At 38.9% G+C, this 59,735-nt stretch overlaps 6 protein-coding genes across 6 annotated transcripts in view; 3 read left to right on the top strand and 3 right to left on the bottom strand.

Moving 5' to 3' along the window:
* The first annotated feature begins 8,839 nt into the window (after positions 1 to 8,839).
* On the top strand, positions 8,840 to 22,750 carry LOC149096658 (uncharacterized). Its single transcript, XM_089281685.1, has 17 exons — positions 8,840 to 9,003; positions 9,477 to 9,692; positions 10,253 to 11,019; positions 11,647 to 11,952; positions 12,621 to 12,856; positions 13,751 to 14,024; positions 14,900 to 15,034; positions 15,693 to 15,824; positions 16,282 to 16,711; positions 17,152 to 17,448; positions 17,734 to 18,123; positions 18,769 to 18,908; positions 19,473 to 19,632; positions 19,787 to 19,918; positions 20,560 to 20,805; positions 21,306 to 21,524; positions 22,476 to 22,750. The coding sequence occupies exons 1-17, from the start codon at positions 8,919 to 8,921 to the stop codon at positions 22,550 to 22,552; spliced, it is 4,242 nt and encodes a 1,413-aa protein (XP_089137811.1). The 5' UTR covers positions 8,840 to 8,918; the 3' UTR covers positions 22,553 to 22,750.
* Positions 22,751 to 23,875: 1,125 nt separating this feature from the next.
* LOC110044804 (uncharacterized) lies at positions 23,876 to 33,833 on the bottom strand. Its single transcript, XM_020750389.2, has 9 exons — positions 33,686 to 33,833; positions 32,948 to 33,399; positions 29,269 to 29,342; positions 29,036 to 29,101; positions 28,873 to 28,940; positions 28,005 to 28,134; positions 27,175 to 27,271; positions 26,238 to 26,317; positions 23,876 to 25,299 (listed from the first exon to the last, which is right to left on the bottom strand). The coding sequence occupies exons 2-9, from the start codon at positions 33,390 to 33,392 to the stop codon at positions 25,273 to 25,275; spliced, it is 987 nt and encodes a 328-aa protein (XP_020606048.2). The 5' UTR covers positions 33,393 to 33,399; positions 33,686 to 33,833; the 3' UTR covers positions 23,876 to 25,272.
* Positions 33,834 to 35,237: 1,404 nt separating this feature from the next.
* On the bottom strand, positions 35,238 to 40,332 carry LOC110044723 (ubiquitin-like protein 4A). The gene is made up of 4 exons (XM_020750297.2): positions 40,178 to 40,332; positions 39,827 to 39,932; positions 38,533 to 38,714; positions 35,238 to 37,033 (listed from the first exon to the last, which is right to left on the bottom strand). The coding sequence occupies exons 1-4, from the start codon at positions 40,223 to 40,225 to the stop codon at positions 36,938 to 36,940; spliced, it is 432 nt and encodes a 143-aa protein (XP_020605956.1). The 5' UTR covers positions 40,226 to 40,332; the 3' UTR covers positions 35,238 to 36,937.
* Positions 40,333 to 41,848: 1,516 nt separating this feature from the next.
* LOC110044721 (uncharacterized) lies at positions 41,849 to 43,254 on the bottom strand. The gene has a single exon (XM_020750296.2). It carries the CDS (start codon positions 43,062 to 43,064, stop codon positions 41,916 to 41,918), a length of 1,149 nt encoding a protein of 382 aa, XP_020605955.2. The 5' UTR covers positions 43,065 to 43,254; the 3' UTR covers positions 41,849 to 41,915.
* A 3,796-nt stretch (positions 43,255 to 47,050) lies between these two features.
* Positions 47,051 to 52,992, top strand: LOC149096657 (galactosylceramide sulfotransferase-like). Its single transcript, XM_089280932.1, has 2 exons — positions 47,051 to 47,181; positions 50,650 to 52,992. Exons 1-2 carry the CDS (start codon positions 47,051 to 47,053, stop codon positions 51,725 to 51,727), a joined length of 1,209 nt encoding a protein of 402 aa, XP_089137058.1. The 3' UTR covers positions 51,728 to 52,992.
* Positions 52,993 to 59,646: 6,654 nt separating this feature from the next.
* LOC110044839 (galactosylceramide sulfotransferase-like) overlaps positions 59,647 to 59,735 on the top strand; it is a 4,311-nt gene continuing 4,222 nt past the window's right edge. The window contains exon 1 of the mRNA XM_020750420.2: positions 59,647 to 59,735. This exon is cut by the window's right edge and continues 452 nt beyond it. The gene's annotated coding sequence lies outside the window, so the exon portion shown is untranslated.

The following is a 59,735-nucleotide window of genomic DNA, read 5'->3' as shown; positions in this document are numbered from 1 at the left end:
GAAGACAAAATTCATGACCAAAATGGAACCGACAATGCATTGTCTGTTTTAAGAGCAGCTGGCATTTTAATTGTTAACTCTTATTCAAAGTTAATCCTAAGTAGGAAAAAAGATGGCGACTGTATATTTCACCACAATACCATGCGAGCCTAACACAGTCCATTAGGTTCAAGGAATGCCACATTCTGCAATAGTTTTCCCTGTACTAACGACATTGTGTAAACTAGATTTGAAGATTTTAGAACTTTTCTGTACGTTTTTATGTGGCTTTTTAAGCCTTTTCGTAGGCTAGTCGCCATCATTTTTCCTACGCAGGATTTGCACGCTTTGAAAAATAGCTCCGACTCGGAAGTCGAGAAAATTTGTGTGTGAAACTCTACTTGCAACTCTTAACCAGTCATCAACTCTTTGCATTGTTTTCTTAGCGAAAAATTCTGGTGGGCTCGCCGTTCACTTCACGTTTGATGAAATCCAAGGGCTAATTATTACTGACAGTTCTACTCTGGGTATTCATGGCAAACTTGTGGGACAGTTTGCGCAAAATCAATTCAGCCATATGTGCCAAAAAGGTATCCAGTTAGGAGAGGGACTGGGACACATTGAACTGGACGGCAACAAACTCGATAGCGAGAAGAAAGATGCCATGTCGATCTCTCTGTGGATCCGTGTCATCGATAACGACCGGGTAAATACAATTTACGGAAGTGTTGGAGCTAAAGGAGTGCATCATCTCAGTATAAAATCAACTGGTTCACCAAACGCAGTTGTTCATTGGCTGTACACGTCACCTGACGGGAAAGTCGTTTTTGATGTCAGCACTAACCCTGCGGTACCTGCAGGTCAGCGTAACACTAATTTAGCAATCTGTTTTTGCAACCTTTCAAAGCTTCTTTTAATAATAGAACTGCATTTAGATATTTCGAAATATCACCGCTTACCAGGATCCTATGACCCGGAGCCGAAATATGTATCACACCCTTGAGTCAACCCTTTCAAATGGGCTCCTGCTCTTACTCTAACTTTACTAATATATAGATTAAGCCAGGCCTAAAAGCGGAGCTCCTAGGCCGGGTTGTTCAAAGTCCGATTAAGCTAACTCAGGATAAGCGAGAATTTTGATTTGAGTTTTGTAACTTTGCGGTGAGGTTTTCTATACATTGTTTGGCCTTCTGTTTTACGTTTGAGCAATCTCAAACTACACGAGACAAAAGCAGCGAAAAACATTTGTATACAAGAAAAATTTGTACTTCGGTTAACTTTTAATTCCGGGTTAGCGTTAACCGGCTTCCGAACAAGTTTGGACCACAAACTTTGGACCACAAACAAATAATTGGTTTTCTCGGTGCCTGAAAGCCTGACTTCGTAATTCAAAATACGACCTTAATTAACCTCGCAATTCTAACATGCACTTTGAAGATTAACTTGTTGTTTTAGTTTCGAAACACATTTAATTTTGTAGTGTGCATGACTTTAGCACTAAATCTTTCAGTGACGTCATCATGCACTTGATGGACTTCAATTGATTGATTTCTTTCTCCTCTTAAGATATCTGGACGCATATTACCGCGGTCTACAACGGCGGTCTGGGAAAAGTCAAAATCTTCGTTGACGGTGAAAAAATTTTAACCACAACCAAAGGTGTAACAAAACAATCTAGCGTTGGTTGGAGTTCACCAGTGACCATTGGAAAATATATCGGAAATGAGGCGGAGTTCTTGGATGGAGCCATAGATGAGTTTTACATATTTACATCCGCTCTTATGCACGCAGAAGTTGAGGACTTGATGAAAAAGTGCGAGTTTCCCGGCGATAGTAAGTATAATTTCGTTTCGTAGACGTCAAAATTCAGGATTCACTTTGCTCTCTAAAAGACGGGGCAGGAACAGTGCTACAGGCCTCATTGATATGTTTTTTCTATAATAACAAATAACATATCAGTTATGGATAATAAAAACTAAGCTGAGTTTTTGAATTTCTCCATAACTGAACCAATGGTCATTTACCCCCCTCAGTCGAACACTGTAAATTTTGACCCCGATTTCTCAAACCACCCGATTTATCAAACCAATTTTCGTTTCTCTTGGAGGTTCGAAAAATCGGGAATCCATTGCGCTGCTACCGTCTGCAAGTGGAATTGACGAGCATTCATACAAACGAAGACATAATAATATTATATGGTTTTTGTCTTCAAAATGACGGAATCAAATCATTACGTAAGGCACTGTAGTTCCGTTTTCCAAATAGAAAAAAAATCTGTAGAAAGCGAATACCATCTATAGTAGACAAATACTCGATCGTGCGCAATTTGTTTGTTTGGTGTTTTTGTTATTATTATTATTTTTTTTTGAACAACGTTAAATTTACATTTGGCAACCGAATTCGTTTTTTCTTAGGCGTGTTGTATTTCGTCGACGTCACCACCGGTCCGGAATCTAAATCCGGGACTCCATCTCGAGTGTTCTTCAAGCTGATTGGTGAAAACGGAGCACATGGTGAGGTGGAGCTTGGGGAAGACTTTTCAAGAGGAAGGTTTGTTCAAACAAATTCTCAAACTCATTCAGAATTCATCAACTTAAAACAAAGAAACAAAATCACGATCGTGACGGTGTTTGGATATCTCATCTTAAGAGCTGTTATTGCAGTTATCAGCGGCTTGAAACACAAACGAGGCGAAAGGGTCAATTCTGTATTGTATCGACCCTTTCGCCTCGTTTGGATGCCTTTTAAAACAAAAGAATATTTGACCGCAAACTCAACTGCAATAAGGGCTATTAGTATAGATTTTTTTACGGTTTTATGTTTCCGTTTTCTTCGGCCTTAGTTTTAGTTCCGATTGAGAAGATATATCAAGGCAGTGTTTTTTGCGTTGGAATACAATGTTTATGAACGCTGTTTGTGTCATATTCTTAATCAAGCTACGATGGCCTAAGATGAAGAGTTTATACATTTCTAACCTCCTCAAAGCTAGTCAAAAATACTCTGTTACGCGTCGTATTTTCAACTTTCTTCTCGGTGTTTGGAAAGGTGGTCAAACATGGTCTCTCGTGTTTGATATATTACCACAAAATTTCGACCAAACAGTGGTAGTGTTCAGGAGATGCCAGTCAATGCTGTTACACCATTGCATGTACCCTCGTTCGTGTATTCTTAACAAAACAAAACATTAAATAATCACAATATTATTTTTTTCTTTTTGCCTGTTCATCTCTAGTACCAGACCTTTTAGCGTATACTCGTCCAATGTTGGCAGACCATTAAAAATAAGCATACGAAAGGACACCAAAGGGTTTATTTCCACAGACTGGTATTTGGAGAAGGTAAGAAGTGATTTTCCAGTGTGACACGAGGCCAAAAAAGACACAACAAAGGAATTTTCGTAATATTTCAAGATACAATTTTCTCATAAAGGCTCTTTTTTACCATGTCAAATTGACACGTTATAGGGGTATACAAATTTAACCTTTGGAAAAATAGATTGCTTGTCTTTTTTCTAGTTATAAGATATGACCCAATTTTCAGCCAGCGTTTCTGGCTTGTTCTATTTGGACTGGGCAAAAATCAAGTTGCATCTTTCAACTAAGCGAGCTGGGCTGCAGCGTCTCATTTCCTACTTACCTTATTTGGTTAATGATGCTAATAGCTTGATAGTATCCTCCTTGATGTAGACTGTGTATATATACATCCTACCAAACGAGAAGTGAAAAAGAAAAAGTACGTTATTGTAATCTGAACTGTACCAGCGGTATTATGTGATAAACATCTGACCAAGCTAAGTTAACAACAAACTTCAATCGCCAATCTCTATCCCTCTGTAATAGCAAACGTTGTTAAATGAAACAGTTCGAAGCCTGTTCTAACTGCACTACTTACAGAGAGTTTTAAAATTGCAACTATATTACTCAGAGAGAGAGAGTTAACAAACAAAAAGCTACTGTTTCCTTCAGAGTGGCCTTCACTTAAGAGAGTTGATTGTACCTATAACAAGCGCTATTATGACTAAAATGATCACTTCATTGTGATTGGCTGAGAGCAGGCCAATTTATCGACGTTCGCAGTTTTATCAGTCATATAGTAAATGAGTTATCGCGTGACGGCTCGAGCAATTAAGGATTTACACTACTCATGATATTTGGAAATTCTTTCAAATTACACTCGCCTAAATGCTCGTGCAATTTTTGTAGAATTTTCAAAGATCATTCTTAGTGTAAATCCTGCCTATACTTATTATTATATTTACAGGTTGTAGTTACCGTGGAAGATCGCACAGATGGTCCTTCTTTTATATTTAACTGTAATTGCTGGATCGGGAAAGACAAGGACAGTTTGCAAAAGTATCTCCTCCCAGAGAAAAATGGCAAGCTCATGACCAACTTCAGCTTTGATTATTGCATCTTAAATGCATCTTCACTAGTCGGTCCAAACTAGACAAGGTCCAGAATGCGGATCGTTTTCAACAGAAAGGTAGTACGTAAGGTGATCTGGATTGCAGAAGCTCTTCAAAATGCAACTGTATAGATTTAGTGGGTCGAGAAAATGACCTTAGAAATGTCGATGCATTCCTCATGCAGTGTATTGTTTTGAAAATCGAGATTGGTAATACTTGGAGTGCCGTCACCACACCTTTTCCAGAGCCCACCGTTTTTGAAGCATGTAGAAGCGAAATTGAGTATTTTAATTTGTTACTGACATGTCAAGGTGCTATGGGAGCAAGAATGAGTCCGAAGGGGGTACTCCCTTATATAGGCTATATAGGTATGTGCGGCCCCAAACGGTAGGGCTTTTGAGTGGTTTTTGTCTGAAATAGGGTATGTTTTTTTACTCTGGCTTAGCATTGGGTATTTTGTTTACAAGAAACCTTTTTTACGCATCAACATTGCCAAATTTATAGCCCTTTTCAAATGTTTCTGCAAATCAAAATGGAAGTTAATTCGTGATAGCTGCGGCCATATATTAGTGACGCGTACTAAGTTTAGAGGCCTGAAATAGGGTATCGATTTTTTGCTCAGGTCTGAAATAGGGTAGGGAAAATTACAGAGTTTGGTCCGAAATAATAATAATAATAATAATAATAATAATAATAATAATAATAATAATAAAAATAATAATAGGGTACAGGTTTCAAGGTTCAAGCCGTACACCCCCACCGAAACCCCGGGGAATGAGTACGACACATCACACGGCTTTTTAATCTGAAACTAATGTATATCATTCCAGTGGACGGTGCTTGGTCGCCATGGAGTCAATGGAGTGGCTGTGGGGCGGGTCTCTGTGGAGGAAACAAGAAAGTCCGTACAAGATCATGTACCAACCCACACCCGTCTGGTGGGGGCAAACGATGCCCCGGGAATTCATTTGAAGAAGGAAGCTGTCGAAGTATGAAAATGTGTACATGTATCTGTAAATGCTATGCAATAGAGTTGCCAGTGATGCCTCTTTGTTGAGACCCAATTCATGAATGTTTACATACTACAACTTGGGATTTCAGAATCAAAACAGACAGAATGAAGCAAATCCAAAGAAAAACGAGGTGTTTTCGATGAAAGTTCCACCAGCTCAGTTTTACTCTTTTACAACACGAGATCTAAAAAATGATTTGCAGTTGCATCCCTCTAATATGAACTCGGTAATTTCGAATTACTATTTCGAAATATTTCGAACTATTTCGAGCTATTTTTCACTTCCCTCGAGAGTTCGAAATAACTGGATTCCTCTGTACTTAGATTTATTTGCTTTACAGTTGATGGTGGTTGGGGTGCCTGGGGAAGTTGGTCAGCCTGTAGTCAAACATGTGGAGGTGCTACGGTAACACGAGAAAGAAACTGCGATAATCCCACCCCCCAGAATGGAGGCAAGCCGTGTGTGCCAAAGGATGCTAAAGAAGCTAAGACTGACTGTGATCAACCTTGCGAAAGTAAGTCGCTGAGGTGATCATCATTGCAATTTCATTACTGCTTCAACTGTTGTCGTTGCCTTTTTTAAGTTATCGACACATGTTTTCACTGATAGCTGCGAATTGAGCTGCATTTTTAACTTCTTAAAGTGATAATTGAGATGAGATGGGATGTAATATACCAAACACGAAAGACTGTGTTTGACGACATTTCCAAATACCAAAAAGTATTTGTGACAAACTTCGAGGTGTTTGGAAATGTGGTCAAACACTGTCTTTAGTGTTTGACCTATCTTCTCAATCGAAACTAAAACTAAGGAGAAAACGGAGAAATAAAATCGCAAAAATATGCTAATTACGATCAGATATCCAAACACCGTTACAGTCATAATTTCCTTTGTCTAAAGTTGGTAAATTATTAAGAGTTTTTAAACTCATTAATAATTCATCAAGTTAAAACAAAGAAAATCACAACCGTAACGGATGTTTGGATTCCCGGTCTTAATTAGCATAGATTTGGACCATTTTACTTCTCCATTTACTCCTTAGTTTTTGTTTCAATTGATAAGATATATCAAACACTCGAGACAGTGTTTGACCACATTTCCAAACATCTCGAATTTCGTCAAAAATACTCCTCTGGGCGTCGTATTTTCAACTTTCTTCTCGGTGTTTGGATTTCCCGATGAAACACTGTCTCGAGTGTTTCATATATCACATCAATCCAGATTACTGACACCACAAATACTTCTCCAGTTAGTCCGCTAGATGGTCAGTGGTCCCAATGGTCAGAGTGGAGTCCCTGTGCAAAATCATGTGGAGGAAGTAAAGTTACACGAACAAGAAGCTGCAACAATCCTCCTCCTCAGCGGGGTGGGGAACACTGTCCTGGAGAAGCTACTGAGAGCTCTTTTGATTGTGAGACTCCGTGCCCAGGTACACAAAAGTAACACACCGTATTAAAGAAGCTAAGTCACGGTTTTGAATCTTGAAAAGCTTAGCCTAAATTTTTCAAGTTCGTCTTTGTAATCTGTGTTAATCTTCTCTAGCCTTAACCATCTTGTTTCTTTATGGTTTATTATTTTCTCTTCCGTGTTTTTCTATCTTAGTAAACAAATATTTCCTGGTTTTCTTCAATATAAAGGTAATTTTGTACATGGCCAAAACAACTCAAAATACCGTGACTGAGGTCATTTCACGATCCTATGTTATGCTATTTCACTCATTGTTTCTACCTTAGGTTGTTCAGTTGTATCCAGATAGGTTCCACGGGGTCTAGGTTACGCTTTTCCCTTGAACGTTATTCAGTCTAAAACCTCGATAAATTTTCTTTTAACAGTTCCTGGCAAATGGGGTGAGTGGGAACCGTGGTCCGTGTGCAGTGCAACGTGTGGGACTGGTACCAAAATCAGAACACGTGAATGCGACCGCCCCGCGCCGCAATATGGCGGGGCATGCCCTGGGAACGGACAGGAAGAAGAGGCTTGTGTGATCAGACCCTGCCCTACAAGTAAGTCGATCATGCATTAGAGAGTAACTATAGACAAGCAGAAGATGTTTCATCAAAACTAGATTCATGCGCATTCTTTGTATCCAACTGTGGTTCTTGAATTGTCTTTAACACATCGGTTACTTGATAGAAAAATCCAGCAGTTCTTAGATTTGAAGGGCTGTCATTGAAAAAAGCAAGAAACTTTCCAGGACGAGGTGACAAGTAGCGAAGAGAAGAAGGGGCTTGGCCGAGTGGTTTCAAGTCGCGGTTTCAAGTCCCTATCTGACCACTAAGTTGGAGCTGTTTCTCAGTAGACCCTAGTTCAACTCCTCGGTCATGCTTGTAAATAGCTAACTGGTCTGGCTGCGAGTATACAATTTTACTCTCGTTAGGTTTATTATTTTTTCTTTCAATTTAAATAGCATGCCTGAACACTAGTTAGGTGGGGCCAAGCCGCATTGTCCACTATCAAAATTCAACATCTAATCATTTTACATTTCGCCATACTTTTATCATCTTTTAATAGATGTAATCAACGGACAGTGGAGCCAGTGGGGTCCTTGGGGTACCTGTTCAGAGACAGAGATCTGTAACAGAGGATCAAAGGTCCGTACTCGCAAGTGTAACAACCCTGCGCCTCAGAATGGCGGAGAGGTATGCCCAGGGACTGGATCCGAGAGTGAGGAATGCCCAAAAATAAATTGCAAAGGTAGAAAATTAGACTAAAATATTTGCAGTAATTCTCAATAATGATCAACAATAAATTTTCTCGTCTATTAGCAGTACTAGCTAGTAAGTTAAGCAAATGAAATGGACACATATTATTTAAGGATCGCCTGATCATGATAATATAAAGTTTCCAAAAAGATTTCTTCTATACGATCTGTTACTAAAGGCTTGAAAACAGGGTGAATCATTTTGTGGTAACCCTGGAATTACTGCGTGCGCAATATTACAGAAGTAGACCAAGATTTTACTTCTGCGCGAAACAATTTCAGGGTTTGATGCACGATTTATTTTAATCAGGAATTAAAAAAAACTTTATTTTCATTTTATATTAAATAGTTACTATGTGTGGAAGGAGCACTGAATTTTAGTATTCACACTCTGTAGGGGTCTGAATGAAAAATGACGACATTCCGCTCCAACTGGATGTAACTGACTCTTTTCTCACCAAATAAAATCAAATTCCAGATAGAAAAAATGCTTTACTGCAAAACTGCTATCTTCAAGTTTCGGCGTTATGCGCAAATGTCGAAAGCTCATCTAGCTCGTTTATTGCTATTTTTGACAAACTCCTTCATTGCATTAATGTGCAATTCAACGAGAGTTGAGTTGGTCAGCGATTCGCTGAACAACGATCTTGTGAAAGCCTCTTTTGCAAATGTCCCCAAACTCGTCCCGAATTTAAAGGGAGGCTACTTTGCAGTCAAAGAAAACTCCAAGGAACTGAATGAATTATGTTTTGAACCTCAGAAACTGCTGACCATAGCAGAGCTGGCGCAACTCTATCCCGGGTTTCGCTCGGCCAAGACGATGCCATTCTTTAAGGTTCCTGCAGACAACGAGCATGTGAAAGGGATGAAGGTTAATTTGAGGGAGGATAAAGCCTTACATGGAGGTATATTGGATTTATGATATTTGTTGAGATGTGTTCTGCCATCGAGTCAAAACGTTGATTACATTCTAGCACTCTTACAATTTTATGACCTAATTAATAACCGGAGCTCAGTCACCGTATTTTAAGTTGTTCTGGATGTGTACAAAAGTACCATTAAGTTGAAGGAAACCTGAAAATAGTATTTTACTAAGATGAAAAAACACGAAAGGCATGAATAATAAACCATAAAGGAACAAGAATGGAAAACGACGAGAGGATTAACACGGATTAAAAACGACGAACATGAAACATTTAGGCTAAACTTTTCAAGATGCCCAAATCCTTACTGAGCTCCTTTAAATTTGTTGCGAATCTTCTTTAACTCTGTTACTTAAAGCTTTATTAAAAACTGTTTGGTTAAATAGCGACAACAAAGTTTCGTTTCTCAATGACATTAATTAACCACGAATTTAATACTTTCTTTTTCTTTTCAGTTGAATTTCTTCTAGATTCAGCGTCAAATTATTCTCCAACTAATACAGTCTCCCTTGAAAATGCAATGTTTCTCTTCCAAGTCGCTCCTGGAAGTGAAGGAATTGTCGCTCATGGATTTGATCGAATCGGCAAAGCTTTGTTTGCTGTTTATGCCAGGTTAACAGATGGAGACCAGGTGATGGTGGAGGGAACAAGTGGCCAAACTGCATCTTCAGGTACAGTACTGATCAAAAGATTCCTTAATTAATGTTCAAGTTTTTTTCTGGTAAAATTCGTTTATATTTATTGATTCAAGTACTTGTGGTTATACTAGTTTCGCAAAGAAGACCCTTATTTTTCGTTTCAGAACCTACCAATCAAAATGCTGTTTTCCGAGAAAATAAGAATATCATTAATGTTATTGTTTAGTCGTTGACTAAACGGCAATTTTGTTATTTCCGCCGACAGAAACTCGTCCGTAAAACGAACTCAGTGGCAGCTAACTACTCTTGTTCCCAGCTGTCATAGCAAACGTGTAATTATGCTGTATTTTCATGTGATCGTAGGCAAAACAAGCGGCTTCTGTTAATTCCCCGCTCTTTGTACTAGGTCTATAATTTTGTTCAAGCGCAGATTAGTTATTCGCTTACTTGCGCTCAACTTGCGCTTTGAGTTAAATTAATGGATTTGATTTGATCTGATTTTTCTTGATTGGCCAGATGCGATGGCTACCTATCAGTCACTACAATACCGTTCTAATACTTGACCTTTTGTTTTTAATTTCTTTTTCTTCTAGAGGAAATCGAAGCCGCATTATCCCCAACGACAGCCAGTGATGCGACACGAAATGATTATTACATGTATGAAACATTAAAACGTGATGTAAGTGGGGACTCGGAATCGCCTGCCGAACAACTGACTCGATCACCTGCCGAACAACTGACTCTACCGAAAAACGTTTTCAAGGATGGCGAGTTTAAGACAACTATAAAACGAAGCCGAACCATTGACAGCTACATTGACGGACACAGAATTCATCGCAGAGACTCACTGCCTAAATCTCTCGCCTTGAAATTACGAAGGAATAAAACACGCTTCACGAAGCTCACGCACCGAAACACAGTACCGGCGTATTACTACGAGTCTATCGATGAACTGCCTGAAGAAATGTTCGACAAAGGATCTGCAGATATGAACTCAAACTCAATGTTCTCCTTACCGCATGCACTGAACACCATAGCAAGCCCGTACCAGAGAGCTTTGACAGTTGGCATGAATAACAAGCTGGAAGTAAAAGCGACAGCTATGTTAAAGCGCGTAGGACTCGGTCTAGTAACAATATCTGATTTATCTTTGGAGATGACCGCCAGTATGAAAGAAGTGATAATGCGTGTGAGCGGAAAGGCAACCCCTAAAAAGATCGGTGGTTGGTTTAATTTCGAGATATTGCGCAAGGATATTTTTGCTGTAGGTTTCACCGCCGAGCAAGCCGGATTTGAGGACCTCATTGCAAAGATTTTTAACACAAGCCTGAGCTTGTTTAAGAACCTCGAGAAAACATCGGTAAGTATGTTATTTAATAGTTGCAGCATGAAAACTACTACATGTGTATCAGGTTAATTTGCTTGTAATGTTGCAGCGTGCGTACCTGCGTGCGCTGCCGAAATTATCGCCGAAATATCGAACTCTTCCCCTATGACATTGCGCGAAAAATAGGCTTTTCACTGTCTGCAAGATTGCGTGAAATGGCGCGGCAGAGGTGTCTATGTTGTCCATTTTGTGTAATTTGACCATCCGCTCTCTAACATGTGCAAACGCGATCATCTTCCGAATTTACCCCTATATACCAAAAAGCACTGTGCAGCGGTAGTCCTGGGGCCATATGCGTCGGAAGGCGCGAAAAAGACAATTACACAGGGGTGGTTTGTTTTCTCTTCAGCTAACCAATTTCGGTCACCTTTGCCAATTTACGTCGTAATAGACCATTTCCGAGTTGACCTTAGCCTCTCCATCAAATCGAGGCCTCGTGCCCAGCCATTCATATGAAAATGAGTTTAATTTGCAATTGAATGAAATCTCATATTCTGAAGAAAGGATGAGCACCAAGGCTCGCTTTGAGAAAGAGGCTAAAGGTAATTCGGAAATGGCCTATTATAAAACCTCTCCACATCGACTATTGTCTTTTGGCAGTTTGGAGTTTCATTTGCGCAGAAAGGCTTCAAGGTGACTCCCGAGACAAAGTTCCGTAATGAGCCACTGCGATCGCTGATGACCAAGGAAGTCCCGGATGGACTGTTTTTTGCCGCTGTCACAAAGTTCGCCGCGAATTGTGGGAATAACTCATATTGTGAGTTTGGTAAAATTCTTATGGGCAAGGATTCGTGGTTAAAATTTCACGGTGGCGTCAACAAAGCAGGCGTTAATGTGAAAGCTGGTGTGTACGGCATACCCATAAAAGGAGATCTGAAGTTTAACAAAGTTGAGTTATTTGTTGAGGTAAGATCTTTTTAGTGTTGTCTAAAGGCGCGTGCCATAGATACCAAAAGGAAAAAAAGCCTATAGTACAACAGAAATAAACGAGAAGCTACCTAACGCTGGTTATCTTTATCTCGAAATGGGGTACATTAAAGAAAATCAAGAAAAATCTTCGCGAAAGAGAACTTCAATAAAGCGTCAAACATTCAAGCGCCATTCGAACCTTCGACCTGATTACTAAGCCTTTAGAAGTCTGTTTATTCCATGGAGCTCATAACACTGAACGCTTGAAATGAATGATATCCGTGATACATTCATTCAGGAAAAAAATAATTGAAGATGACACAGAGAGATAACATTAAAAAGGGTTGGAAGAGAGCAGGATTTTTTCGTGAAGATTTTTCTGACGGAAAGCTCTGCGAAGAGCTTTCTCTCATTGGTAAATCTTTCATGATTGTACACAATGATATTCACATGATCCATTTCAAATACTTACTTTCACAAAGTGAAATAGTTCAACATGAGAATGAAGCTTCTTAGCAAAGAACAAATATTCACCAATCTCAAGATGAAACACAAGTCGTCTGTCTAGGAAAACCTTGACAAGCAAGAATTCAGACACTTATCTTGAGAGGTAATGGCCGATTTAACGAACCAGCTCTTTATATTCTTTATATTTCTTTTGTTAGGTTAAATTTGGTAGTGTCTCTGTGACGCCCAATGTTGGGTTTGCAGTCGAGCTAGACGTTCCAGTCAAAGGGGAAGTTGATGACAAAGGAGAAGAGGTACCCAGCACATCACTACAACTTGGAGGAAAACTCTTCGTAACTGGAGCAGCCGAGATAGGCACCACTCTATACATGAACGGGATGTGGAGAAAGGCGTTTGGTTTATCGTTTCTTGGCATTGGAAACATACAGATTGGGTGAGGCAACCTTAGCTAAGAACCTGGAAATACATAATCGTTAGAACTGGCCTTTATTAGCGACAAAAGCACAAGTGCAAATTTAAGGCCTCGTCCAAACTACTCCGGAGGAATTTTAAAACGGAGATTTCTCTGAAAAAACGCATCAAATGTTTTCCGTCCACACTACTCCGGGGAAATTTAAAAATGTAACAATCACCGGTCATTTTGCATTTGTCTTTGAGGAAAACTCAGTCAGGGAAATCACATGATCATCGTAACGCCATCGTTTTCGAACAGCTCAATTTTCAAAATATTTTCCGTCCACACGAGAACGGAAAGCCGCGTTTTAAAATTCCTTCGGTTTGAATTGCATTTTCAAAAAGCTTTCGTGATGGATTAGTGTGGACAGTAGGTCTGCCATAGTAATAAAGCTGCGTTTTCAAATTTCACTGGAGTAGTTTGGACGCTAACTAAGTGGGGGATAGGGCCAGGTGCGGCCAAAAGAGTCCATCAAAATTCTGACAAGCAAAACCACAACAGCAAGGATAAAAACATGAATTTTAACCCCAGCGCTTGCGATTGTGCTTCTACCTGGCATAGCAAATGAAAAGCCAAGGTCTGCCATGTGCTAAAAAAGGTCCCGAAATTAAATCTTGATTTTAAACCAAATGGTTACGTTCATAGACGTTGAAAATTCTGTTTGGGAATTTGTTGAGAGTATTATATGGCCAAAGGTACTCCTCTTTTCGTTCACTGTTTGAAAGGAAAGCTGAAAATTTGTTCTTTCTTTCCGGCCATGTTATGCCCTCTCGGAGGGTAACTGTACGGGGCTTGTTGACAAAATAGTTTATAAAGATATCAGATTACTCGTTGCTCGTCAGTCTAGAATCTCCCTGCCATCTCTTCCATTAGCTTTACAGTATCGCTAGCTACTGGAATCCCCACAGAGTTCACTTTCAACGGCCGCTTGGAGATTGGGCACGACTGCCAAGGGGCGGACGATTTCAAACTGGAGGGGCGATGTTTCTCTGGGGAGGCCTTAGTAGGAATCAGCGCTAATCCAGACGGTCAGTACATCTATGGTGAACTGTCACCCGTAACGATTGGAAAGATATTGCGAATGCTTGGCTCTAAGCTTCAGCTACCTCCAGCTGTGGAACAGAGTGGCTTTCCAAAAGGCTTGACAGTAAGTATACATTAATTATATCAAGGAGCTCAGTCACGGTGTTTTGAATTATTTTGGTCACGTACAAAATTCACTTTAAGTTGAAGGAAACCTGAAAATGATAGTTTACTCAGATAGAAAAACACCAAGGAGATAATAATAATCCCTAAAGGAACAATAATGGTTGAAGATGGAGAAGATTGGCACGGATTACAAACGACGAACTTGAAAAATTTAGACTTAACCAGCGTTTATGATGTTCAAATCGTGACGTGGCTCCCTTAGTTTGAGAATCGGGGAGAAAAGTTAGAAGAACAATATCACTCTGAGACAAGTACCCAAATTTGCTTGTAACAAAAAAAAGAAAAATAAATAACGTTAATGATTGTTAAAACATTAACAGTGCAAGCTCAGCGAACAAGGAATGTCAGCGCCAACGAAGAAGCAGATGGATTGAACGAAAGGTCAAAGATCTTTATTCTAGATACATCCGAGACATGGTCTTCTAATGTTCTTCTAAGTTTTTTGATTAGTTAAAACCAATTCGATCAGTTTTAGATATAGCCTCCCTGCAGACATCTTCTATTTGCTTTAACGATGAAAAGGTAAAAGAAAATAGTCGACTTCTGTCTTTTTGGTGATAATCGTATTTAATAATTAAATCGGCTGGTTTGACAGTGTCTAGTCTCTCGTATTAAACCTACTATTAATTATCCCAATGGTTGACAGATAAATAACATAATTTACTAAAGACCCAACGTATTTCCATGTTTTGATTTATGAAACTGTTCTTTGGAAAATGTGCAAGCATGGCGCTTCGGTGCGTAGTCCAAGACAAATGCGCACCACACCCCTGGTAGGGTATTGTAAAATGTTTCTTATGTTGTCTCTTTTAGATATCAGCAGCATGGAAGAATCAGAAAGTTCCTTACGCTGGTTCAGTGAAAGCTATAAAGAAAGGTGTTTACATCAAAGGCACAATCAACATATTGGGATTTGCGCCAGCGGTAGAAATATTACTGAGTGACGAGGTAACCAAAATTAAAGTTCATAATCTTACTATCGCTTAGACTACTACCAGTCTGTTCTTCTCTCGAAATTAGACCGGGAGTATGAGGCGAGATGCTTCAGACCAGACAGAATTGGGAAGAGACTTGGGCGCCGCCGCCCCTTTGCGCTCGTGTTCACGGATAACACTCATTTGACCTTAATATTAATAAGAGGAAAAAAAAAAAAAAACTGGCAGTCTCATGATCGCTCTGACCACAGCTTTCAGTGATAACCAAAGTCAGATGATCTACGTAAACAATGTCCCGAGGAAGCCAAATAGGGACTCGTAACCATGGTAACCCATGCAAGAATAATAATACTCCTAGCATCGTCAAAATTCAGAAGCTAGAGTTAAACGTTTGTACTGATGAGCGATATGCTGATTTTGATCCGGATTCCGATATTGATTCTGGTCTCCATCCCGACCCCAATTTCGGTATAGATCTCTAGCATTGGAACAGACTCTAAAACCACTTTGGCTTTATAATGGAAATAAGAAGTTTATATCGCAAAATCTATTAAATCGACCGAATAAGTCATTTATACCGAGCAAATCTGATATCAACATGCATTCAACTTCTTGATTTTCAACTGTCTGCACTGCTTGTTATTATTTTTCTTTTTTACATCTCCAAACAGCAAATCAACTTTGATGTGGAGTTAGAGCCTGTGAAGTTACTTGGTAACGTGGAAATGGTTCGCTCCCTTGCGGACAAGAAAAAAGGCCCAAAGTTCTACGTTCATGCCAAGAGAAATCCTCTCGAAGCAGAGGTAAATAACTATGATATATTTATTATACCATAACGTTGTTTACTCGTGGAGTCACGGTGGCCTCACGGTTAGTGCGCTCGCGTCTTAATTGAGCGGTCCGTATTCGAGGCCTGGTCGAGGTCACTGTGTTGTGGGTAAGACACTTTGCTCTCACAGTGTCTCTCTCCACCCTGGTGTACAAATGGGTACCGGTGAATTTAATGTTAGGGGTAATTCTGCGATGGACTAGCGTACCATCTAGCGGGGGAGTAAGAATACTCCTAGACGCTTTATATTACAGAAACAGGAGATACGCTCCGGCCTATTGGGCCACTTGGCTCGTATGCAAACTTTACCTACGTTAATATCTACCGATGATTCACGCTATCTTAGCATTAATGTACTTCTTTATGACAACTTCAGATCGTTATTTTTGTCACGAATTTGAACGTTCAATATCTTTGCTGCTTCTTTTTAGATTTACATTCAAGGAGCTGTGGTCATCTTTGGGTTTGAGACAGAAATCATGTTTAAGCTCACAACAGAGCGCTTCGAAGCAGAGGTAGCCCTTAACTTGTTCAACGTGTTCAAAGCGAGAGTTTGGATTGCGGCAGGTTATGGAAACCCGTTTGCCCAAACCGGTTTCTCAGCCAAGTTTACCATAGAAACCGGTTTTGACTCGCTGAATAACGCGACTGCTGAGGTATTAATTAAAGGTCTACAAGCGACAAGAAAAGCTCTGCAAAAGGTAAGGGAGAAAGTTCGTGATGCTAAGGTTGCCTGCGAGAGGAACGCTGGTAGTTTCTGCAATATTTGCGAGGAAATTGCTTGCAGTGAGATTACGGAGGAATGTAAGCTGGCCATGGACAAATTTAAGCACTTTGTTGGAGAAAAAGTTGATGAATTTGGTAAGGAAATTCTCACTTGTATAAACTGAGCAAATAGATGCGGGGGTGATTAAAAAATAGATACAGCCAACAGGAGTAAACATGTCTTTCACTTTAATTCCCTTAAGTGAGCAATCCCCACTGCATGTACAGGTTGAGATGTCATATCTTTCGCCTGATTTGTAGCCATCTCATTATCGCTTTTGTTCCAGATCGTTGGGCGAGAACTTTGCACTCGCATCCAAAATGGCGGAACATTAATCCGTGTATTTAGCTCATGTAAGAAGCCACAAAGTGTTGCAACTCCGGTGAAATATCTTCGACAAATTTTCAGCCATCATATCTTTTAACCCATCCAGATCCACTATATAGGTTTATAAAGCTTTAGGACCTTTAGAAGACCATTCCAATTTTTGACGTTTTACCAGAAGTTTGTGGTTGTACGTAATCATTTTTTATAGGCCGAAAAGTTAAAAGTATTGGGGATAAGTTCAAGGCTGGATTTCAAAAGGAAAGAATAAAACGGTACATGGACCTTTTAGCTGACGGAATGAACTGTGCCGGCCCTCGAATAAAACAAAATCTCCATCGCGCCAACAAATATTCAGGTCACAAAAACAAAGAAAGAGTGTGTCTCAACAGTCGCTATGGCAACAGCACCAAGCCCCGCTCGGCTCGACGCAAAAGGTTTGTTGGTAAAATGCTTTGCGAGAAACTGGCTGAGAAGGCTTGTCTGGTGGCAAAAGACTTGTGTAAAGGTGAGAAAGATGATCCAGAGATCCTGGAAAACTGTTGTTATATGCATTAATAATTAGAAAGAAATTCTGTTATGAATCTCATCTAGCGAGCCCTTTATTGACCAAGCTTGTGGCTGGATATTGGCCTCGCTTTATGCTTGTTCATAAGCAATAAAAGAAGGAACTTGGCCAATGTACAGCCACCTTGACCTCACACCTAACTAATTACCCATATATTTGTATCCATATAAACCATGCAACCCCGTCTTCTGAAAGCCGCTGTTTTCTATTTTCTCTCCACACCAGGCTCCTGTAATGTAGCTGGTCACATCACGAAAGGAATGTGCAAGGCGCTCGACTTGGCTCATCACGGACTTTTCTTACTGGAAAAAGGAGCGTATTGGGCCGAGCGAGCTGTGATGGCAGCCTCTAATAATATACTGGTTATTCACAAGTTATCATTCGAGACACACTTAGCAGCCGCTCCTCTTAAGAACACCGTGTCTCTCGGTGCTGATGTCAGCATATTTGGATCCAGAGGACAATTCAAACTAGATTTTAATCTAGCTGATCCTCTTAAGAATGTACATCAACTGGCGGATACAGCATTGGCGTTTTTTAAGAAGTTGTTCACCCCGCGGTTTTCGAAGACTGTTTATGATAAGCCGAGTGAGGAGTCCGACTTCGAGTTTTCAGGTGTGTGTGTGACTGTCTGCCTGCTGTTTGCATGAATGATTGACTGACTGACTGACTGACTGACTGACTGGCTGACCGACCGACCGACGGACTGATCGTTCGACTGACTGAGCCACAGGCTGACTGAGTGACTGACTGATTGACTGACTGACTGACAGATTGACTGACTGACTGACAGACTGATTGACTGACTGGCTAACTAACTAACTCACTGACTGACAGACTAACTGACTGACAGACTAACTGACTGACTGACTGTCTGACTGACTGTCTGACTAGCTGTCTGACTGACTGACTGACTCACTGACTAACTGACTGAATGACCGACGGACTGACTGACTGACCGACCGACGACCGACCGACCAATCGATCGATCGATCGATCGACTGAATAAATGACTGATTGATTGATTGATTGACTGATTGATTTATTCATGAATTGGCTGGTTTATCACTAGGACTGCGTAAGTGACTGACCCACTGACCGTTTGAAAGTCGCACGTACTCTCAGCCTAAAGTCTATGACAGTCTGATCAGCTGCTGATGACCACCTAAGCCGGGCGGACTTATTTCAATCTTTGTTGCCTAGTTACTTCTTGTCCAGTTATGCCCAGGTTGTTAACTGCTCATGTGTTATCCAACGCAGGAGAATTCCGAGTCCAAATGAACGGCACCGGGAACTGTCTTTCTGCCCCACCCACTTCAGAGGATGGTTCACCAGTTATACTCAGCTCCTGTGATGGTGAGGTGTCCCAGTGGGTATTTACACTGACAGGATCATTAATGGTATGACCTCATTGAACAACTCTATCAGCATTCGCTTCTTACGTTTGGCTGAGAAAGAGGAATCTACCGTTTTAGATTATTGGGAGATGACTTAGAGCACCACTGAAATTCGCAATTAAGTAATTTCTAAACTTCCCTAACGAAAGACGTTGAAGAAAAATGTTTATTTCAAGCGATCTTCACTGCTAATGCAACACCTTGTATCATCATACCTTCACATCTTGTTTTGATTTTCGGCCCCTATTCTGTTCTCAATAAAGAATTACCAAATGCTTGTGAAAAGATAGTTCGTGGCAAGTTTGGTGACGCGATGCTTAGTCTCGGCCAGGAGACTCTTCATATACCTTTCAGAATTTAACAGCAAACTCGTTGAACATCGCGCTCAAAATCCCGTTCGCGGATTCAAGATGTTAGCAGTCTGGTCTTCTATCGCATAATGATTCCCAATCGCATGTTTACGAGTTCTTTAAATGCACACGATAAAGAATTATGAAATACTAGTGAAAAAAAATTCATCTTCATTCGTTTACATTCTGGTTTTTCTATTTTCTTTCCATTCTGTAGAATGTTCAGTCCCGTCTTTGTGTGACGATGGGTAGAGACCAAGGCCTGGATCTACTAAAGCAACAAGCTTGTGACGTCAAATCTGAAGAACAGCGGTTCACTTGTAAAAAGAACAAGATAATGCCCGTGAAGGATTCTGGGTTATGCGTAACGGCTTCGGGTAACTGTTTCACAATATTTTATTTACCTCTGAAGCAAAATCTTGATGATAGGATGAAAAGTTTATTTATCTACAAGTAAATGTAATTGTTGACTAAGATACACCTTTGATATTTGTTTTTTTATTTCGTTACATTTTTCCTTGAACTTTTCAGCGGGCAAAACAGGTTTAGGTGATGTTGAGGCCAGGTTGCTGAAGTGTGATGATGAGAGCGTGCAGGGCGAGCAAGACTGGGTTCTACATGGTGATTCCAGGCCCATCTCTATCTGCAACAAATTTGTACCTGGTAGGCTATGTTACGTCAACAAATTTTTCATTTGCATTAGAAGGAGTAAAGACTCAATATGGAGGGTTTGGGGGTAAAGTTTTCTTCAGTTGAAACCTTTCGTGTACTAGTATGATTGCCTACGTGTCGATATCCCCTCCAATTGTTGCGACAAGTTGCCAATACCGCTAGTGGCCACTCACCTAGCGGCTGGCGTTTCGTTCCTTCTTCCACGTGTTTATCGCAAATTCGCGTACATCAGCAAAATTCTTGGACCAATAGGTATCATCAGTATGTGAAATAAAATGGTGACGAGTGAAATTAGGAAATAATTTCACACGCGTTTTGTCAAAATTCTTATAATTTCTCCGAGCCTTGAGGCTCGGGGAATTATTAGACAAAACCAAGAGAAAATGAGGATTTTTTTCTTGACAAAAAGCTGATGAAAATATTTTTTAATTTCACGAATATACTATTTGATTACCTTTTATATCGTGGCTGACAAATTACGCTTACAATCGTGGGTTTTTTATTCCTTTATTGAATCGATAAATTTCGCGACAAATGTAAAGTTATAAATTAACGCTGAAATAATATTTCGCCCCAAATTTAAGGAGTAAATTGTCACCCATGATATTATAAATATAATTTCTCCCCTTTAGATGTAGCTTTGGGGAAGACTGCTCTTCAGTCCAGCTTGATGTCTGTTGATGAACTCCAGAGTGGATTAAAAGACGAAAAGGTGGCCATAGCTGGTGTGGGTCCAGAACTGGCTGTGGATGGGAACATGACTACTGTACCCTATGCGGGTTCTTGCTCCATAACGGCCCTTGAAGTTGACCCTTGGTGGAGGGTAGATTTGCAGAGCGAGCACATTGTGACGGATGTCAATGTAGTCAGCTCATCTGGTATGTAGTCAGCTCATCTGGTATGCAGTCAGCTCATCTGGTATGTTTTATAAGCTGGACTGTCAACACTTGACCTTAAGGACGTTCGCGCCCAAAATGTTCCCACAGGCAGTACGTACCATGAACGTGCCATGAAGTAAGATTAAGATCAATTTTTGCCAAAAAGTCAAAAAACAAAAAACCAGGGTCCCCGTGCTCATTTTCGAGTCAAGACGAGTTAGCTTACAACTATAAGCCTTAGAAAAAGCTACATTAGTGAAATTTAGATCAGGTGTGGGAGGAGAGAACACTCTAAGATGCCAGGCACTTTTGCTGTTGTGAACAGAATAACACATCCCGTTAGAATGTGATCAAATTTGAATGCGGCGGACACCCTCTCCAGGATCGGCTGATTAGGCGAAAGACGCTTTTACCAACAGTAGCTAACAGTTGAAGTGCTTGATGACACATTTATTATCTCTCCTTACGCAATACGGTATTTCATATTTCTTCCATTACAGGTACTCTGTCGAGCCCATTGTCCAATTTTGAGATTCGCGTTGGAATTCTCACAGATTATAAACAGAACCCAATGTGCGGCGACCGAGTTAGACAGCTAGGCGCGGAAGAGGTCTGGACAGCAGAGTGTAAACCACCAATCCCTGGCCGACACGTGTCAGTCAGTATGGTTGGTAAAGGATACCTGGCGATATGTGAGGTGGCAGTTTTCGCGAGATTAGGTGAATGACGTCACAGCTGCCGGCTTAACCAAATAAAAGGGAAATTCAGTATTGTTATCGACAATGTTTTTCGCAACCATTAGAGAGTTTTTAAGAAAACCACAACGGCAACGGCGACGGCACCGTCGCTAAACAAAAGGTTTAATGAGCAGAACAATGGCTGTGAACTTGCATTATAATTCTTGGTACATTTCTTTACCGTCCTCTGAAAAAACAACGTTAAATGACAACGCCGTCGAAGACGACGCCGAGGACGGCGCCTGGTCAAAAATGAGTTAATTTGTTACCTTCGAATTTCGCAATTGTCTAGACCTGTTCAGTAGGCCAATGGCTCTAAAAACATACTCAGGCTAAATATGCAGTGACAGCGTTCAATACCAAGTGGAAATACGAAAAATTAGCCGTCGTCGTTCCTGTTCCTTAGACCTGACGCAGAACTTAATCATTTCAGGTTGGTTCTTTTGCAGAGGACGGCAAAGAAATGTACAAAGATTTATAACGCACGTGCACAGCTATTGCTTTGCTCATAAAACGTTTTGTTTGGTAACGTTCTCGTTGTCGTCGTCATCATGGCTTAAGCCTTTGATCATAGTTAGTAGTAATCTCCTCTACTTACTATGCTTTGATGTTATGATGTATGTACGTAAATCATTTATGCTGAAAGAAGAGGGGTGGGGGAGGGGGAGGGGATGTGTGGATTATTCATATCATTTGAGCTAGCCAACAGGAAAGTAAAATTTTGCAATGAATAAAATCGAAAAACTGATCCTTGGGGCAGGGAGAGGAGATGAATTGAGATAGAAATCAAATTATCATTTTATCATTTCAACATTTGTAGATCCACGTCTTAAAAGATCCGCTGCTTCTCGTTGGTTTGTTGCTGTGGTTTTGAGTTTTGATATTCTGCACCTTTAATAGAAACTATCTTGAGATTTTTTTTTCTCTTCCTAGATAATCAAGGGAAATGTAGCGCAGAACTTAGCAGAAAGCGAGATGAGATAACCAACTTTTCTCCGGAGGACATCTGAATCAGCTTCAGTTGTCAAACAGCAAGGTCACCCGAGGAGGATCGAGGAAGTGACGATCTGTTGTCTCTCTCTTACTCAAAAGTGAATCATGGATTCATATTTCCCCGATCTACACAATGGAATCGTTTATACCCTTAAAAGGACAAGTGAAAAATCTGTCTATTTATTTACAAAAAATAAACAAACAACTATATTTGCTATTTGTTTTGTTTCTTGACCTTCGCGTATTTTCGAATTCCAAATCGAGCAATCAAATCAAGGGTGCCTCCGGCGGAGACTGGGACGGATATGCCCGTATAAGGGGAAGGACCGCTGAACAAAGTGTCTGATTATCCTTCCACGAGATCCTTCCTTCTAAATAGGGGTGTTGCCTTACACGGGGCGGGAGGTAGACAAGTTTTAAAAGAATTCTAGGATTTATTGTTCTTCTTAGGGCCAGGGTTTCAAATCCTCACCCCACCCCAACCCCGTTCTTCATTTCGGGGGAGGGGACAGTTAGGTCAAAACCGAAAAGCTCGATAACTTTGCGATAGATCTTGTCAGAATAGACCAATTTCGATATATTAAAATTCAGCCTAAAACAAGAGACCTCAACACGAGGCTCCGGGGAATAAACCCCACAAACTCTGTAGTTATTCCCCAGAGCCTCGTGCTGAGGTCTATTGTTTTAAGCTGAATTTTAATATATCGAAATTGGTCTATTTTAGGAACGATCTAAAGAACTCGTTACATTAACTGTAGCACCTCATGAAGGTACATATATCGGAGCCAGTTTTCCTCAAGGCTCGATTTCCAGCCGTTTTGTGAGCCCGCGTTCCTTGTCCCACAGGGAGGAGGATAAACAACTGCACTCCCAAAACGGCTGGAAATCGAGCCTAGTTTTCCTCCGAAAGCGCTTAAAAATGGACTCTGAAACCAGGCTTCTCGCGCACCAGTCTTCTCGACGCCACAGTCTTAAGTTGCAGTGTACAGTTCATTCTTGTACATGTAGTCTCACAAAAATTTTCCTTTTCCAATTAGGCTTATCCGAGATTTAATTCCAGTCTTGAAGCATGACCTCTTGCCTCCGTGCCAAAACCAGTCCTCGGGCAAATCGTTTCTTAAGAAAAATATGAAGTGTGATTTACTAGAAAATGAACGGGCAGTCGAAGCACATTTTCACATGAACGGTTTCGCACGAAGAGCCGTTTTGAAGACTTCTGACACAGAGGGCAACTCGGAAATGGCATATTGCAGCAAAGAATGAAGAACGATACTGTTCACCAGAAATCCAACACCAGGAATTTGAATTGAAACAATACAGAGAATGAAGTCAAACGAGAGTTTACTTTCCAAGTTTTATTTCTAAATAGACTTGAAATCTTCCTGTGTATACTATTTCTGTAGTTTATCCCCTATGTCCACACACTGCCAAAAGTTATGAAGCAGTTAAAAGGAAATTATAACCATCCAAGATAAATACATTCCTGTTTACTCTATTGAATTTCTCTAAATACAGTACCTAATTATTTACATTAATATGTATACAGGAGCTGTTACACTGGGCTATCTTTAATGCAGTGTAACTCAATTGCGATGAAATTACAAGATAAGCTACACATGTATTAATGCTTGTACAATGCTTACTGCAATAAAAAATGCTTCCCAGTACAACAAGGTCAGCATACACTTGGGTACATGTTGTGGGGACATAGAGAGGACATGCTACAGCAACAGTTTTCCTCGTGTGACATGCTTGGTTTTGTAAAAGAGTTCTGTTGTGGGGGCAAAATTTAACCCATAAAATTTGGCGGGTTTGAATTCATGGGTCATGAAGAAGGGACAAAATGACCTAATTTTCCATGTTTGAAGGTGTGTACTGTTCTTGCAAACTGTCCCAGGTACAGCACAGCCATAAACTACACACATACACACAAAGGGGCTTTGTGTGTACAGGCGAACACACAAAGCGGCTTCTCTCCGCTTCATATCCTTCAACATGTCTCCCAGGGAGTGCCAATCTTTACAATAGGCAATTTTCTCAGGCAACACGAGTCAACAATATTTTCCACAAAACACCATCTTCCATAATTGTACCCCTACGCAAGTTACATGTACGTTTATGAAGCCAGACTGTTACACTAACGATTGCCCAATACAACAGCACCTTTGGTGAACCCACTACTGGAACACTATACATCTGAAAAGCTCTGCACACCACCACAAGTATGAACACAGTTCTACTTGGCTTCTACAAAAGAGCGCAGCTCTGGTAAAATCTCTGAGATTCTCTTAGGACATCTTCTGGATGTTCAAATATGTCACTTCCAAGCTACCTTGTGCCTCTGTTTCAAAACAAGACCTCGTGCAAAACCTTTCAAATGAAAATGAGTTTGATTTGTATGAAAACGAACCTGTAAAGGGGAACACATTTTCACATGAATGGTTTTGCATGAAGACTCGTTTTGACCCAGGGTCAAAAGGCAACTGGGAAATGGTCTATTGAAACAACAGACTTGTATCTTTGGTCGAGGATAAACTGAAAACAGGTCATACTTCACTCCACTTGTATTCAGTCTCTACTCGGCCAAAAATCAGCAACTATACTACAGGTATACAAGTGTAATCTAAAGAACAGACTCCCAGCAGGAGAGGCATGATCTAGCAGCTCTGAGAGATAAATTATGTACATATACATATTATATCCATTTTGTAAAATGATCTGTTAAATGGTGCTCACTCTATTGGAAGTGCAAAGGTTGCTGCATCTGTTGAAAAAAGAACATGAACTTAGCATCAGCTCTATCAAACAACAAATTCTTCTTACTAGTGCATGCATTTTGCTAGCACACTAGCTGGGAGAAATTCATCATACAATTGAACTACAGTACATACATTAATGGTCCAGATAATTCAACATCTGGAGCCACTCGCTGTGACCTGGGCAAGTACATAACAGTACAGTGTGCACAGTGTAGACACACGCACAGTCAGATGAACAAGAAGTTCCAGCTAATGGCAGCAATCTGCTTCTGAGAAACCTGATAAATTCTCAGTGCCATGCCAGCATGATTGTTATGAGAGCACAGGTTACAACTCAATCTCACCCTCAGTTGCATAATATTATACGAATCCAAAATTTGAATTCTTCAGCAAATATTTGCCACATCTGCTTCCCCTCCAGTATGACTGGATGAGCACCAAGCAACATCAAGTGATTAAGTACTTGGTTCTACTTACATTTTTTAGGTGAGAGGCGCGGTGGCCTCATGGTTAGTGCGCTTGTCTCTGGATTGAGCGGTCCAGGTTCAAGCCCTGGCCGGGGACATTGTGTTGTGTTCTTGGGCAACACACTTTACTCTCACAGTGCCCCTCTCAGGTGTATAAATGGGTACCGGCAAACTTAATGCTGGGGGTAACCCTGCGATGGACTAGCATCCCATCCAGGGGGGAGTAGAAATACTCCTAGTCGCTTCATGCTACAGAAACCGGGATAAGCTCCGGCCTGATGGGCCACTTGGCTCGCATGCAGACTTTACCTTTAACCTCTACTTACATTTCAAAACCAAAACACTGTCAAGGTGACTGGTACCAAGAATTAAGGTAAATCATCAACTAAAATATTAACAACATGCAAAACCACCAGGTTCTCAGACTTGACACTAAACATGACGGTCTGTCACAGGGTTAAATATGTTGAGCTTACCGTCGTTTGATATGGAGCAGTGCTGTATATAGTTGTTGGAGTTTGATCTGTAGCGATCATTGAAGGGTGAAGGTGGGCAGCTGTGGAAAGAATCACAAAAATGTTGTAACTAAAACTAAATAAATAAATTACAATATTTAGAGCGGAGGCAACATCAGCCTTAGCTGGTTTTCATACAAGTCCTGTATGTATATCCTGGTCAAAATGGAATTTGGAGATGTTGGTTTTTGTGAAGGGAGGAAAACCAGAGAACCCAGAGAAAAACCCTCTGAGCAAGGCAAGAACCAACAACAAACTCAACCCACATACATGTATGGCACTGGGCCAGAATCAAACCTGGGCCACACTGGTGGAGGGTGAGCGCTCTCACCACTGCACCATCCCTGCTCCCCATTATTGCTGGGGAGTAATGGCCATTAATTCTTAGTAGCTGACTGTAGTTACAGGGCTATCATAAAATTTTGATTCACCTGTAGCCTTCATCTTCACACCCATAACAAACTTGTTACTTAGGGTGAACTGGATGATCAACAAAAGGTAATAATTATTTCACCTGTAACATCAACAACCCATCAAACATACTCAGCTGTAAAAGGTGTTACGGGTCACGACCATAGAATTTTGATTTCAGTTTACACTCTACAGATGTCTGAGCAAATATTGTAAATAATCACAACTGTAGGAACATGTACATGTAAGTCTTGGTTTAAAATGCATAATTACATATACATGTATAGTGAAATCCTGATTTTTTGAACCTCCAAGGGAAATGAAAATTGGTTTGAATAATCGCACAGTTTGAGAAATCAGGGTAAAATTACAGTGTTGGACTGAGGAGAGGGAACAACTTTTGGTTCGAGTTATCAGGAGGTTCGAAAATATGAGATTTCGAGAAATCAGGATTCCACTGTACTTTAACATAATAAGAGCCATTTACCAGCTGCAACTTGGAACTGATGGACAGTATGTTCATCTTCTTCCATCTCGCCTTCTCTTCCTTCCGACACAAGAGCTGATTTTTCTCCTTTGATTGACTGTGAACAAGAATAGCAATTTGTTATGACTATACTGCTACTCAGTCAAGCCTACTCACATTATACACAATGACTTTCAACCATTTGATATGATTTACAAAGTACCACATCCATGTATGCGATAGCAATTACACTAATTAAAATAAAATTATCTTCTTTGCCTTTTATACACTAACAGGTCAAAACTAAAGCTAATGAATTCTATTGATAATTGCAATTCCCTCTCACAGAAGTTCATTTTTACTGAATTTTACAAACAGCATTTCAAAGTTTGTGTTTAATTTGTCCTGGTCAAAGTTGCGTCTAGTGCTGATTTAAATCATTTACAATGCCAGCGAAAATATGGAACAACTTGTTAATGTCACCAAGTGAAGAATGCAATGGAAAAGGTTATTTATCCTAAAAGTAAATGTGTGAAATAAAATAAATTAATTGAGACTAACAATAAAAATAACTGGTTGGTGTCAATTCAGCATAAATTATTCTTTCCGTTGCATTTTTCACTAGATTATGGTGCCAAGTTGATACTGAAATGCTGTTCTGTATTTTTGCTGATTTCTATAATCAACTGTATTTCCAAATTGAATCTTGTTACAATGTCAAGTTTGTAAAACAACTATCAGCCTTACTTGAGTTCATCAAAAAACTGACTGACAAGTTGACCAATTCCTTATAAACAAAAAGTTCATTGTACAGGTAGCTTCTTTTCATAGTAAAGCTCACTCTCACTTACCTCTCTGTACTTTTGCAAGTAGAGTTTCAAAGGTTCTACATAGGTGTCAAACCCTAACGTCTGCATGGCAAAAAGAATGTCTTCCCCATTGATTGTCTTACGTTTTTCTTGGTGACATCTTTCACTTGCCCTGAAGATGAAGTCAAGGACTCTAACGGCTTTTCAAAATTCATTATCACTTTGTAAGAGTGCTACAGATTAAAAGAAAAAAAAACATTGACCAGCAGATATTTTGGGTTCAGCATTACTGATCTGAAGCTTGATAGTCCAGTGTCACCCCAACAGTTCGAGGACTGGTTATTACTATTATTATTATTATTATTATTATTATTATTATTATTATTATTATTATTATTATTATTATTATAATGCCTGACAGTCACAGTAGTCACTGTATCCTATGTTCTTCATCAAGTCACCTTCTTCTTGCAGCACATATTTCCACAATGAGGAAACCAGTTAACATTTAACATTTTGCTTGAACACAGCACTTACATATATGAACTAAAGCCTATGTATTGCGACTTGCAGAGAGTCATCCCCTCACTGTTACCAGTAGATATTAACGTACTGTAATCAAGTGTTTACGTTTTTGACTGGTCAAGAGATCTTTCCCCATGTTAAAATTACATTTTACTTCTAGTTCAATTGAACCCTGCTATTTCGAACTCTTAGGGGAAATCAAAAATAGTTCGAAATAGTGGGAGTTCGAAGAAGTCAATTCTGAAAGGCAATTCCATTTGGGAAATAATTTTGACTACCAAGTAACAGCGAAATCAAAATATCAAGTTTGAAATAGTAGGGTCCAACTGTACTACATTGAACAAATCGCAATACAGAATTATGTAGTGTTGCTATCAAAGGATACTCGCTAGTAATGAAGCTGATGAATTCTGACACACACTCCTGGACACATTCTTTGGCATCTTTTGCAATCTACAATGAAAGGATCAATTCAAAACAAGATGATTAAAATTACCAGCCTGTCAAGAGCTTCTGAAAGACTTAGTTTGCTGACAATGGTTGCATACCTTGCCTGTCTTTGGAATTGATTTCTTCATTATTCTAGCCACATTTGCAATTGGCAAGAATCGATCCTAATGAGAAAAATTACAGAAATAAGGCAATGCAAATTAAGATAGAAACTGGTTGACAGTTGCTGGAATTTCAGCTTGAAACGATCATAATAATACAATGAACATGTTTGCTTGAGAGACGGAAGAAAAACTAAGATACGAGAAGCACCCTCGCTCAATGGCTTTACCTGTTCTCTGAGAATATCATCTCGCTCTTTTTCATCACCATCCACATCACCATGTACTCCAGCATCTTCGCTTCCTGTTAAAAATTACAAAAGTATAACTATTAAAAAACTAATAAAAATAAAAATAATATAGAAAATTATTTCCTCAGATATTATTACCAATATCTGAGGAAAGTCCCCAAACATGAGAACCTTGAGTTTGTTTTGCAGCTGTAACCAGTCTGAATAACCAATAGCATTTGGCTCAGGTTTTCACTGAGTGGATAGTAAGTTGCTCTACTATTTTTAGAAGGAAAAAGGCAGCAATGGCAATCCTATTGTAGTGAAGTTGTACTTCTGAACACTTTGAAGCACTTTTAGTTTATGACTCACAAATTACAGGGTATTTTTATCGTCATTTACAGTATGTAGACATCAACAGAAGCAATTGCTACAAAACTTATTTGAAGTATAACACAAGCTTTGCCTCAAAGTAATATCTTTCAGTTCATTCTCTAAATTTTTAACAAGATCAACCCAATTCATTTTCATTTCAGTCTACATCTACATGTACATGTACAGTAGGGAAGTAAATCTGATCCTAAATAACCTTTACACAAAATAATCATGTAACCACTCTTGACATGTCTTGATTTCTCAGAGCAAAACCAATAAAACCAACTAAAAACAGAATTTTAATCTCAAAAACCAGAGATGAACTGTTCTTCAAATCAGAGACGAGTTTCCTGACAAGATTGCACACACAATGAAGGCCACAAAAAGTACTCTTGAAAATGATTGGGAAGTGCTGGAGATTTGCCACCACCATTGGACAGACAGGAAATTTTCTTATTTCAGAGAATAACCCTTTAGAACATAAACTCCATTAGAAGATGATTGGAAGTGTGGAAAAGGTTTCTTGAATTATTGGTGTACCTTGACAAATTCATCAAACAGAACAGCCAATCAAGAAGGTCTTGATTCACCTTGCAACACAAAAATCCTAAATTGTATCAAACCAACAACCCAGCAGAAAGAAAAGCAACACCAACCTTTCGGAAATGGAAATGGGTTGAATGCCGGGGGGAAGTTTGGATCAAACGGCATCAGTGGATAGCCGGCGCCATATCCCATGTTCATGTTCATTGCTGATTTTCAAATATGTTTACTTTCCTTTTTGTTTTGAAAATTTAATAAAGCGATCCTAATTACTCAATTAGGGACACGACAAGTTGTATCAAGAAGATTTACCTGATGAAAACAAATTAGTACTTATCAAGAAGGCTTTTGATTGGACAGTCCCCGATGAAATGCACTAATTTCTGCCCTGATTTATTATCTTTCGTATGTGATATATTATTCACGCCACTGCAGGACATAAAAGTGATAATTTGGCACACAAAGCCCTTACATAAACTTCTAAAACGTATTGAGCTCATTTGAAAATTCTTGTTCAAATTAACAGGCTTGCCAAACTAGAGGAGTATCCAGGTTTAACTAGTCTGAGAATTTTCCTCTTCTACGGTAGATGTACAAATAATAATTATTACTAAAACAGCGAGTACACTAACAAAGATCACAAATATTTGTTTAATTTATTCTGGGAGAAAAAAAAAATCATACAAGGAAAAAACTACTACTGACACAAAAGAAAGAAATTAAATTTTCATAAGAGCATAATAGTGCACCACAGAAAAGGCAATTAATTATTAATAATACAAAAAACACTCAAAAATATAAAAATAGCTTTACTTGCAGTTAAAGAAAGAAAGAAAAAATAATAATAATAAGCCAGGTTAAATGCAATACAAAGTGTTTAAATTTGAACTACCTATATTATTTTATAAAATCAGCTGCCAGAAAAAAAAAAAAAAAAAAAAAATGAAATCCATGAGGATAATGTTGCCATATGATACTTTAATTCTTGAAAATATCACAAAATATGATAAATATTTTGGTAAAGTAAACATTGTCAGCATTTTTTTAAAACTTACACAGCTGACATCTGTGAATACATACACATACAATCTTTTATTAATATTCAATACACTGTACATGTGAACTATTAAAATCTTGTCCGAGTTGTTTTCAACCACCTCTGTGTGAGGAAATTCTTATCACAATTTCAGCAGGTTTAATGTGAATGTCTACAGCTGTTAGCAGGAAATTTTATGCAGTACATTTTTGTGGTATCTTTCATGGTTTGCTTTGACCAAATTACATACTTAGTGATTTGTTTTACAAAAAAAATGTTCGTACATGAACACAAAAAGACATGACTTTTGTGCTACATGTACACATAGCTTAGCTGTATACATGTATCAAAGAATGTGCAGGTGTAATCATTCCATGGAATTTTGATTTCAAAAGGTTGGCACCCACCTCATAGACTGGATTCTCTAACTACGTGTACATGTAGTTAGGGCCACTTACATTTAATCCTTAAGCATACAGGTGAAAGACCTAGCAAGAATACCACGAGATCCCACATTAAAGCCTCCCTGGTTATAAGCCCTTCTATTTGCTCACAAAGATGTTATTCCAGATACTGTAGAACCACCACCTCCCCGGATATAAGCCCATCTAACGTACAAGACGTGTTCCTTTTGTGTTTTCTTTACAAACATCAAAATTCTTCATCGTAAGTTATAGGCTAATAATGTAATGGTATGATAGCTTTAATTCGTTTCTCAGATATGTTTCATGTCGTCATTCTGAAACATTTTTCTTACTCTGCTTACATGCCGCCGCCCCCCCCGAATATAACTCCCCCCCCCCCCCATTTATAAGCCCACCCAAAACCCCTTATGATTTTATACAAGCCCAGGGCTTTAACCTGGGATTTTACGTTATTCTTGGTTTTCATATGACATAGTCATATTCCAAAATTTGAAATTATATTTCCTTCTGAGGTTTTAGTTTCATCAGATAAAAGACCCTATAGGAAGTCTTCTTGCAGTCTGCAAATGTCATACACGGGGCATATAAATGGTACCAGCTAATTTTATTAATGCTAGGTAACTTTGAAAGCATTAATTAAATTTTGACACATTATATAAGGAACAGGAGAATCCCACATTTGTTGTGGAGAAAAACATGCATGCACACTTCTAACAGAACTGTACAAATGTACTCGCATGAATAATTAAGCCTGTAAGCTAATTGCTTCCCCCGTGAATTGTGACCTCAATGCTTGACCTTGTGAAGAAATGAATTTAATAGTGTTCAACCTGGCATCTCAATCAACTTCCTGAAATATTGCATCCTCTGCCCAGAATAGTGTGGCGGCAAATCAACGGACATAGAAACAACCAGTTTATCTAGTACTTAACAATGACAAAAATGTGCTTTCAGATTTAACGGGAGGGCTGGAAGATCGAAACTCGATTATTAAAAGCAAGGAAGTTATAAAGATAAGCTAAAATTCATGTATCGGCCTCTATTTCTCGATGTAGCTTGGGAGATCAATAAGGGATTCCAAAATGAAACAGAAATTTAACTTACTTCTTTACTTTTAACGTTATTTTTAAACACGCCTTCACGAATAAAGGCATGCGGTGGAAGAAATTGGCATTGTGCGTAATCCACACGACAGCGTTAAGAAATCTACAAGTTTTCAAGGCTCTTAATTACATTAACTAACATATAAAAATAATTACTTAGTAAAATGGGAAAGCAAATAACCAAATACTTCTCCTACCCTCGTGGTCGTCATGTTGAATGACATACTGAGGAGGAAGAGGCCCCGGTAAACCGTAATCTGCGGGCATGGCGGTGACCACAGTATGACTGTGTGTTCCATCGTCTGCCCGCTCTACCGCCGTAGCAGCGCTGGCTAAACTTCCAACATCATCTGTAGAAGGAACAACAGCGACCTGAACCCCTCCAGGAACGTTAGAAATGGAGAGGTGGCCACGATCGTCCGCAAGTCCAACGTGTGTTTCGTTTTGTACCTCCGGTCGGTTTTCGATAACTTGTTGCACACCCCGGATGCCAACTTGCTCAGTGCCATGGCCATTTGGAACTGTACTTCCCTGGGTGTAAGGCGCTAGTCCTGCCTGTGGATAGCTGGGCTGACCGCTGTCTGGAGGCTGGGAGCTCAGTCCATCTGTGTTTTCATTCCTGGCCTCCTCGACACCTTCCATCTGCCAGCTAAAGCCATATTCAAAACAAGAAAGCAGAATTTAGACGTGAATTCTGCGCTAAGTGGGTTCAAACCTGTGCTTTCAAAACAAAATAGTGCCCAAGGGGGCTTTTGACTTCAAAAACCGCCCGGAAAACATGATGTAAACAACTTTCGAGACAAATTTGAGCGACAAATCGCGACCGCAAGACTCGAGCGATAAATCTTCGAAACGCTTCGAAAACTTCAAGTCGAAAACGTGGAATCTCAATAGCAAGAAATATAATTGGTGGAGGGCGTGAAGGTAAAACAAACCTTTCTCGATTTTTTGTTGGCTAGCCGGTGTTTCGTTTGAGTTAGAGCAGCCAACGAAAACGCGAGTTACAGAAGGCACACGAGTGGCTGGTCGTCCGCCTTCTTCACCACTCACAAACGAGCTCCAAGAGCACAACTTCCACACGCAGTGATCACACGTCAATCAATGCGTCCAGCTGTCACAAGGAACCAATCACAGTTGGGAAGACACAAACCATTGTTACTTTTATCCAATAGAAACGCATCTCGAAATATAACGCTGGCTTACTTTGCATAAATTACTTTCTCTTTGTTTGCGTCTGTTCGAATTTCTTGCTAAAATTTCCTATTTTTCGGCTGGAAAAATATGAAGAAATGTCTGAAAATTCGTCTGTTCCTAAAGAAATGGCGAAATGTCCTGAAGCCATAGGAAATACGCTTGAAAATGTTGTTTCTTCTCCCACTACTTCCCAACTTGTTTCTTTATTTTACCGCCAATAAATTATGCATGACGGTTCGAAGTAACATCTGAAAATATAACTTGAGCTTGAAAGACAACTGCTAGAAAATTTTGCTTCTTATTTTCGTGTTTTAATTCTTAAACCACTGCAAAAAGTATACCTTCGAACATTTTATTTATATTTATAGCCTTTTTATAAATTTCCGTTTAAAAACTGAAACAAAATTTGTACAGCTGAACTTATTCACCTGTCAGAAAGTCCAAAACATATTATTCACGGTATTCAATGATGGGTGTGATCTTTTGAATTGACCCCCTAGGCTACGAAACCGTTTTTTAAACTAATATACATTCTGTAAAATATCGAAAATGTATTACTTCCTGAAAAATGGGGAATAGTCAACGTTATTATATAAACGTGAGGATATCTTTATTATGAATAAGATTATTTTCAAAACTAAATTTTAATATTACCTGACCTTGACGCAAAAGTAAATACTTCCTGTTTACCAAGGTTACAGTAGATTTTAAAATTTTGTAAGTTCGACATTGTTTGTTTTTTACCACTTTATTTTATCATTATTTTGACCCTGATTTATCGAGATACCAAAATTCTAAATTATATCTATTGATTTTAAATCTATTAGGTATTTTGTCATTTACTTTTGAATTTGTTGAAAGCAAAGTTTCTATTTTGAAAAGCTCTGAGGACATAGGACATTGTGTGGTGTATTAGACCCCTAGAGGTTTTCAGGATACTTAGGTAAAAAAATCAACAGTACACAAGACATTTGGGAGAAATAATTAATGGGATAAGGAAAATTTTGATCACATAAAACGGGATATCAAGTAGGAAATGGTGAATTTTCGCAACTGAAATTAATGGGATACAGGATATTATGGGATGTGGAATACTCAGACCACCCTCCATCCCAAGAAGACCCCAGGGGCCACTGGCACAGTGTGATTTAGAGAAATAGCTGGAAAGTTTTAGACTGTGCACTACTCAACAACAGGTCTTGACACATCTTTTGAAGACTTATAGATGCTGAGACTAGGATGGGTAAGGGTGAGGACAGGTTGCTAACAAAATTCCAGTGACCAGACTGTTACTGCATTACAAAGGAGAGTGGCTGTTTATTCAGAGCTTTTAAGTCAAAACGTCAACAGCAGAATTCTCCATTTTGTACATTTACATTATCCTTTGGGAGAATTTGGATCTCGTGATGCATGGCATTGCCTACAAAGGCAAAGGAAACTTTAAAAACCACAGTCAACTAGGGACAAATTGACCAACAAGGTAACTACATACCAAAAAACTTGCCTTTGGGTGGTTATTTTTTAACACACACACACACAAAAGCGTCAGCCATCTACTCACACGTTACCCCCCAAGGGATGAAGGCCAGGACTTCTGATAAGTGCATGATATTACATGATGACATCATAAAACTGGAACTGTTCAGACATCTTTCTTGCCTGGGCCCTTTGGGAGTTAAGTATGAGACAACAGCTGACAATTCGGACTAAATAATTTTGAAATAAAAGGTTGTTTCTCCACAGAGCTAATAATAGATTGATAAATATTAAATATTACTGTCAAGTATAAACTAAAAAGTAAGCAAGAAAAATTTTCTTGCTTACTTTATTTTGCTCCACCAAAATAAAGCAAAAAAACAATACTGTTTCTCTATTGCAATGATTTTCTTCTGATGCAATAAAAAATTTGGGATTACACATTTGTATCAATGGCCATTCATCTTTGAAAGATACGCCAAGTTGAAACTACTAATATAAATCATACCAATATTAAAACAGCAGTGTATGCTAGACGATATCTCAAGGAGCTTCAGTATCAAAGCATATTTTGATCATAACTGCACTGTTTGTTTGGAAGCCTTTACAAGACAAAACAAAAAAAGTGTATGATGCAACCACATTGCACATAATAGCACAGTGTGGAAATGTAATTTAATTATTACTTTGGGTAGAAAACCTGAATAGCAAATAGCGAATAGTCACAAATAGCTAATAGTGAACAGTCCCGAATAGTGCCAATAGTCTTGAATAGTGCAAATAGTGGTGAACAGTCATGAAAAGTGGCTAATAGTGACGAATAGTCGTCAATAGTCACCACTTTAGATCTAATATCCTGTGTTAATTAATTACCCAAATAAGCAACAGAATTTCAGTGAATTTTTTATTATTTCTTCTCCGGACTCAGGCTAGGGAGAAAACAGAAAACACAAGGATAACCTAATAAAGATGTATTTACACTTTAGCAGCGTTAAAACAGAAGAAATTATGTTTAGAAACACCTTTTGCCCCAATAAGCGTCTGTGCTTTTTAGTGGGAAAATCCCGGCCTACATTTCTGCGGGGTTGACTGCGAGATACTGGGTACCCTATTTGCTACGATTTGCCACTATTTGCAGCTATTAACCACTATTCGTCACTATTTGAGACGTTCGCCACTATTTGCACTATTCATACTACGGGACTATTCGCTATTCGCTATTCGGGTTTTCCAGACACCCTATAACTTTCCATTTACTTTATTAGCAATAAAATTAGATATAAAAATCCTCGTTGGAAGAGATACAGGATCTCCCTTCCTGTAGGATCTCCCTTCCACAGGGTCTAAACAAGCCAACTGAAGACTTGGAACTTCCAGCCACCTATCTGAAGTTACATGTACGTGTCATGTAATTAGGCCAATACCATGTCTGCCCTTTTGCTTCCATTTGACTCCTGGTTTCAGATGGACTTTTAACCGCTCACCAAATGTTTTCAAGCAAGCCTTGGTACACAATATTAACAAGAAGCAGACTCTGTTGACTCGTTCAAATGAAGCGCTGCCATGCGTTCAATGTCATCGAGACTGAGAGACCATACCCATGTCTTAAAGTCCTGAAGAATTGAAACAATAACAACTAAATACTAGCCAAAGTTTTCAACACTAGCTATTTAACAGAACATCTAGGATCTTGTCAGCTCCTCCTGTACTCATTTGTGAGCAAAAACAGTAAAAATCACTTTTTTCACAGAGTTTTGTGTCAATCTTTCATGCATCGTGTTGAATGATTGTCAGTAAACACTGAGATGAATGATTGTCACTGCGGGATTGGTAGTTGCATTGAAGTCGCACAAAGGAGTTAGCAGGCATTACACCCATACAACAACCCTGTATTCTAATTCCAATCTGTCTGTGCAGATTGTGTAGGTTTATGTTATGCTGCAGATCACAAAGTTCTGAGTATTTTACCGGCTTTGGCAGATAATGCAATCTGTCTTTTCTGTCAGACAACCAGCTGAAATCTTTTACTTGTCTGAGTGTATGTAATTTCATCTAAATGTGACCAGCTTTTGACTCACACGTACAGTGCTTTGCTCAAACTTATGTGACAATAACGAGGGGTTCCGAATGGAAAGTGCAAAGTCAGCAAGCTTCACTTAATCATAAATACGTGTACATTTAAGTGAACGCCATAAAGATCGTGTTCGTGAAAAATAGTGACTTTCATATTAAATTTATAAGTGTCCTATGAAGTATATTTGTGCTATCCAAATGCATGTTGTTGTTCATCTGTTGAGAATGTAAAAGTCAGAAGGCTGTGCTCTGAGAAAAATTCTAGGGAGCCCTTCAGGCACCCAACCTTATAGGTTAGGGTGCCCAAAAGTCAAACTCAGTAGCCCGAACAAAAAAAAAAAATCAAAAATTAGTTGATTAATTAACTAATTATAATTATCTACATGTAATAACATTTTAAACGAATATATGATGACCGATTGACCCTCAAATAGAAATGTCTTGTTTCTAGGGCATTTGTCCTAGTTACAAGCGCCAAAGATAAAAAGTTCACATGTAATTTTTTGTAATACTGTTGTCAAAAGTCCACAAAGAAAGACAAAATTTACACGTTTTGTTGATAAACGTAGAAAAATTAAGTCATTTTGTCATCTAGAAGAAAACCACGACACACTACACCATGTTTATTTTCAAAGCTATGATCAAAAACAAAACTTTCCCCTACCCCCTAAAATATGTAAAGGACCAAAACACAATAATTGGTACCAAAGAAATCTCTGGGGAGTGGGAAAGAGGCAATTTCTCAGTCTTCTCCAAAGGCTTCTTGCCTCACCTACCCTGCAAGGGAGTTCATATGCACCCTCAGCTACCCCTACACAAGTTGACTGAGTTACAGTAACAATGAAAAGTTTAACAGATTTCTGTTATGGTCTTTTAGTATCATATTGTATCCAGCTGACAAAAATACATCTGAAGGCCACACTTTTGATCAGGAATTACCATTTCGCTTTCTTGAAGTTCCTTTCCCAACATTCTAACCCCAATAGTCCTCCGTCCTATGCACTTCTCACTAAAAATAAATAACAAAATGATGACAAACCTCTCTAAATTTCTGCATCACTCGCTCAGTATCTTGCTCACTGAAGTGACCTCTGATTACTTCCTTGAGCAGTCCAAAAAAGTCTTCAGGATTTCCACTACTGGCACCATGGCCTGATTTTCGTACGGATAGGTGAAGTTTGCTCCCTTCAGTAATCTGATGCTCTTGTAAGGTGGAAGAATCTGGCATTGGAAATAAAAATACAGTGGACTTAGTAGATTGAGGTAAAATGGGATACACTTCTGCTGCCATCTGACTGCAGCATCAAGTGAGTAGAACAGTTTTTACACTGCTATAGTACAGGTTATATTTATATTTCTCAGGTCTTCTTCGATGGCCTTGGAGGTGGCTTGGCAGGCCAACCTTTGCATAGAATTTGTGAGGGCAGTGAGGGAACAGGAGGGTGGGCGGTGGAGGAGGGCTTGCAAGGCAGCGTTTCGAAACAGGAGTGAACAATGTAAAAGTAGGCCACCAGGGGCTTGATTGGTTAACCAGATAAACTGCTGGGGAGGGGGGAGGGGTGGTGGTGGTAGAGGATGTCTAGTTATTGACTAGCATCCTATATAGGGGTAGTAACAGTACTTGTAACAGCCACCTGCACCAATTTAATAAATTGAGGTCAGTTTTTTTATGTGTCTGTCCTATTATTGATCATGAATTTTGTCATAACATTGTCAAAGTGGCTGTGGATCCAAGAGGCGATAGCCAAGTGGATCCGCAGACTACTTTGACAATGTTATGATGAAATTCATTGTCAATAACAGGACAGACGTATGAAAAACAGACATCAATTTGTTTTTTACAATAACAAATTGTCAGATTGTATGCTCTCGCTTGTGGCATAAATTATAAATTCATGTGTCTGTCCGCTTTATGACAATGAAAATTAGCCAATGACTGTGTGAACATTTCTATTGTAAACAAGGCATTTGGCTCTTCTGGTCATAAGGAACAGGCATAGAATGGACTTTCAAGCATAAACCCAGCATATGAGGCAATTCATTACATCTAATAGAGGTACAACAAGAAGACCAAGATACTGAAGTCAACCTTCATTTTCTTACTAATATTGAAATAAAAGTCATGAACTATTCTTGGTACACGTGATGGGTCATGAGATGACATTACTGCCATATTAAATGACGAAAAAGATTTCTAACTTGTTCTGTATATTGTTTCTGTCATCCAACGTGGCCAGCCTTTGTCATTTGAATCTCTCACACAACCACCAAGATACATACAGTATCTGTACATCAGCTGGTACTATTAAAACACAAAATTACATACACTGCACCTGCTAAAGTTTTCCCTTTAAATACTAATCTTTGCTGTTCCACAGGCACATCAAGTTTTTCAGACGCAAGCTGTTTTACCAGTGAGATCTGCTCATTTTCAGAGACCTACATAATTTTAGACGCAAGAAATGAGTACAGTACTAAAGCAATGTTAGTGTCGAGGTTGTTCTTACACGAAAAATCTGTAAGATCACTACAAAGGTGGGCATGTGTGTTGAAATCGTAGACTCCACTAATAATGTAACAAACTTGTCCCATTTCATGAGGTTTTCTAGAGATCTTCGAACTGGCCAGAACTGGCCGAAGTCCTTCTTCCGCATATCAAAAACATTCTCGGATTTTCCACATACCTCCAGTCTTACTTCTTGGCCATTCAATATTTTTACGGTAATCTGCATATCCAACTTAATATTTTGTAAGGGAGAAGACGGAAATTTCAAGCAAATTCTTCGACTTCCGCGGTGTTGGAAACAGAAAACAGACAGCTGCGTGGTTACCAAGCTCTGGCCAGGTTTCCAAGCTTCAATTCGTCTTCAATCCCCTCACGGTCAACCACCGAGACATTCGACTTTTCTTTTTTTTTTTTTGGCCTGAAAATTTTGCTATTGGGCATACTGTACACTGGATTTCTTCTTAAAGATGAAATGTTACCACGAGCATGGGACAAAGAAAACATCTGAGTCCCACGAGCATTAGGCTCGATTTCCAGCCGTTTTGTGAGCAAAATCGCACTCCCAAAACGGCTGGAAATCGAGCCTACAAGCATGGGATAAAGAATAAATCTGAGTCCCCGAAAGGATTCGAACCCATGACCTCCCAGGGACCGGTTGGGCGTGACTGTATTTTGTGTTTTCATTGGATCGAGACTGAAAAGCTCTTGCGCGGGTTATATCTGATATTCGTTGTATCCACTCATAGTTACTAACTTTGATCCACGTTAGCATAGCCATGACTTCCAAGTTATTGCAAATGACCTCAATTGAGAAAGTAAAATGATACACCTTTTCAGGTCAAGGAGTTACGTTCATATGCCATGTATCTGTGAGCAGGAGCGCTCTAAAGCATTGTTTTTTTGTGGGAATTTATACAAAATAGAGTCATGTTATTTGGTTGCTACAGGAGAACATGAGCTACGAGCTACGACTAACAGAAATATTAAGGACCTATGAAAACAGTGATTCATGCAACACAACACGTTAATTTGTTTTGTTCAGCAGTTTATTTCCAATAATATCATGAATATTTATACATTTTGTTCGGTAGCTGGGAAGTTTAGAGTAGTTTCGGCAACGATTCATCGCTCAGTCAATATGAAGATCTGGGATCTTTTACTCAACCAACTTTTTTTCTTTATTTATTTGTTTGTTTTCTCTTAGTTTATTTCTTTCTTTTCATTTCTTTTTTCCCTTTTTTTGTCGTTGTTGCGCTGTTTTTGGTTGTGATAAATGCTTTATAACTATTCCACATCAAAGGATGTAAGAAATTCAGTGTGAAAATAGCCGAGATTGGTATGCATAAAACATTTTAATTAATTTCATATTATTTCACTTGTACTGTATCTACATGAAAAAATTGTAATTTATATATCGTCCAGTCCACATTAGACATGAAGTCTCAAAGGCAGACGGCATGAAAACTCAATTGATTAGACATAGCTGTTTCTCGGTTTTACTAATAATAAGGTGAAGTCTGTATACCAGCCAAGTGGCTCATCAGGCCGGAGCTTATCCCGGTTTCCGTAGTATGAAGCGGTAAAGGGCATTTCTATTCCCCGCTGGATGGGATGCTAGTCCATCACAGGGTTACCCCCAGCATTAAGTTCTCCGGTACCCGTTTGTACACCTGGGTGGAGAGAGGCACTGTGAGAGTAAAGTGTCTTGCTCAAGAACACAACACGATTTCCCCGGACTGCACGATCCGGAGACGAGCGCACTAACCACCGCCCCCCCCCCCCCCCCACCCCTTACTAGTAATAAGGGACATGAGGAATTTGGAATCTAGATCTCATTTAAAGTCTCCATCAAGCTAGTCGACGATATTCTCAAGATTTAACATGCAAATCGTTCATTTGAAACAAGTTTCTCAATCTTAGTATAGAGGCATAGCTTTAAAGCTAAGCAAAGTTATTGCCGATTTGTTCAGTTCTGCAGTTGTTACTTCATTATCGTTACTCTCCACCACAGCTGAATTGTTCCTGATTCCATTTCCACTCGATTCCTTAGCGACATTGCCATTTTTAGAGCAAATAATTTTACTGAGGGATTCTCGATACTTCGGCATGCGCCACGCGTAGACAAACGGGTCGAGCAGGAATTTCAGGTAGTGCAGGTTATCTGTCATTAAGTTTGCAATCAGGATGGGAGGCAGATAGTCCTCTATAAATAGTCTTATGGTCATCATTACCATTGTTGGCACGAAACACACAATCAACACAGTTAGAAGGACCACGTTCAAACGAACAAAGTTTCGTTGCACTTGAGCATGTTTGCTCTCCTCACGGGATTTACTTTCGTTCTGAAGTGTATTTCCCGACGCCATTTTCTTTTTCATTGTGTGATGCAGAAGGATGTAGAAAACTATTGTGATCAGAACCACTGCATAGCTGTGAAGGAACAAGTCTATACCATCCTTGACTTTTTTTGGAACACCCATCAAAGGTAGACAACAGAGGATTGCAGTGTAAAGATAGATGGACACAACGCTAATGAAGACTTTCTTCTTGGTCACCAAGCGGCCGTACTTTAGAGGTGATGAAACCACAATGTACTGCGTCACGGTAAAGGCGAAGACGATTAACAACGATACCGTTATAGAGAACGCTGAGAAATAACTTCCAAATTCCATAAAGGGTCGACATTTCTTTAAGGAAGGATGCTTAATATACAGGATGATAAAACAAGTGGCGTAGATGGGTTCTTGAACCAGCGCTGTTAATAAGTCGACAATGGCCAACCCGATGAGGAAATACGTGGTTGAGTTGCGGAAAATTTTCAGTGGGTCGACGCAGAAAATGAGAAGCAGAAGACTATTGGCTAAGATTGTGATAAACGAAACCACGTAGATGAAGATGGCGGAACCGAAAGCGGCTTTGTAAAAATCCTCTAATGGGTCGATCACTGATGGACTCTGTCCAGCGGTTTCAGAGCAAGCTGGCAAATTAGCAAAGACACTTTGATTTAGTTCGTTCGAAAAACTTCCGCTCGAGTTGGCCCAGGAGTTGTTGCAAGTAAGGTTCATCTTGGATGGACTTTTGGTCTGGGAGTCTCTCTACAGACCGTGCGGTGGCCTGGCAAGGTAATTTTTAGCTTTGAAAGAGTAATATTTATAGCAATTCTTATGAAAAGGGACACCTGTCTAAAGCACTACTATAGAGGTCTTCTATTTGTTTTGACAACAACACAGTATCTGCAATTTCCGTTGGCCGGCTTTCTTAGTAGTCTTTCTGATTGTTACGCTTTAAAGATCCCTACTGATGTCAATTAATCAAATAATAACAGAAATCTGTTTCCATGCACTTAACTAAATTGAATTCGTTCATGTAATTTGGAGGCGCGGTGTGGCCTAAACCTAGGGCGCTAGATTTGCAATCTGGACTCGGGTACCGCGATTGAATCTACTCTCTGCCACCAGATGGATTCGAGATCAGTGATCCGAAATTCAACTTCTCCCCGCTTTATAAATAGTCAACTGGTCAGCCTCCAAACAGTTAAGATTTCTAGCAAATTTGGTTTAATTTACAATGCTTTTTTGCTCATTACAGTTCCTCCAGTTAGTACAGCATCTATAGTAGAGCACTCACTTCGACACTTCAATAAGGCGTTTCATTTATGACATTTATTGTTTACTTCTTTATTTATGTAAGGTTCCGACAAGTAAGTTGTAAGTGAGTCACCTCATAGTTATTGAGTTAGTACAAGTAAGTAAAAAAAAAAAAAAGAAAAGAAAACACGAAACGTTTCTAAGAATACCAATAAGCACTTTTTGTTAACTTAAAAGAAAGCAATTAAAGTACAAGTAAGTAACAGTTATAATGGCCAATGGTAAAGAAGCGCGGCAAAGTTCTTTGTTGTACGAGATTGCTCGATTTTTTGGCGTTGACCAAAACACAATAGCTGTAGTACCTCTGACTAATCAATAGCTATAGAAACGTTCCGATTAAGTAATCATGCATAGTGTATGAGCGCAAAACAAAAGATTGTGCACGGTCGTGGACCTTCCCAAATAAATCTTGCCATTGTTTGCTCTTCCACGGAAGTTTGCCGGGCTTCATAATCACTCCCCTCTATTATTAGGGAGTTTAAGAAAACCACGACGGCAACGGCAACGCGACCGTCGTTAAACAAAAGGTTTAATGAGCAGAACAGTAGCTGTGCACGTGCGTTATAATTCTTCGTACATTTCTTTGCCGTCCTCTGCCAAACAACAACGTGAAATGACCAAAGTCTGTGTTGTCCGTAGAACGTGAACCACGACGCGAATTTTTTTTTTGTTTTTATTTCAAATGTTTCGCCTTGTCCCGGATTCAGTTTCGTGATAGTTTTGACACTAAGAAACAAAGAAAAATGACTTTAGAGTATCTCGAAATTCTTGGGTAAGATATAAAATCATTTTTTAACCGACGTTGTCCTCGGCGTCGTGTCCTGGTTTCTTAAACTCCCTATTAAGTCACGCTAGACATGCTATCTGCCCTTACATACATACAGTCTAATTGTACACATTTGTAACAGCTTTCATGGGTTGGAAAACTGCCCACGCATTTTTATGTTATATTTTAAGATCGCCGATCAAGGAAGGTTACGGCTCAAGCGGCAAAAAGAATAATTGGCAACGCAGGATTTTTTGTCCCTCTGGTTAATTCTCAAGGAATATAAATACAACCAATTACTTTCGGACTTCATTATTGACAGTTACAATATTGGTTTTCCCAAGGGAGGCCAGCCCATGTTGAGACGAAGAAACAAAACGTAATTTGGCTTTGCAAGAGCTTTCCTGTCCATCTGGCTACTTCTCAACAAATGACAAAGACCACATTTTTAACTACAGCGTTAACACTAGCCGCTTGACGTCACATAAGTTTTACCCACGCGTTACCCGGTGTGTTACATTAATTTGTATTTTTTTTTTCTACTTTCGTTCTTCATAATATATCATAAAGAGATTTCCTTTTTAAAATGAAAATAACAAATTCACACATGCATGTGACCAGTTTTCACATCCGAAACTTCAAGAATAGCTTTTAGATTCTTGAAAAAAATCGAGTAAGCAATTGACCATAAAATTTGTGTTTTTTTTTTATTGAGAGCAAAAATCAATCGGAATTCATTTAACAATAAACACAATTATGTCAACTCCATTTGAATCAGTTTGGTAAGAGAAATTCGGACTCGATAATGGTAGTTCTTGCGATAGCAACAAATTCATCACTATTCATGCAAGCACGGTTTTCTGACATTGTAGATAAAAATAATACATAATAATAATAGTTTGCTTTCCCGATTGTTTTCTCTTATGATTAATTAATTTACAACAAGAGGGGGGAGAGGGGAGGGGGGAGGAACGATGCCATCTCTTCAGAGGTTTTTTTTCTGAATTTTGAAAAGAAAATTTTCTCTGTGATGCTGAAACTCTCTGTGGCTATTCATTAGTCCCTCCCCGAAATATTCATGTGTCAAATGTTTCTCGCGTCATCTAGCATTGCCATAGCAACCGTACTTTGACATGCAGGGCGGCCAAAGTTCGTTTCTTTTGACAGAATTCCGTTTCATCGAGGAATTATTAATTTTTACATTCCATCATCATTTTGGATTTATTTTGTACAAATGTTCGTTATCAGTTTCTTTTTTTCTCTCTCTCTTTTTTTTTTTTTTGCAGTTGGGAAAATATAAGGGACCATGTGACACAATATTATTTCTTGAACAACAAAAGGTATTTCATTTTCGTATTATAAATAAACAAATAAATAAATTGCAATATTTAGAGAGAAAGTAACGTTAGCCTTAGCCCTAGCTCCTTCCTGGTCGAATTTCAAGACGTTGCTTTTTGTGGAGGAAGGAAAACCGGGGAACCTGGACAAAACCCTCGAAGCAAGGCGAGAACCAACAACAAACTCAACCCACATATGACATCGGGCCGGAATCGAACCCGGGTCACATTGGTGAAAGCCGCTAAGAGGCGAGAGCTCTCGCCCTGTATTATTTTGTATTGTTTCAACAACGATAAGAAATTCAAGGGATGAACTCATCAACAAATATTTTATTGCACTTGAGTCTGCGGTCAAAGATTCCTTTGTTTAAAAAGGCATGCAAACGAGGCGGCTGTCTTGCCGCCCACTCCGTTTGGTTTCGTTCTCTCGTTTTTGCCTGTGCCTCGTTGAGTTTGGACTGTTTGTTTTGGACTGATTTATTGTTGTTGTTTTTGGTCTTGGTTTGTTTTAGTTGCATATTGGTGGGGAACCTATTCTTATAGGATTAGTCTGTTGACAGGTGCCCCTCTTTTGGGTTCACCTTTCGCCGTTGCTCTGGAACGGTGTATGTTTGTTCTGTTGTCCGATGTTTTTGCCTGTTCGTTCCTCGTTTGTTTGTTCCTATGTTTTTTGTTTGTAGGGGCGGGGTTCGATCCCTCGGTGAGTTTGACGTGCTGGTGCACCCCCGTTTTTTTGGCGAACCGTTGTTGCGTGGCGGACTAGTCTTGTTGACTGGCAGGCATTGCACTCTCCCTTTTTTAGGGAAGCCTGACCATTCGCCTTAAAACACAAAAACTTATTAATTATGCATACTCGAAAATAAAACGAAAGTGGCAAACTTGCGTGCATAATTAAGTTCGGGGTCAAATGGAAATCAACGAGCACATTAGACGAAAGTCAAACCTGCAGCATTCCAAAAGACTAACAACACAATCTTGCCAATGCGAGAATAACGAGAATAAGCCTCACTTAAAAACTGGTTTTAAAGCTAGGCTAACTCATAAGCATATAAAGCATAGAAGGTAGGCGGCATATAAAGCATATAACGTAGTTGGTCGCAATGACTGAGGTGCTGCTAAGCAGCGCTAGCACCTTTTGTTAGAATATTTTCGGCCTTGAAGGCGTTACTACGAGCCATAACAACGTTTGCCCAGGAGGCAGGTCAGCGTATGTCACTTGTGCTGATGATTTCTCGAAGTAATTGTCAAGTTGGACAGCAAAACAAGCTAGTTAAAGCAGTTTAAAGCCGTTTAACGACATAATGGCAATGGTTCGCCTTCTGAAACACATCAAAGGCATTCAAGCGCACCGGCTGTTTGTATTGATTTCAATTTCTGCGTGCATCACTGTGTTCATTGTGTACCGGAATACAACATTTATTCCCGTTTTAAGGTTAGTACTCAAGACCAGCATTTAACTATTTAACTTGACTCCTGACTCTCATTCAAACAATGAGTCAATGCGTTACTGGTCAGATTGTCCATCGGTTTATATTCTAAATAAGATTTGAGTGGTTCACTGTAAGCCAGAATAACGTTCTAGATATAACTGACCCTTATTTTTCTTTTGATGAATCATCTTCTCTACCGATTTTCTACGTTTAGCGAAAAAATGAAGAAAATTTAACCATTCGAAGTTACAATTTTTGTAAAATTAAATGTATCATCGAATTCCGTTCTTTTAAGGTTCGTTTATCTGTGCGGTGGTTTCAAATACCTCTTGAAGGGTTACGTTTTGTGAAAATGTTGGCAACATTTGGAATTATTTACGCAACAGACCCACTTTTACAAAATATGACGAAGATCGTTTGCCTCCGTTCACTCAACTTCAATATTTTTAACTATAAACCCCTGTGGATTTTTAACTATAAACCCCTGTGGATCAAAATCAAAGTAGTTTTCCACAAGCTTTATCTCTGAAACGTAGTCGGTGACCCCCAATTTGTTTTTGTTTTGAATTTCTGGCACAAGTAACTCATTATCTGACTGCAGTAAAAATTAAAAAAAATCTTACTTCAAGTTTGCCTGAACAGTGTTCGGCCTAGAGGCCAGTCAAGTTATTTACGATTAGCTCCAAAGATTTATTAACTCACTGGGCGACATAACATGCCGACTGGCCTCAAGGGTCTGTAAGACGTGGCAACCCACTAAATTAATATGCTAAAGGGAGTACAAACATGTTCATATCCTGTAACTTGTAAGTTGTCTTGTGAAAACATGGTTAATACAATGTTAACAAATTCAGATCTGACATGGCGCAGACCCTCTGTTGTTTTGTAAAGTTAGAAAGCACTCACATATTGTTATATGTGTTGGTTTGATCACCCATTGCATGTACTCTTTGTGGTTTCATTATTGTGCATGCATCAATTTTGTGAAAAAATTTAGTGTTGCCAGTAACCTATTTACGTTGTCGTGTAGTTGCATTCAGGAAAAGAATGGAACATTTTAAGGAATAATATGGTACCAAAACAAAAAAATAAATATATGAGAGCAAATGTCTGAAATAAGGAGTCTACAGTTTTAGAGGGGTGCTCAAAACGACAGATTAATTTTGAAGCAATTATGCAAATTATTTGTCATGTTTTGATAATCCTCCGTAGGAAAAAAGATGGCGACTAGTACATTTACCCATAGTTCTTAGCCCACAAAAACCTTAACAACGTTCATAAAAACGTGCAGAAACGTTGTAAAATCTTCAAAACTAAGCTACTCAATGTCCTTAGTACAGGGACAAATATTGTAAAAATTTGGCTTTCTTTATGCCCTGTAGGCTCTGTTAGGTTCGCAAGGCATTTTGGTAAAATGTACAGCCGCCATCTGTTTTCCTGCGGTGGATTACCGTCGCTTTCAAGTTTTCAGACGCGCGTATATGAATTGACAGTTCTTTCAGATGGATAAAAGAGCAAATGCTCTAAACAATATAACGTGGTCCATAATGAGAAAACAAACCAACAAGAGTTTTTTTCCTTTGGTTTTCCGTTAAATTTAGTTTTACTTCAAATAAAGCGATATGTTTTATTCGTTCCCTCTGCAATCAGTGCATCACGAGTGTTTTAATTCGACGAGGGTTTGAGTTAGAAGGGCACATTGAGATGAATTTTCTTTGCAATTTAAAGTAACAAAATTAGGTCTTCACAATTTAGGGAGGAAAATTCATATTTTGGCGAAACAAAAAGCAGGACTCCGCGTTTTAATTAACAAATAAAGAAGCCTCGACTGTGCTCTGTTCTGTTGTAAAGCACTTAGGAAGCGGTAGAGCACGAAAGAAGTGTAGGGGAAAACACGAGACGTAGTCGAGTGTTTTTCCCTACTTCTTGAGTGCTCTACCGCTTCCTAAGTGCTTTACAACAGAACAGAGCACAGTCGAGACTTCTTTATTTGTTTTATGATGAAGAATCCGATAATTTCCTCACGAATTTGGCTGAATTTTTTCAAACCAAACTTTATTTTCCAAACGAGCAAAAGTGGCGTCAGCCGTGAACTGTTCTCTGATAAAACACGCTAAAATAAGCCAATCAGAATCCTTGTTAGAATTGTTTAAATAATTTGATTGGCTAACGAAGCGACAGCTGTCAATCACTAACTGGCCTTCAGCTAAGCTTTCAGTTTCGAGTAGTTTGAGCGGCTTTCGAGAGAAGAACGATGCCTTCGAAGTTCGCTTTTCAGTTAAATTTTAAATACGGATCTAAAGGCAGGTGAAGGTTTATAGTCCAGAGGAATACGACCATATTGTGGCCCATGAAAACGTGCACTTTTCCAGTGGAAATTACGAAACGGGGAGCTCAAAGCCTGCGGATGAAAATGCAAAATGCCGAGTCGAATTTGAACGGAGCTACAGTTATTTACAGCTTGTAGCCGCATGCAGCAAGATTGCCCGAACTAGCGTAAGAGTTAGAAAGACTAAACGGCTCCCACTGGTTCTACTCCAAGCACAGAAGAGAATATTAGAGTAAGCTTTGCACTGACCACTTGTCGGTTCACTTCGCTGCGATGACCGGAGAACGAGCATTACTACACTACATGTAAGTGTTGTTTGAGCAATTGAGCATTTTTACAAAAATAAAGCTTCTCATCGTAAACAGAGACAGTTTAGTTGTTTTCTGTCGTTGTTTTACTTCTTAAGTATAATTTCTGCCTTCGTAACAAATATAATGTCTTTTATCGAAGCACTGTTTAGGTTGAGAATTTGTTCATTTCGCTACGTGTTTTGTCGGCGGGAATCTAGCAAAACTTCTTATTTTAGTACAGTTTTAACACTACTGTTGCTAACCGAATGGTCTCTGTGAGCCATATTTACTACAGACAAATAGCTCGTTTCCATTGCGTTTGTCTGAATCACAGGGGATGTTTAATTTGGGTCAAATTTGTCAAAATTCCGAAGCAAAAATTTGAAAGCCAACTTACCGTCATCAACCCGTGCTCTGTTCTCTGATAAAGCACGCTCTTTCAGCCAATCAGAGCGCGCGTTGTATGGAAACTTTATTATAAATAAGAATATCCACCAATATCGAGGGTGAAATTTAGGAAATTTGAAGAACCGAATAAACCCAGGGATGAGATTTTGAAAAGAATGAAATTTTGCGTGTTGAAAAATACTTGTATATGTTTTTAACTAAGCCGTATAAAATTCTTCCTTTTTCTAGACGGCAAAACAAAGAGTTAAAAATAAAACCAAACCCTGCAGAAAGCTTGCACACGCTTAGAGCAGTTTATATTAAACGAATTTAAGCGGATGCAGACTTTTCCGACAACAAATGTATTCGATTTAGCATAATAACACTGACAATAAATAAAACCACGGGAGGTACAGTTCCAACTGCGAGTTAAAGTTATTAAAATGACTGTTTTCAATTCGTAGATCAACTTCAACCAGGCTGGTTGCTGTGTTGCAGAAGACCGCTGAAACAGACGAAGTACCTGCTCATGATGTCTCAAGCTGCCAACCTATAAGCCATATTTACTACCTCAAAACTCATAAAACTGGCTCCAGTACCATTAGCACCATGATTCTTAAATATGGAATCATCAGAAACCGCACAATTGTTCTTGATCCGGATCTGGCAGATATGCAATGGCCGGCGCCTCTTGAGTTAAATGAAGTCTCGAGTCTAGTGAACAAAGACTCAGCAAAGATGTTTTCCTCTCATATAAGATTTAATAAAGGACCGGTGAACACAATTTTCCCTAAAACAAAGGCAAAGTACATCACTATCCTTCGCAATCCTCTCGACCGTTTTAAATCTGCTTGGCTTTATTATGGTTACACGAGACGTACCGGAGTTTCATCGGCCGAGGGCCCTCTAAATAAATTCTTGAGGTCACCAAATGCTTTAGAAGAAATCAGGAAAAGACTTTTTAAAACCAGCGTCTATAGAATATATAACCACATTTCGAACTCAAACTTATTTGACATGGGTCTTGAGCAAGAAAATTTACAAAACATGGCATTGGTTAAGAGATACGTCGACAAGATGGAGGAAGAGTTCGACTTGGTGATGATAACGGATTACTTTGATGAATCACTGATATTACTTAAACGATCGCTGTGCTGGGAATTTGAGGATATCGTATATGTTAAGTTAAGAGTGAAGAAAAGGAAACTAGAGTTTGAAGAAGAGGTGAAGAAAAACATTCTAACTTGGAATCGTGCAGATGTCACTCTGTTTGATCATTTTAATAAAACTTTCTGGAGTAAAGTTCAACAAGAGGGGCCTTCGTTTTATGAAGATTTGAAAGCATTTAGGAAAATAAATCAAGATTATCAAGCAATGTGCGAGTCCATCGAATATAAGAGCGAAAAATGCAAGTTATCAAAGACTCCACCATGTGATATACTTGAACTGCTGTGGAGGAGACGTGGCAACACTTTTAGCGGTAACGGTTGTGGACCCATTCCAAGTGACATTGCAAAACACCGTCGCCGGAAGTCGACTTAGTTTGTAAGACTCCGTTCAAACTACGCCGGAGGAATTCTAAAACACAGGTTTATTATTCAGTTCTATTTCAACTTCCACACTAATCCGTCACGGAAACGGAGCGTTTCGAAAACGCTCTTCAAACCGGAGGAATTTGAAAACGCTGCCTTCGCGTTATTGTGTGGACGGAAAACATTTTGAAAACAAAGCTTTTCGAAAACGATGACGTTACAGCAATCATGTGATTTTCTTGACCGAGGCATCCTCATACACAAATAAAAAAAATGACCTGTGATAAACTGGTCATTTTGGATAAGCTGACCGTATTGTGGAAGGAAAACATTTGAAGGGTTTTAAGAGTGAAAACACCGTTTTCAAATTTCTACGGTGCTGCGTGGGAGGGGTCTAAGATTTGACAAGGACGCCTTCATTTATTTCTTTGTCTATTTGTTTATTTATTTGTTTATTTATTTACTTGCTTATTTTATCTATTTATTACAGTTTAATTGCAAATTACAACAGCAAATACTACATGTACAACAATATTAGTAATGATAAAAAAAGCCATGAGGATGATTTGTAAAAGAGTTTAATACGCGAGCCCATAAAAAAAGCGAATCACCTCATATAATAGGATTTAATTCAATTATGTCACAGAATCGTTTTAAAATTGTTTAAAATTTATTTATTTAAAGTAACACGTCTTTTAACAAACTACACGTATCACAAATTACAAATGACAATAACAAAGTACTCTGGTAAGGCTACTCCGATAATACAATGTACATTACTTATTTACATCAGGTGTTGCTTACTTACATTAGGAAAACGAATAAAATAAAGTAATTAATTATTTCTGACAACACATTAGCTACAATTAAATCAAACAGGGTAAAAAACAAGAGACAAAAAAAAAAAAAAAAAGAGAAAGAAAAAAAAAATAAAGGAAAGGAAAACTTAAAATTACAAAGTAAACAAAAAAGCAAACAAACAACTAATAGCGCGTGTAAGGGGGAGGAGGAACGATTTCTAATCTTGATTTAATACAATTAAAAGTAACTTAGTCTGTAAAGTTTGTGAGGAGCATTGTCACGTTACTTTTTCGGTGTTAATTTACAAATTTTCAACTTTGTATTTATAGTTGGTTCTAGCAATAAATTCGGTTAGTACAAGTGAACTGTTGTTTAGTTTACTTACATACACATAGAATTTCACGAAATGGAGGGTGTAATTGAATTTTCTCTTTAGCTCCATGTATGTTGGGTGTTTAAAGGTGGCGAAAAGCGTTTATTTCGTATCTGGTTTAAAGTTTGAACCATTCTGAGTGTTAAACCAATTAATGACTTTGCATGTGAAAGTTTTAGTAAATTCGCAGTCGATAAAGGTGTGATTTATGGAGTCTGGCTCACCACAAAAGATGCAGTCACTGCCTGTATTTATCCCATATCTGAAGAGTTCTTTCTTTGTAATGACAATCCTATGAATAAATTTGAATTGAAATTCTCTCGACTTATTTTCTTTGCATATTTTTGAAGCCATTTTAGAAACATCTGTCCAACTCTCTGGGTCTGTTGAAATATCTCTTTTCCATCTTTCCGGGCCAGTATGAGGTGATTGGTGTTTCTTAACGAGAAGTAGGCGATAATAGTTTCTTGCCTTATACGTTTCAAAATTGATTTGACTAGTTTCGTTCAGTAAAAAAGATTTCCAGTTTTCTCTATAATTAAAGATCGAATTTTGTCCTAGGACTCGCGCTCTGTTCTTCAAGCTCACAGGAATTGCACTCGAGATTTGATAGAACTGGAGAAAGTTTGTGTTACAATGATATTTAGCTTGAAATTCTTGAAAAGTTAGGTATTGACCGTTTTCATTAAAAAGCTGTTGGATCGTGTGGATACCCTTGATAAACCATTCCCTCATAAACAACGGTTTCCCATCAACTAAGATTTCTTTGTTATTAAAGAGAATGGTGTCGGTTCCTTGATCATAATTGTACAGAGTCTTGATTTCATCAAATGCAATAAGTATGTCTCTATAGAATGCTGGAATGTGCCTTAAATATTTGACATCGTAGTTACATCGAAGCAAGAAATTGAGAGCTCCGTGTTTGTTAAAAAAATAGTCCGGTACTACTTTCCAATTGTAGTTATCTCTAAAGAGAAGTCTTCTGATCCATATGCAAGTCTGAGCGATTTTATCGTAAGTTCGATGTCAACCATCCGTAAACCCCCCGTGGAAAGGTCTTGGTACATACTAGTCCGTTTTATTTTGTCCTTCTTATTTTTTCAAAGGAAACGAAACATTTTATCTTTTACCATTGGCACTATTTCCTTAGAGACGTTAACATTTGAAATTGAGTATATTAAGTTAGACAACCCCAAAGATTTAATTATCAGTACTTTTCCATAGAGTGCTAATCCTCTCGATCTCAAAATGTCTAATTTGCCTGCAGTTTTTGTACTTTCAAATTAAAGTTCATCTGGTTATTACCTTTTTCGTGATAGGAAACATAGATTCCTAATAATTTTGAGGGAGTGTTCATCCATTTCGTCCCTAGCGGTTTGGTTCTATTATTCAACCATTTCCCTAACCAGAATGCTTTTGTTTTCTCTACGTTGAGCACTAATCCAGAGAAATTCCCAAAAGCGCTCATAGTTTTCAGGGCTTGTTCAGCAGAAGTCACATCAGCACAGAATAAGTTGGTATCGTCTGCAAATTGGCTTAGTTTGATCTCTGAGCCAAAAATTCTGATTCCTTTCATAATTGAGTTTTCTCTTATTTTGTTTGATAGTATTTCTGCTGTCAGGATAAACAGATATGGCGAGAGTGGGCATCCTTGTCTAACTCCTCTAGAGGGTTTAAACCAGTCCGTTGCAAAACCGTTGTTCAAAGCTGCGCTTTCTATGTCCATGTAGAAGATCTCGATCCATTTTCAGCTATCACCAAAATTGAATTTTTTGAGAGCACTTTGAATACAAGACCATTCCAGTGAGTCAAACGCTTTCTTAAAATCAACTGATATTAATATACCTGGCAGTGTTGTTCACCTGAGTTTGCTCCATAATATCACTTATTAATCTTACATTTTCTCCAATATATCTTCCTTTTATGAAGCCCGTTTGGTCCGGTTCTACTAGTTTTGAGAGCATTGGCTCAATTCGCCTTGCGATGGCTTTTGATGCAATTTTATAATCCACATTAAGAAAAGTGACGGGTGGCCAATTCTGTATAAAAGCAATAATTCAGCGTCGTCTTTCGGTAAAAGCGTTATAATGCCCCTACGCTGAGAGTCCGATAACCTCCTGTGCTCGTATGCTCCATTCAGGCTTGCTAATGGATCTGCCCCTACAAGATCAAAGAAAATCGTTTTAAAATTGCTTTCCCTAATATTGTGTGTGCTCTTGCCTCTTGCTTGTCTCTAAATTGCTAACATTTGCCGAGCAGTTTGTTGCAAACGTTTCGATTTTGGACCAATCAGGAGTAACTGGCAGAATAGCTTTATAAATAATTTGTGAAGCGTCTGTGATCATGTCCACATGTTAATATGCGCTATAAAAGTGCTTTTATTATTAATATTAATATTATTATTATTATTATTGTTATCGTTATCGCTATCGCTATCGCTATGGTTATCGTTATCGTTAACGTTATCGTTATTGTCATTGTTACTATAGAATCAATGGCGGTGTGGCGAGGTCTATAAACTGATATTTGTTGACGTCATTGTTTACAGCTTTCCTCCAGAACATACCACTATGCGCACAGACTGGACATTATGTTAGATATACAAATTGACGCTGAAGAGCTTGTAAAGGAATATTCAAGCAGTTTGATCGTTACAGCTTGTTTGTTGTTCAAGTTAACAAACTTGATCACCTATCTTAAGGGAGGTACGCTCAAGGAACAAAAAAAATCATTGGCAATCCAGGGAAGTTTGTGTTGCTCTGGTTAATTCTCAAGAATTATAAAAACAACCAATTTACTTTTGGAGTTTATTTTTGACAGTCAAAATATTATTTTTCCCAAGGGAGGTCAACCCATGTTGAGACGAAGAAACAAAAAGTAATTTGGCTTTGCAAGAACTTTCCTGTCCATCTGGTTATTTCTCGGCAAATGATAAAGACCAAATTTTAAACTACAACGTTAAAGGAGAAGGTCACTCTAAAAAGCTTACTTTTTTTGTCTTCGTCTATAGCAAGTAAACATTCAGCTTTTCCTCTCACCGAAGTTTCAGCCTCTGAAGTGCCTGCTATCCTGAAGAAATTCGAAAGAAGTGACCTCGGAGGCCGCCATTTTGAAACTGTCCTGGCAGTCAGGCCGTGTTTATGTGACATCATTTCGTCCGACTCGAAATTGGCGGGAAGGAGAAAAACCTGCAATTGACTTGGTATCCTTCACAAGGTCAGCATGCAAGATCTATTTTGCATGCTGACCTTGGCTCAAAATAATGGTTGGCTCAAAATAATATGGCTCAAAAGCAGTCATAACCCGGAGTGGTAGTTTAAAGGCTTGTTCTGAAGCCACGTGGACAAATTCTCTCTGACGGAAAATGACGTCACGGAAACACGACCTAGCTGCTGAGTAATGTTCAAAATGGCGGCAACGATGTTCGAATTTTGGGCTTCTTTGGAGACGAATTTCATAAGGAAAACCTGCACTTTCGAGGCTTAAACTTAGGTGAGTGACCAAACTTAGTACAAGGATTTTATTAGCGTTGCCAAAAAATGTACGTTTTTTGGAGCGACCTTCTCCTTTAACAGTAGCCACTTGACGTCACATAAGATTTACCGACGCGTTACTTTTATGTTACATAAATTTTATTTTTTTTTTTACTTTCGTTCTTCATAGGCCCCGTCTACACTACAGCGGAGGAATTTAAAATCGTAACTTTATTTCTAGGATTAGACCAATTTTTATGACAACGCTATTACCTTTTTAAGCTTTTTAATTTTTTAAACATTTCAGCGTATCTTTTAAAGTAGTTAGTTTTTATAGATATATATTATTTATACATGCCCTTTTTTATTTTACGTTATACAAGGCCCCTTTTGATACCAGTCCTGCGACTGAAGGGGTCACCCTGTTTAAATATCGATTATTATTATTATCATTATTATTATTATTATTATTATTATTATTATTATTATAACCGTCTACACTAATCCGTCACGAAAACGGAGCTTTTCGAAAACGCTCTTACTGGAGTAATATAAAAACGCAGGCTTTTCATTTACTTGTGGACGAAAAACATTTCGAAAATAGAGCTTTTCGAAAACGATGACACACAATAATCATGTGATTTCCATGAATGAATTTTCCTCGAACACAAATCCAAAAATGAACGGTGACTGTTGCGTTTTCAAAATTCCTCCGGCGTAGTTTGGACAGAAAACACTTGATGCGTTTTCAGAATGAAAAATAATAGTCTATCATAAGAGATCTATTACTTTTTAAAGGAATGAAAATAACAGCTTTAATTTATCCATGAATGTGACTTTCATTAACTTCAAAAGAAGCGTTTAGATTTTTGAAAAAATCATTAAGTAATTGATCATCTTCAAAATTTCTCTTTTGTTACTGAGAGCAAAAATAATGGGAATTCTTTTAACAATAAACACAGTGATGTTATGTCAACCCAATTTGAATCAGCTAGGTAAGAGAAATTTGGACACGATGATATGGGAAGTTCTTTTGATGATAAAAACTCTCTACTATTCATGCAAGCACTGTTTTCTGGCATTTTATTATAGAAAAGAAAGATAAGACATGCCCGTTACTTTTCTTGTCCGCATATTTTCTCCTATGATTAATTAATTTTCAACAAGCTTGGTCAATTTTCTTTTAAATTAAAGATAAAGAGGAAAGGAGGGTGTTCGATGCCGTCCTTTCAGAGTTTTTTTTTTTTTTCAGTATTTTGAAAGGGAATATACTCTGACTTGCTGGAACTTCCAGTGGCTTTTTATTCGTCCCTCGTCGAAATATTGATGTGTCAGCTGTTCCTTCACGTCATTTGACATTGCCATAGCAACCGCACCTCAATGACATGGAGGACGAGGCAAAGTTTGTCTCTTGTGTCCTTTTCATTGCAGAATTATTACCTTTTGATGCAATTATCGATTTGGATTGATTCTCTACAAATATAGGAGACCATGTGACACGATATTATTACTTGACCAACAAAACATAGTTCATTTTCGTATTATAAATAAATTACAATATTTAGAGAGGAAGCCCCATCAGCCTGAGCTGGTTTTCATGCAGCTCCTCTATCCTGGTCGCATTGGAATTTGGAGATGTTGGTTTTTGTGGAGAGAGGAAAACCGGAGAACCTGGAGAAAAACCCTCAAAGCAAGGCGAGAATCAACGACAAACTCAACCCACATATGGCACCGGGCTGGAATCGAACCCAGGCCACATTGGTGAGAGGCGAGCGCTCTTACCACTGCCCCATCCCTGCTTCCCTCTATTATTTTTTATTTGAGAATTATCAAAAACAATTTTGTTATGTCCAGTTACAACGACCAAGATAAGGGTAGTTTCATCTCCATGTCCTTGTACCACTCCCGATCGGGGTATAAGTATACTTGTACGTCCAGGGTTTAAATAAGAAAGTTCAAAATCTGCGGCTGGTAGATCATCGAAATAGCTGTTATTACAGTTAAGTCTGCGGTCAAAGATTCCTTTTATTAACCCTTTTCCGCCCAAGATCCCAAATATTGGCGTTGAGTTTTCGCGCTCTTTGTATCACTTGTGACGTCATCAATTTATATGTCACCAGATATTCTTGATAGGCAAATGGTAGAGCTAGGATAAACTTATTCGCAAAACCGGCGGGTTTGGATTTCGACGGCATTCTGACGTAGCAAATCGAAAAACAAAGTGCAAAACTTGTTGTAAAATGGTCCATTATACCTATAATTGGTCAAGGTCCCATTTCAGGGCTTTGTCCATATTGAACACCCAACTTTTTACGGCAGCCAGAAAGAATATGAAACGCCAAAGGAAACGAGAGTAAAAGGGCCGAGAAAAAGGAAAGGAAAGGGGCAAGAACAAAAAATTTGCAACGGGCAATCGCAAAAGTCAAGGTATACAAACGAGGCGAAAGGGTGAATACAAGGTAGAATGGACCCTGTAGCAATTTTCGTTGTTTTTTATTTCACATTTTGCGTTACCTCTGGGGATTATATAATCTACTCAATAGTTCTTTACTTATCATCATTTTACATGATTTGGTATTCATTTTTCGCCAGTGCTTGTTAGCGACTGGAAGTTAAGTTTCTCCGGTTTCTACAGCGTTTTGGGGTAGCATTTTGCTTGTTTTGAGCTTCTGAATTTTTTTTTTTTAGGAGTTTAATCCCTGTTCGACTTGCCACAGTTTGTAAGTTTATTTTATGCCGCTATCAGTTTTTTGTGGTTATATTTTTGTATTTGGGTATTTTGACTTGTTTATTTTTCAGTTAAATCACTCACTCCCTCCCTCCCTCCCTCCCTCCCTCCCTCCCTCCCTCACTCACTCACTCACTCACTCACACAATCTCGCGCGCGTACGCGTACAATGATTAACTGTGGTGTTCGTTCTATAGCGTCTACCTACAGACCCTATCGCCTCGTTTGTATGTCAAACCGCTGCTAACTGTAATAACAGACAAAACTGGCCAACCGCGAGATTAGACAAAGAACAAAGAATGTAACACAATAGGAGTTCGAGGGGGGAGGGGGTGGGTGGGGGGGTCTGTGAGTCAATGTTTTCACTACACTTTCGAATTTATCATTCCTGAGACAAATCCTGCCCATAGACTGATGCAAGGCTTTGTGAATTAGTCTTTTCAAGGCCCTGTTCTGTCACAGCTAGTGTGGTCTTCTTGTGGCACAATAGCAAATATTTCCATAGAGCTCCATACTTATTAATTATGCATACTCGTAAATAGAACGCCGAGACTCGCAAACTCGCATGCATAATTGAGTACAGGGTTAGATGGAAATACTGTTGCTTCTTTAACGAGTACATAAGATGATAGTCAAACCTATA

This window comes from Orbicella faveolata, unplaced genomic scaffold (assembly GCF_042242905.1).
Source record: "Orbicella faveolata isolate gen_17 unplaced genomic scaffold, um_ofav_v1 contig_48, whole genome shotgun sequence".
In the NCBI taxonomy this organism is placed as follows: domain Eukaryota; kingdom Metazoa; phylum Cnidaria; class Anthozoa; order Scleractinia; family Merulinidae; genus Orbicella; species Orbicella faveolata.
Note: the sequence above shows the minus strand (reverse complement) of the source record. Positions and strands in the feature narration are given on the sequence as shown.

Coding starts and splice junctions, on each gene's coding strand:
- LOC149096658 (XM_089281685.1), top strand. CDS start 8,919: ATGCCATTCTTTAAGGTTCCTGCAGACAACGAGCATGTGAAAGGGATG. Junction 11,020..11,646: donor AGAACCTCGAGAAAACATCG/GTAAGTATGTTA, acceptor GTCTTTTGGCAG/TTTGGAGTTTCATTTGCGCA. Junction 17,449..17,733: donor GGCAAAAGACTTGTGTAAAG/GTGAGAAAGATG, acceptor TCTCCACACCAG/GCTCCTGTAATGTAGCTGGT.
- LOC149096657 (XM_089280932.1), top strand. CDS start 47,051: ATGGCAATGGTTCGCCTTCTGAAACACATCAAAGGCATTCAAGCGCAC. Junction 47,182..50,649: donor ACATTTATTCCCGTTTTAAG/GTTAGTACTCAA, acceptor TTCAATTCGTAG/ATCAACTTCAACCAGGCTGG.
- LOC110044721 (XM_020750296.2), bottom strand. CDS start 43,064: ATGAACCTTACTTGCAACAACTCCTGGGCCAACTCGAGCGGAAGTTTT.
- LOC110044804 (XM_020750389.2), bottom strand. CDS start 33,392: ATGGAAGGTGTCGAGGAGGCCAGGAATGAAAACACAGATGGACTGAGC. Junction 29,343..32,947: donor TCAACATGACGACCACGAGG/GTAGGAGAAGTA, acceptor AATTTTTAACAG/GAAGCGAAGATGCTGGAGTA. Junction 26,318..27,174: donor TCAGTTCCAAGTTGCAGCTG/GTAAATGGCTCT, acceptor TTCTTTCCACAG/CTGCCCACCTTCACCCTTCA.
- LOC110044723 (XM_020750297.2), bottom strand. CDS start 40,225: ATGCAGATTACCGTAAAAATATTGAATGGCCAAGAAGTAAGACTGGAG. Junction 38,715..39,826: donor TAAAGGGAAAACTTTAGCAG/GTGCAGTGTATG, acceptor TTCCAATGCCAG/ATTCTTCCACCTTACAAGAG. Junction 37,034..38,532: donor TGATGCAGAAATTTAGAGAG/GTTTGTCATCAT, acceptor TCAATTCTTCAG/GACTTTAAGACATGGGTATG.